Source organism: Cupressus sempervirens, chromosome 10, assembly GCF_028749045.1.
Source record: "Cupressus sempervirens isolate cs-2001-9-10 chromosome 10, ASM2874904v1, whole genome shotgun sequence".
In the NCBI taxonomy this organism is placed as follows: Eukaryota; Viridiplantae; Streptophyta; class Pinopsida; order Cupressales; family Cupressaceae; genus Cupressus; species Cupressus sempervirens.
The window spans coordinates 356,903,461-356,975,549 of NC_143127.1; the positions used below are offsets into that span (position 1 = coordinate 356,903,461).

At 31.9% G+C, this 72,089-nt stretch overlaps 1 protein-coding gene across 3 annotated transcripts; it reads left to right on the top strand.

Moving 5' to 3' along the window:
* The first annotated feature begins 30,033 nt into the window (after positions 1–30,033).
* Positions 30,034–37,678, top strand: LOC149534093 (cadmium/zinc-transporting ATPase HMA2-like). 3 transcript variants are annotated; one of them, XM_089805497.1, is made up of 11 exons: positions 30,034–30,160; positions 30,776–30,972; positions 31,073–31,330; positions 31,453–31,550; positions 31,630–31,885; positions 33,347–33,484; positions 33,606–33,930; positions 34,009–34,208; positions 34,574–34,704; positions 36,736–36,804; positions 36,928–37,678. In XM_089805497.1, exons 2-11 carry the CDS (start codon positions 30,777–30,779, stop codon positions 37,576–37,578), a joined length of 2,322 nt encoding a protein of 773 aa, XP_089661623.1. In that variant the 5' UTR covers positions 30,034–30,160; position 30,776; the 3' UTR covers positions 37,579–37,678. The 3 variants fall into 3 exon arrangements, with proteins under 3 accessions (XP_089661623.1, XP_089661622.1, XP_089661624.1); XM_089805496.1 differs by lacking the exon at positions 30,034–30,160 and adding an exon at positions 30,167–30,297; XM_089805498.1 differs by lacking the exon at positions 30,034–30,160 and having other exon boundaries at positions 30,833–30,972; positions 31,059–31,330.
* The last annotated feature ends 34,411 nt before the right edge of the window (positions 37,679–72,089 follow it).

Sequence of the window (72,089 nt, forward strand, 5' to 3'; positions counted from 1 at the left end):
TCATTTGACTTAGGGTGTCTAGCTGCATGTTGGAAACTCTTGCAAGTTCAGTTGACTTCTTCTCCAATCTATTGGAAAGGTTTCTCTTGTCTTCTTCTATCATAGCTTTCTTCAATGGCTCTTTTCTTCTATTTAGTCACTTCACAAAGCATCATGGCTTGTGATTCCTATTCAATCTTGAGAGTTTTGATCTCTTCTACTTGAGCTCTATTCTTTTCTATCAGATCTACTATTTCTACATCAAACTCCTTGGAATCTCCATTTGCAAACACTTTTGAGGTGTCAATCTCCTCGTATTGTGTGTCATTCTTAGCTATGGCAATCTGTCCTCTTCTCTTTAGGGATTTCCTCAATTCTTCCCTAGCTTCTTCCAGAGAATGTAGAATGAGATTTATCTCAATCTCTTAGTTTTCTATGATCTTCCCAAGTTTGTAGACTTCCATTCTTGGATCTTTTTCTTCAAGTTGTAAGACTTCTTTTTGTAATAACTTGTCTCTGATACCAATTGATGTCATTTATAAGTGGGAAGAATACTTCTGAGAGGTCAGGGGGGTGGGTGAACCAGAAGTACCAATATTTTAAGCTATAAAACTTTTTAACTGAAATCAATCACATGCATGTAACATATCTAATTAACATGAAAGTAAAGGCATTCATGAAAATAAACAACATAATATTTGATCACCCATAAACCCTCCAAAATGAGAAGGTAAAACTAGGGTGGGGATGACACCCACAACTTATCATTGTAGCAATATGTAACTTGTCAAGGTTACAAAGTTTGACCAACATGAATGGTCTGCCCTGTGAGAGGCCTACGCTATTAAAGGCTCTAACACCCTATTAATGGTGACCTATCTAAAGGATTTACAAACACTATCTTGGAATGTCACCCTATTAAAGGATTTACAACATGGTTGTTAAACCAACCTATCATCATAGGATTTTCATTCTCCTAATACAATGGCTAGAAAGAATAGTAGAATGTGTTGACCCAATGACTTACAGTCTTTAATTTCTGATTTTAGATCCTTGTTGTGTCCAATCTAATCTGATCCTTCTTGATCTGATATGACTATGTTCTAAGTGTTGATGCTCTGTTCTAATCAACTTAATTTTGCAATCTTGTTCTTCCTCTTCTAAGTCTTTACACCCCTTTTACTTCCTTCAAACTTTGCTAGCATTCTTTCCTTGCATTCTCATACCATTCCATTCTCTTTAAATTATGGGGTTTCAACCTCCTTAAAAGGGTTTCAAGACTTAGGGTTAGGTATGAATCTATGATTGAGATTCATCCATCTTTCTCGCTTGATTCTTTCCATTTTTCTAATTTGTTTCATGTTGATTTCATAGGGTATTAAAAAAAAATTGATCTTATCTTTAAGATCCTCTGAGATTCATCTTGACTCGGCTCAAAAATGGTTTACATCTAAGTTTGTGAGGGCACAAACTCTTATGTTGATTATGTGTTACTCAGCACTTACTGATTGTTGATGCTCGGCACATATAGAAATTATGTCTTTCTTAGCTTCTAAATGAATTTTGTCTTGCTTAGCTTCTAAAGTTTACTTGGCACATATACTAGCTCGGCATCAATTCTCACTCAGCACTTGAAACTATTTTGGCACTGTCTATCTACTCGGCATTTGAATAACTTGGCACCTGTTGAATTTCTGGCTTGGCACATATTGTAGCTTGGCATCTGTATTATACTCAGCATCAAGTTAGAATTTTCTTAAGTGTGTTGACACTCAATTGTCAAAACCAATATGAGACCGACATAGTTTTTGTTTGCATGTATTAAAGATCAAGCTTTCAAGAATGGAGTTTTCAACATTTTTCTTTCTTAGGTCATTCAATTATTTCAAATGGAAGCCATTGATTCTTCTTAGGCCCAAAATAAGAGGCTTGCATTAGAATGTCATTATATTAGAGGTTGGATCTAATTCTACATCAGAGATAGGTCAATGTCATGCTCTCTTTGCATGAATCTTGCCTTTCTTTTCTCTCTTGTGATGCACTAATTTTTGTGGATCTATCATGCCTCTTAGTGTGAATACTTCCTTTGCTTCCATAGTTTATCAGATTTATAGACAATTGGCACTTGTATTTTCAATCAACAATTTATTCTTGCATGGTTGAGTAGTATTGTTAGGGTCACTTTGTATTGAGTAGTATTCTTAAATGATAGATATTTTGCCTCTATTTTCCATCTATACTTTGTTTAAGGGAGCTATGTAGATTATTGTATATTGTATCATTGATTTGTTTGATAGACATTTTCCCTCTATTTTCTATATGTACATTGTTCAAGTAGTATCATTGGGGGCACTCATGTATATTGATCCTGATCTTCATCTTGATTTCAAATGAGGTTCTTCATTTAGCATCTTGGATTTTATGATTCAATAGATGTCTACAATATTTTTCATGTCACGAAAGAATTTCTCTCTATAGATTTTGAGGGAGAGTTTTATTTCCATTGGACTTTCCCTCTTTCCTCTTTTTTTTCTTTTCTCTATTCTCCTTGGTTAGAATTAAGGGGGGATGTTAGTGAATATTAATCCTAGCCAAGCGTTCACCTTCAATTTTATGTTGATTTATCATTAACCTCTATTAGACTTAAGTTTAGATCCTCAATTTACACATGCAAGATTGTATTTGATTTTAGTTAGATTTGCATTGATGAAGGGTGATCTCAGTTATGTGTTGTCTAGTAAAAGGAGAAGTTGTTTATTTGATAGTTCTTCACCATGATTTATTATTTCAAGATGTGATTGATTTTCTAAAAATTATTCATCTTATGCATATTGTAATAATCAATGATTAATAAAATTAATTTTTTAACATGTCTATGTTTTCTCTATTTTATTTCTACATGAATTATTTTCTCTTTCCTACCTAGAAGATATGCAGTTCTAGCTACAAAATTTTACATAACAATGGTGTACCATGAAATTAAGGATAACAATTTCAGCTGTCCATCACTTTTAATTTTTCTCTGTCACGCAAGTTTTATTTGTAATTTTGATTATAGAGTTGAAACAAAACTACAATGTTGACCAAAAGATTTATACACATGTGCAAATGCAATAAAAGTACAATATGACTTATCCAAAAAATTATACATGAGAAAACTTATTGAATTTTGTGTGGAGAGTAAGGGAGGATAAAACTAGAAAATAGGGAAATAATGCTTGGAATTCTTATGAGAAATTTTGCAATAATACCCCTAGAGTTTGTGGATAGCTCCTTTAGACCTTATTTCCCTACATAATTAGTAAAACTTCAAACTTTCTTTATGATGTAAACATGTTTGATACCATTTGATTTTCCACATATCACTATGAATATTATTTCTCTACTAGAACAATGAAGGGTAGACTTCCTATATAAGATAGAGACAACTTTAACCCTCACAAGATCCTAAAGGTTCTCATTTTCTCACATAAATAGAAAAAGCTATTAGAAAATAACTCTAAAATATTAGTAAATTGATACTAGGTATTTTTATTGTTTGACATGTGTCTTCTACTTTCTATATGTGGGGTGGTCATGCATGTATATAAATAGGATTTCAATTAATGCAGATAACATTTTTCGAAGAAATTTTGCATAGGAAAGAACATCTCAATAAAGGGAGAATTTAAGAAGTCAAAAGAGTTCATGTTGAGTTAATTTCTATTGATCTATAATACTTGAATGTTGATACATGTGCCAAGGAATCTATGATTGTGAACTATTAGAATATTGCAATGACTTATAATTTTATTATAATGATTTACAATCCTATTACATGAATTGTGTTACTAATTAATAAACTATTATCCTAATATTGTGTTTTAAAATGTTTTAAGTATTATCTGATTGAATAAGCTGAACTTAGGTCTATATGAGATGTGTATTTATGTATGTATATATACATGCATGTCCACACACACACACATGTGTGTGTGTGGGTGCATGTATGTATGTATGTATATGTATACATATATATATATATATATATACATATATATATATATATACATATACATATATATACATATATATATATATATACATATATATATATATATATACATATATATATATATACATATACATATATATATATACATATACATATATATATACATATACATATATATATATATATATATATATATACATATATATATATATATATATATACATATATATATATACATATATATATATACATATATATATATACATATATATATATACATATATATATACATATACATATATATATACATATATATATACATATATATATATATACATATATATATACATATATATATATACATATATATACACATATATATATACATATATATATATACATATACATATATATACATATACATATATATATATACATATATATATATATACATATATATATACATATATATATACATATATATATATATACATATATATATATATGTATGTATGTATGTATGTATGTATGTATGTATGTATGTATGTATACATAGATGTATGTGTATGTGTATATATACATAAATGACTCTAGTTAGCTTAGTATATATGAAAATTATTTTTCATAAATAAGAACATTTAATATGTTTATTTGTTAGATCATATTATGAGAATGAAATTATGAATTTATGTAGTAAATTATCTTATATGTGAATTACAAATTAGATGTTATTATTTACAATCTTTGACTCACATTAAAAGTGTACGTGCACACGCACACAAAAAAAACCTTTACACAAGTCCACACAAACATGTGCGTACATATAATGATGTATAAATGTGTGTGTCTTGGACTATATATTAAATCTAGTTATTATATATAATTATATTTCATATGTATATTTTTAGTTTATATATTATTGAGAGTGTCAGGTGATCTAGTCATATGACCATGAAATTATATGTGTGTATGTATATATGCATATGTGTATGTGTATGTGTATGTGTATGTGTATGTGTATGTGTATGTGTATGTGTATGTGTATGTGTATGTGTATGTGTATGTGTATGTGTATGTGTATGTGTATGTGTATGTGTATGTGTATGTGTATGTGTGTATATATGTGCATGTATATATGTACATATATGTGTCATAAGCTAATTTAACACACATGTTGTAAGCTAACTTAACACACGTGCATGTGCACAATGGATTTTGTATATTATTAAAATTTAGATTTTAGAAATAATTTAGTTTATGTATATTTTTTAGTTTATTTTATTTAGAAGGTAAGATGATTTTAGTCATATGAAAATGAAAATATATATTTATGCTGTAAAATAATGTATATATAATTTATAAATTCAAAATAATAATTTACAAACTTGACACATGCACACATACATATACAAGAGGGTTTGGAATATGTATCAAAAACATATCATAAATAAGAATATTGATATGTATTTTTAATTGAGATTATTAAAAAGGATCTCGATTATATGACAATGAATTTACACACACATAGAGATAAATACATTGATGGTTTTGGAATAGATATGAAGAAAAATTTACATAAATAGGTGCATTCCATGTGTATTTTTTTTAGTATATTTATGATTTGTAAGTGTGCATGCTCTCTCTCTCTCTCTCTCTCTCTCTCTCTCTCTCTCTCTCTCTCTCTCTCTCTCTCTCTCTCTCTCTCTCTCTCTCTCTCTCTCCATATATACATACCTATGTACATATATACATACATACGTACATATATACATACATTCATATACATATATATATGTGTGTGTGTCTATATGTGTGTGTGTATACACATACATACATACATATATGTATGTATGTATTTATGTATGTATATGTATGTATGTATGTATGTGTGTGTGTGTGTATGTTTGTGTGTATGTGTATGTGTGTGTGTGTGTGTGTGTGTGTGTGTGTGTGTGTGTGTGTGTGTGTGTGTGTGTGTGTGTGTGTGTGTGTGTGTGTGTGTGTGTGTGTGTGTGTGTGTGTGTGTGTGTGTGTGTGTGTGTGTGTGTGTAAATTTAGTTTATTCATAAATAAGAGAGTTTAATATGTATGATTTTAGTTGTTTATTGAGATAGTAAGATGGTCTCGGTCATTTTATAGTGAAATTCTATATTTATTTGTTTATTAATGGGGGTTGATCTAGAGACAAGAACAAGGCTGAAAATTAATTAAAAGTCATTACCATCAGATTAACCAACCCCCTTCCTTGATATCGAAACCCCCAAGCTAAAATATTTCTATATCTAAAACTACTATAGTAATCACTTAACCGATTATCATACTCACAAACAAATGTAGCCCAAATTAAGATTATGGGCACGAATAAAGTTTTGTAATTTTTCACAAAAAGAGCCCCATGGGCCAAACAAAAAGTTATAAACATGAAGCACCCCACAAAAAGATGGGGGACTGAGAGATAACTCTTCTTCTAGTTGTTTGGGTTCTCTAGTAAGAACCATTACCAATCATCCATCAAGAAGCCATAGAGCAAGCAAGTAGTCTCCATATCTTTGGTGTCATTGATCTCCTCCTTCCAAACCTATAGAAGATGAAGGGTGGTAGCCACAAAATAAATGACACAAATAGAAAAATTAGCCACTCTATCAAACTTGTACTCAAGGTTATCTTTCTTCTTGATAAGACTAGTGATGGTGTCCTCCAACTTGGAAACATCATCTTTAACAAGAGGATCTTTATCAACTATTTCCTAGGGCCTAGGATAATCATCCTTCTAATTACCACCTACCATAAGATTCTTAGCTTGAGTCTCCATATTTTTCTCAGTCCCCTGGCTTTGAGTTTCCATGAACTCAGGTTCCTGATAGGGGATGTGACCATTTCTTTATCACCATTTTCACCCCCCATTTTAAATATCAGGGTATTGGTCTCAACTTTGAAGGTATCTGACACATGGGATAGCATAGGACTATCCTAACCCCCAACCATGGTATCCTTTCCTTTATCTTCACTACTCATGTCCTCTTCTTCCTGTTCCCCATAGTTTCTCCTGGTGGCTTTCTTTTTAGGTCTAGGATGACTTTTTTTTCTCAATGCTCTTAGTAGATCATGAACTAATCAATTTTTCTTGTCCTAGAGGGGTAGCAAGCTTCTTGTCTATCAATATCTTGCTAGACCTATGGGTTCCTTTCTTGGTAGTAGCTCAAGTAATCTCCACATCAAGGACCTCTAAATTTTCCATTTTTTTCTTCTTAGTAGTAGTAGAGGGATCCTTTTCATCAATGGTTTTTTTAGAAGGGGAAGAAGTTTCAAGAGTAGCAGTGATTTTTAAAGGGGGTTGGGTTAGAATTTTCACCTAAGGGTTAAGGCCTTTGTGAAATTTATGGAGGAAAAACATTAAGGCTTGGTGAAAATGGTAAAGTCCTTACCCTGTTCTCTTATCTTATGAACATTCCAAAAACTATCTTCTATAGAATGTAATAATAGGTAAGGAAAAAAAATAATATCTATATTCCTTAAATGGTTAAGGAAAGGAAAATGATAATAGTAAATCATATTAAACCTATCTTCAAGAGTAATGTACATCATAATTACATAGCATACCACATCTCAAGGCTCTCAAAGTTTTAGATGAGAAAACCCACCATAGACATCCAGGAGCCTCATTAGGTCTAAATAATTTCCTCAAGCTTGCTTCATCTGCAACCCTTGTCTATTTTCTCCATTTTTTTTCATTCCATGGAAAGAACACTAGCATTAAAAATGATCATTTATAATTTGGTATCTATGGGTCATCTCATAAAAACTATCATAGCTTAGAGTATCTTGCAAAATCTTCCCAAGGTGGTGCATGTGAATATTTCTAATGATGTTTCTAAACATAGAAATAATGATCAATACTATTAGTTAAGTTAATGCTAACACAAAAAAAGGGGTGTACTTTTCTTGGCAGTTGAGATTTAGGCTTTTTCTTTTCAGTAGATCTAGATTTTCATTTCATCTAGTAATAAATATTTTTCCATATACAATATGTGTGGAGACTTATAACAAATCCATCAATATATGTAGTACATCCCATATTTTAATTTTGTTCCATGGTTATTTTGATCTAAGAGATATTTTAGGTGTTGTTTTTTGATACATCTACATGATGAGATAGATTTATGACTATTTAATATTTTGATTACCAATATCATAGATGTTAGATGTTAGACTATGTTGGTATTTCAGTTTGATCATATATGCATGATGATGCTAGCGATGTGAAATGATTCTTTATGATGATATATAGGTTATTTTGTATTCAAACTATAGGTTAGGGATCATTAATTTGGATGATTTTTCTTGGACTCATGTGTTTTGTTCTTATATGATGTGGATAGCTATCTTTTACTTTCAGTGGATATATGTTCAAAATAGCTTAGAAGTTATTATTTTAAATGCTTTAACTTAATGCATTATCATATGATTATATGTTTTGAATTATTTTAATACCCTACTACTATGCATTTTTTTCATTCATGTTAGTACAAAGTGAGATAGAGTCATAGTCACTTTCTTGCAATACTTACATGGTGTCTCATTCTCCTTTACTGTATTTATTTGTGTCATATATACTTCAAGTTTTTACATATTGAGCATTCAAACTTGATGTTTGCATGTTTATTGAACAAGTAACAAGTGCATTTGAATCTTGACTTGTAGGAATTAAATGTGTGTAACACCTTGCCAAGGAACCCAAAAGAAATTAATCTAAAATTTTATTAAATTTGTCAAACATTTTTTTTAAGATAGTAACATCAATAGATAACATAGCGGAAGCAATAACAACCATCATAAATAGATTACATCCCTTAGAGTTTTGTGACATTAAATCACATTTAAATTTAATTAATATAAAAACCAATATATAACACATCCACATTAAAGAATAACTACAAGAACAATTCCAATTAAATAATATACAATTACAGGATGCCACTTGGCAATAATTAGAATGCACAATCATCCACTGTACAGGTTATAGGGTATGAAAGGCTGAAAGAATATACATCATAAAATAGATTACATCATCTTGTAAGATCTATGAAATCAAATACAATACACTTAGGGGCCGTTTGGCAAGCTGAATAGGAATACAGGAATAGGAATATCTATTCCAAGTTTGTTATTCCAAGAATACAAAACTGGAATACGTATTCCTATTCTCTATTTGGTTCACCCAGAATTTGATAGGGAATATGTATAACCTATGTTTGGTTGTGCAAAAGTGGAATTGGAATAAGGTTATTTTTTATTTTTATTTAATATTTTTCTCATTATACATTTGAATGAGTTAGATTACTTTTAAGATTTTTTTTATGTTTTTCAATTTTTAGATTTAAGTCACAAATATCACATATACTCTCCAACATCAAAACCTTATGGCCTTAACATTTGTGAAATGGCTATCCAACTAATGGAATGGTTGGTTAATGTCATTTTTAAATTATTTAAAAATTACTAGAACACTTCTATTGTGATTTTAAATAATAACAAATGCTAGATTTGGTCGGCTGCATAGACGTTGCCTATCATTTGTGCACAACCTATAATATAATAAATATTATGAAGCTAATAAATAAATTGTTTAAATGATTTTTTGAAAGATCATTAGTCGTCATAATTTTTGTAAGTAAGATTCAAACTTCATTAACACATTATAGTAAGTAATTATATTAAAACAATGAAATCCTTAGCCAAATTCTTCTATTAATAAAATATTTTTTAAAACACCATTTTTCTATTAAATTCTACGTGTTCAACCTTTTTTTTCTTATGAAAAATAAAATCCTCCATTAAATTCTTTTAAATAAAAAATCATTCTTTCCAATGTAACAAATTCTTAATCAAAACTCAACTCTCCAAAATAAGGAAACATGAAGAAACAAGTTAAAATATGGAATTGTTTTTTTTTAATTAATCAATCAATTGAAATAGTAATGAAACTAGTATAATGTATTCATCATTTTAATAGAATTAGTCACCACAATATGATCAAAAACAAATTCCAAACAATAAAATAGTCAAATCGTTATTAAATATGTCCACCATTTCTATTCAAAATCATAAAATAAATTACAATAGTTAAATTGGTTTTTAACTGTATTTACGCATATGGTCCCAAAAGACTAGTACGATTGAAACAATTATAATTCCCAACATGCCTCAAAGAAACATGTTTCCACTCTCTCGGATCCTACACAACTTGTAATCAATACTTTCATGTGCTACAGATTTAGCTATGGCAAATGTTGGGGGGACTTGATCGACCCACTAAAAGAAATTACAACCACTATCACCCTGCAATACGAATTCTAAATTAGTAGTGTCCAGAACAATTAGTTGGTACAAAAATGTAAGTTCATACAACAAAAATTAGTAATAACCTTTCTTCCATTTGGACAACAATATAATTTACATTATGGATTATCCTTTGTGTGCGAGGTCTTCACTACTACATGGCTAGTGCCACACTCACACATTGGCAAATTTAAATTCATCAAACATGTATAAAATATGAACAAAAAAAATCTCAAATAAGATCTCAAATCAAGAGATTCAAACAAAAAAACCATTTATTTTTGAGTTGAACATCAGTGAGAACAATCATCTAAGATTCTAAATGAGTACATAAATTGTGATATGTTCTAAGACCATTTAACGCAGCAATACAAAATCCCTATGCCTTATGGGATTGAGGTTGATTAGAACGAATGACTATTCAAGTAAAATATTATATGTAATTATGCAATTGTGAATGTTGTTATGTAGGAAGATGGACAAGCAATACTCACAGAGTGTTAACTTAATCCAAAATTCAATGCTCGCCAAACAAAAAATACAACTCTCGCTATACAAAAGGATTCTCAGCTGGATTATCCTGAAAGGTAGAAGAGAGAGGAATTTGAACTTTTTGTATACAAGGTTAAGAGTTATACTGCCTACATCTACAAAGGTAACTGCAAAACAAAAACTCACTTTTATTAAAAAAATAGTTAGCTTTAAACCTATAGATTCTGGAAGAGTTCTCTCTAACAAGCCCTTATACAATGGTCTTCAATGGAGAGTAGTGCAAGTTTTGAACATGTTATCAACCAAGGTTTTGGAAAATTTACATCAGAGGTTGATCAAATCTATTGTATTGTGAAAAGGATCTAATCAAATTAATTATTTATGGTGTTTCATTGACAAGGGCTTCTTTTAATATTTTTCTATATCATTCAGAAATTTATCTTGACCTTCATGTTTACAAAAACTAATCTTGGTATTAATTATTCACATTCAATTTTGGAATGAAGATTGCTTCTAGATTTGTTAGTCATGTATTCTTTCCACATTAACATTTTGGATCACATTTAATTATTTACTATCAAAATGAAGAAAGTTTATCGATTTCAATGTCTACACAAAAAAATATACAATGAATCCAAAAGCAATCTTCATTATTAGCTAGAGAGATAAATGCACATATTGCATAAAAGGTTCTTAATTGGTATTAGCTTTTAACCCTCCATTTTAAGATAAAGATTACTTATGAATCAACATAGGCTGTGTATGCTTTCTACATCAGGATTTCAAGATCACACTAAGCAATCTATATTATCATTTAAGAAATACACAACATATACAGTGAATCCAAAAGAAATCTTCATTGCCTATAATATTCTAATGCTCAACTGCAGCTAAATGATTAGATGAAGATATGACATAAAAATTCTTTAGCAAGTATTACTTTTTGACAACATTGATGATTCGTTATGTAAATAATATGTACAATCATTGAGTGTGATTTGAATCATTGATGTAAGTATGATCTAAAACATAGTTGTAGAAAACATACACAACCATTGAAGATAATCTAAAAAGTTGATATAAAAACATTTACAAATGAAAAAAAAATCTTCATTGAAAAAATAAAAAAGGAAAGAGTTACTTAAATGAAAATAAGTTCTAGGAAAATGAAAACTTTAGGCAATTCTAATAAGTTCACTCACCTCTTATCTGTCTACTACAATTGCAAAACTAGAGGAGGAGACCTAAGAGCAAAACAATAAGAATCTGACACAGTGCCATTATTCGAGTGGAAAACCTTATTGTGTAGTAAGAATACTAATGAACCTTCTATGAGCATATATATTTGTCTAGAGAATGTCTCTGCTAATCAGCATAGTAATCTTGCTCACAGGTTGCCAAAAGCATTTTACATGTTATTCAAAACATTTATGAGTCTTTTCATCCAGTTGGTTCTCTCTGGAAGGAGGGTTTAACAACATGCCAAGAAATCACAAATCAATCTTGCCACAAGTTGATAGCCATATTTTTCAACTTTTCAAAGAGTTTTGTATTGAAATGGCTAAAAATGATCACTATTTGTTGGCAGGCAGGCCACTTCTCATGGGTGGTTCAGACTCAAATTTAATCAAGAGCCAAAAAAAAGAACCAGTACTTATAACTGAAGATCCAAGACTTCTATAGTAGTTCTTAACAAAACATACAGACCCAGACTAGCATACACATATGGCTGATAATAGCAAACAATCCAATTCAAATTTTCATGCCTTACAAAATCCTTGTTGTTTGATCAAGGCATTATTAAATTTGTCAAGGACAGAATTGCGAAAGGGTACCAAAATCAAGACTAGCAAAAGGAAGATGAATGCATAGATCTAAAGGGGCAATAGGCATAATTATCATGAATGAATAGATGATCCAAGCACAAGGGGTATTATACTTAATCCCTTCTATGTTGATTAGAGGAATTAGGGTCCACTCTACATCATCGGGACATGTGAATAGGGACTAGGTAGACTGGGGACAATGATGCATGGCTAGAATCCCATTGTTAAACTCTCTACCCAATCCATTTTGAGTTTAATGCTTCCAAAACAAGTGTGCCCACTATACAAATTGTAGTTACTTCTCTATCATCTAAATGCTAAGCATATAAAATTATAGAGAGAAAATTTTCATTTTCTTCTTCTTTCTATTCCTAAATCATTTTTTTCTAACTTTAACATGAATAGACAGTTGATTACATAAATCAATATTGCAGGGGTTTATAATTGTGTTGTGGTCATGAAAATAATTATGGTGTCATTATTTGTCCTTGTTCTTTGCCATGTTTTTTGTCATGAGGGTGAAACTAAAAGTTTGAAGATTTTTTTTCCTATGTTTACAATTGCTTTCATGGAGGCCAGTGATGATAATGTATGAAATGCTCCTTATGTACTTGATGGTTACTTTTAAGGAGGTCACTGATAGATAGAATGTTTATTCATCTCTTTAACCTTTTTAAGGCTTAACCCAAGTATTTTACCGTTCAACTTTTTCAATCTAGGTCTATAACAAGGGAAATGAGCAAGATACCGAGTAATCATTTTCAGAAAGAGTAGGAAAAACCTGTTATCATTGTCACCAATAATATGCATTTCATGAACTTCTTCATCTATATATAGCATTTGGTGATAGAATTATAGAGATCCTTTGTTTCAGAACATGGCGAATAGTAATGCTAGCTATAATTAAATGTAGATCAAACTTCTTGGTGTCTACATTCCAATTTAGGAAACAAATTATTTCATTGTACTGTGAAATGTAAAATAATCGCTTTAGGCAATCTTTAGCCTATCAACTACTCAAAGTTTAGATAGCATACAACATCATAAAAAAATGTTGGAGAGCTGAGAATTTCCACTCAGGCATAAGAAGAGTATGAATGCCACAAATGGCAAGAAACAATCATTCTAGTACTTTTATAAACACAAAGGCCATCATGATTTTATATAGAAATCTAGGCAATCATCCCAAACATGAAGAATTCATGATAACTCTAAAAAGACCAATATAGAAAACCTCTAAACAAGGAAATATGTAGATCAATACAGAAATCAAACAAAAAGTTCATCATTCCGAAAACACAATACACAATACACAATTTCTGTTTACAAATTCTAAAACAGAGCAGAGTATTAAAACATGAACAAAATGTTGAAGTATAAATGTTACCAAAGTGCTCAACAAAATGTGAACAATGAATATAGAGTGCTAAATAGTTCTAAACAAGACTAAAGATAATATAAAATACTATTTTCCTTATCCCTATTCGAATATTACAATACTCCAAATTTATATCTAATATAATCTTCCCTAGCTACGTCATCCATGTCTAAGAACCAAATAGCTCTTGCTGGTTCTTGCACAAAATGATTAGATGTGATAGTCATAGTCTGTTGACTAATTCTAAGGATGGCTTTCAAGGTAGCAAACAAATTTGCAGCTGCTTTCCTAATATCCTCTTTATCAAATTTGATGGTGTGCAACTATTTAATTCCCTCTCTTATCTCATGAATGCTTTCAAATATTACATCCACAGAAGTGGCCATGCTTTTCTTCCTCCTCTCTAGCCTCCTTATTGTTAGTACTAAAGGAATGCTTCTATTGGATTCAGTGGACTGATTTGACAGAAGGAAATCTTTATCCAAATCAGTAGCACCATTCATAGGCATATTCAAATCATCATCATCATCCAGATCAACAACATCATCATAAAGGTTACCATCTTCAACATCTTGTGGTGTTCCAGCTACACTTCCTTCTGCCATGTCATTTCCCACTATGACAACTAGATCATTAAAATAGTGGAATGGCTGCCTCCTATACACTTTTGCGATTCTAAATTATTTTCTCTATACACGTTGCCAAAATTAAACAATTAGATATTTTTATGACATTAGTATTGAAAAAAACTTTGAATAGGACATTACCTTCAGAAGTTCATCCCACATGCTATCCTCAGCATCCACACATTGAATTACCTCATTCCAAGAAAAGCCACTAGTATCTCATAACTCCTTCATTATTCTATACCCCGTCTTCCATATTTTCAACTTATTTCTAAAATTTTCCTTTGCAAGGTTCAATTTCAACTCTTGATTGAATCTCCTCTCAATAGCACTCCATGCTTCTCTATGAAAACCTCCTTCACCTTTCCTTCCTAGGTTGACTTGCTCAAGGAGAAAATCCAACAGGTTTCTCTCCATTTCTTTAGTCCATACAACTTTTGGATTTCTACAAGAAGTTGAAGTAGGAGTAGAAATAGGTGTAGCAACAGGGGTGGCAATGGGGAGCATATTAACCTCCTCATGTATGCTTGTCAAAAGATTTGTGAAAGACTTATTGCTGCAATAAGAAGTTGTTATATTTTTGGAAAACATCCATAAAATAAAAGTGCACATTGTATATATTGTTTAAGTAATATTAAAAAATAAAATTTAATGACAATGTAAACAAATAAACAAAAAAATGTAAAAGTAGTTCACTGAAAATCACATACAACTTTTCAAAAATAATGGCCTAGGAGAATAAAACTGGGTGCTGGACCATCTAACAATACTGTTCTTGCATGGATAGCAGTTAAAAATAGGTTTCTCTACATCTTTATATAAGGTTTGATTGTGAAGACTTGGCATCATATTTTTTCCATCCTTGAGGCAAACTACAGGTCAACACCTGCCTTGTTGTATATGTTAGTGAAATTTAATGTCCCAGTCAATCCAAATAATTAAAGAGTACAAATATTGATAATGCTTAAATATCTAATATTTAAAAAAAAAAATAGGTTTTTTCAAACTATTTAATATGGTTTGGAAACATTCAAATGCATAGATAATATTGAATGGTGAATTCACCATTCTCAAAAGAAATACCATTAAAACTTAGAGCTTGTCTACATAGGTTCACCAATACAAATTCTACGATAAGTTCTATAAAAATCCCTATGAACTTGTGAATGTGATAGGGGCCCCTTGGCAAGAGAATTGGCAAGTAAGAAAGCCCTTAACAACTAATCAAATATTCATTAATCCAAAATGAATTTTGATACATAAATCAGATTATATGTAGAATGAATAGAACTACTTGCTTTCAAAATGTATGTTGAGAAACGTGATATGAAAAAATTAACTTGTAAGCAATTTTATGGGTATCTAAGTTTTTAGAATACACTTTCCCATTCAATCACTCTATGGTTAAATTATTAGAATATCAATCATCAAAATTTAGTCTTTTAACTATTTAGAAAATTTAATTATATTGAAAAAATGTTTGCAGGTTTCAAAATATTGGCTTTTCCATGTAATTAGTTTGTTGCACAAGAACTTGGTACTAATGAAGAGATTGTAGCAATTGCATACACTCACTTTAAGGCCAGCTTTCCCATATTTGATAAGGTTTGCATTTTAATCTATTTGGTTAATACAGGGGACATGAGATATCATATGAAAAGTGAAGCTTTTAGTTAACATTATTCCTTGAATCATGATTTCAAATGCTATTGTAATTATAATTTGAAATATTGTTTATGAAAATACAGGTGGATGTGAATGGTGAAATTCAGTATTGCCACTAAAAATGTCTCATACTAAGTAGACAAAGTGACACAATAACTAATATATCATTTTCTTGGATTTACCTTTTCTTGTGTTCTCCCAACTTGGGCTAAACTTGAAGTAGGCATAGGCAAGGAGTTGTACTGTGAAATAATTAGAAGAGGATGCATGGGATGTATTTGGTTTCAAAGAATGCCATGCATCTATCCCATCTCTTGGATTTTGAACAAGCTTTTGACCATAGGTACTTAAGCTTCATGGCGTGACTATTTTGGATTGATTAGGGCTACCTAACAACTTCAACTTATATGATGGGCACCCCATCAGCAACTTATATTTTCATGCATCAAACTCACTGCCAAGGTTTTCCAAGTTGGACATGGGTATTTTGCAAATCCCAATGCCTACTTTTCAGGCTAAGAAAGAGTTCCTAAGATGGGACTTTGTGTGCAATACAGGAGATGATAATTGGTTTTATCAGTTTTCTTAGCTGGGTAATTGCACAAGTGCCTCACATTATCACAAATTTCAAGGAGAAGTCTATAGAAAGTAGATCCCTTACGTTTCTAATAACATGGGTTACAAGGAAAGTAATTCTTTCAGTTTCCACTTGATTTTCTTTCTTTCTTGCTAGGAGAAAATAATAGAATTTGGTTGGTGTTGTTTTTCTAATTATGAGTACAACATAAATAAATAAATCAATCAAAATACTTTGTAGCACCAAAATAATGTAGGTGCAAGGATAGGAAAGAGTCTAGGTTGGCCATACAATTGTGGACTATGGTTGCTTTGGATGTAACAACTAAGGCAATATCCAAGCAAAACATCACTAATTCAGGATTTCTTGGATATTATAAAGCTTTGAGCATAGAATTGCGCATAGATTTTCAAATACAAAATAAATTAGCTATCTCAAATTATTGTGAATGCCTTGGAGATGGATGATGTCACAAGATAGTGTGCAACATACAATTCAGGGGTGGAAAAATAACAACCATGATTAGATCAGTTGCCAAATATGTCTAGTTGTCCTACAGATATGTCCAATGGTCTCTGATTTTAACACATTGTAAATTGCATGCCCAAGCTTTATGAAGTTTGACTTGGCTAGTCCCTATGAGGCATTCTTTTCTATGCAATTATCATGGAGAAAATTTTGAGTCTAAAGGTCATATATGCCAACTTGTGAAATCTTAAAATTCTTAGCAACAGATGGACTTACAAAAATACTTTTATAATTAACATTACCAAATTCAACATAAACCTACAAATAAAAAATTATAGCCTAGAAATTATCACTCTCCCTTAATTGGAAAATTGGAGCAAGTATTATAGGGAGGATAAGAAACAGATTTGAAAAGGATAGTTGTTTGCATTGATTGAATGACAGGCTGGTTAAGTAGAAAAGCATATTTGATTTGTGTTGTTGGGCTGGTTAAGTGATTGAATAACTTATTATGCTTAACATGATCTATGGTTTTTTTGTTAGAAAACTTAATAGTTTGATATATTTAACAATGGAGATGAAGTCCTTGGATTGATTTACAATGACAAATTTTCTAAACAAAACAATCGGTAACTAAGATCAGAAATAGAAACTGAATAATAAACTGAAGACTAATTAAGCTGGTCATTAAAGAAACAATACACATCATAAAAATAAGTGAAACATATGTAGTACTACAATAAGAAATCAATATTGAAATAGCTTTATAGAATGTTGAATCACTGTCACAGTTTTACAGAATGTTGAATCATATATCAGAATGAATGAACATTGTATAGAATGTGTCAATGTAGTATTCTAGCTATTCAAAATTTATGTAGAATGTATCAATGCAAGTAAAACAATCAACTTTAATGTCGAGATCTATAGTCCTCCCACATCTTTTTTGCTATTTCATCTCAAAAATTTCCCCAATCATCCCTATCTCTTTGAGTCATCCCAAAAGTCTCAAGAATTGGGACATTTATCCCTCCACGATCAACATCCTCTTCAATTTCCACATTGGGTGGAACACCATCCTCTATCGTAATGAAATTGTGTAGTATGCAACATTCTAACATGATCTTTGTTTGAGTCATGATACTATAATATGTCACATGCCTCAAGATAGGAAAACATTGCTTCAAAATACCAAATGTGCGCTCAATCACATTACTAAGAGAGGAGTGTTGGTGGTTAAATATCTTGTGGGCATTGTTGATCAGTTTTGCTTGTGAAAACTCTTTTAGGTGGTATCATGTACACCAATAAGGGGCGAGAAATCTAGGAACATTTGGATAGTCAGCATCAACTAAATAGAATTTTCCTATACAAAAGAACAATAAGTATTATGATTAAAATAACATAAACACTATGGTTTACAATAATGACTATATAATCATTAGAAATATGATTTGATATACCAGGGAGAACTATTAGTGGATTTTCTCTTGATAGAGCTGAAGCAAGAACATGACTATCTATAGCTGAACCTTCCCAACCAGCAAGAACATGACTACCTACAGCTAAACCTTCCCAACCAGCAAGAACATATTGAAACTTGTAGTCAAAGGAACAAACACCCATTACATTTTGTGACAAGTTGCCTTTTCTATCACGGTATTTTGCTTGGTTGTCCACAGCAATGGTAACTAGTATATGGGTCCCATCAATTGCTCCAACATAATCTTAGACCACCAAAAATATTATAGTCAAATACGTAATGATATACTCAAGCAAAAAAGTACATGTCAGTAGGAGATTTACCTTGAAGTGTGGATTAAAACAGTCCTTCCCAAGAATTTCTAGAGTGGTAGTTGGAGAAGGGGCCAAAAAGTAATCACCATGGAGCAATATTATTGCCTTCAAGACCTTGTGGAAGTGGCGACTTGTAGTCTCTCCTAAGTGACCAAAGTTATGGCCAATCTTACGATTCCTTAGATTGTGGCCAAGGGTATGTAGGAACATGACTAGTTGTTCTTCCAATTTCATGTTTATCGTATCTTTAATGATCCCTCTCTCCCTTAGAATATTGGTGAGTTTGAAGAAAGCTCCTCTAGTCATGTGTATTTGGTCATGGAAATCTGTGTCATTAGAATATATAATACGTTTAAAGAAAGGACAAGCAGCTCTTCTTCACTTGCGTCGTTGTCTTCTAACATCTTTGTAAGATGCTACTATGAGTATTGCTTGGGCTGCAAGAAAAATTGCAAGTGCATGCAAGAGCGTGATCTTCCTAACAATGCTTCCATATACTTTTTTATCAACAACAGGATCCATTGAACGCCCAATAAACACATATATAGATTTAATTTAAATTTCCATATTAATAAAGATGAGAAAAGCAAGGAAGAGACTGATTGAAACACATTCTTTGTGAGTAATAAATCTGATACACAACTAGTTTGGCGATATAATTCATATTATTGAAATGTATGAGGATTGGACTATGAATAGGATGTTTTGGAGAGACAACTGTGATGACCTCTTTTTAATCTTCTGACCTGGTATTCAAATTTTAGGCATAAATTAAGAATTCATCCAAATTAAACAACCTATGATCCTTACTGTTATTAAAATATTTGAGGAGTTGAGCATTAAAAATTAATTTATTGGTTTGTTGGAAGATTTCTCCTCATAGTGCCAGATCATCTTCTCTCATCCTGGTTATGACCACCTGAAGATGGTAGAATGACAGTGCAGAGGGCGCGTGAAACAAGCTCCAAGTGATTCTGACAAGTGCTCGAAATTACTTTGCCTTTCCCTCCACCAACTCCCTATCTCAGGATTTCATAACTTGGGTGAGGATAAAAAAAATTGTACTATAATTTGAAATGCACCTCGATGTTATTTAAGTCTTAAGAACATATATAAGTATAATGTACCAATATCCTCTTGATTGCAATATTTAATATATCACATATAAGCATTTATCATCATATATATTTATTTATTTATTTATTTATATATGTTTCCAATGCCTTATATCGATCTTAATTCAAATGTATATTCTAATGCTCATGCGAATTGCTTTATCCATTCAGATCTATGAATGAAGTAGTATCAAACCAAATTAAGTATTACATAATTCATGGCGTAATGATTCCTCGTAATGTATTTCCGCATATACTTTCATGCAGATGACTTATACTACAAATTAACGATGCTTGCCTTCTATTCTACTTAACTCATTATATCCACATTTGTTGTGTAACAACGTTTAGGTATTCAGACATAACTGGCTGACTGGCAGCATCCCTTGGGGGTAACGTTAGGACTCCAGCTATGACAATATGTGACGCAGTAGTTATTAATGTATGGGTGTAGATTCGAGTTCGGATCCCCATGCGGGTCTTTAAATGTTTTTGGCACTATCTATTATTCTTGCGCTTGTGATATTCCTTTAATTATTTCCTTCTGCACCTTACACCTTATTTGTTCATTCCATTTTCACTCTTATTTGTTTATGTTTTTTCCTATGTTCTTTCAAGTCTGACCCAACCCTAATAAATACCATTTGGAGTGGACGTGAGTGTAAAGTCGCACCCTAAATTATATGTTTTGATTATTATTTTTATGTTCCTTATTGTTGTATAGTCTATACGATTATACTATATTTATTTGGAAAGAATTTACAACTTATGGTAGAGATATTTGTATCCATATATACAAAGTGCCAATATATTAATTGGAAATATTTAAAGTTAATAGATTAGGGTTTTTGAATTGAAAGAATATTGCATAATACAATTAGGTTTAGGTTTATTTATTTTATTAAATTGAAGATATTTACAATGGTAAGATTAATGTATTTTAAAAGTTAATGTATACTTATGATATTAAAGTATTTTTGAAATGAGTAATATGTTTGTAGTAATATAGTTATAAATGATCACATTTTTCTTGGTGATTATAAATTGAATGTTAGTGCTATTAGAAATATATTGAAGATATCAAATTTAAATAATTAAACAAATACATTACATGTTTGATAAAAGAGAAATATATATTAATCTTGGCTCATGACAACAACTTTCTTTGCCATCGAATCTTCGTATTGTAACAACACCTTTAGAGGAGTAAGAAGACCCTATAAAAGTTCAAACCCTTGTTGAGACTGCAAACATGGAGAAAGAAATTACCCACATAACTGTCTGTCACTAATTGGACAGTAAAACAGAGTATGGTTACTAAGGCATTCACAAGACAATCTTGGAACATTAACCAATGGAAGGTGAATGATGAAAAGGTCAGTGAAAAATAATTTCAACTCCAAGTGACTACACCCAATGGATTAAAGTGGCAAATGCAACCCCAAACAGAATCTGACAGTCGGGAATTAACAAGTAAAGTGATCAGAAAATGGCAATAGGGCATTCTAATAACAATGAGAACTTTAGGGTGACATAGGACATTATAATAGTAAGGATCCCAGCTTACAGAGGGCTGATTATGATGAAAATAAATTCCAACCAGAGCCAAAAACTTTAACTCCACAATTATGAGATTACATCCAGCAAACTAACTAGATTAAAAAAATTCAACAACTATGATTTTTATAATTTTTTGAATCAAAATTTTCTTTGTTTTGTGACTAATACGTCAATCTTTTGAAAAAATCAAGTTTAGTTGATTAGGAATACCAAATTATTTTTCTTTGTAATGTTCCATTACTCACTCAGTCATTTACAGATGTTTGTTGTTTTAACTTGCATGATTTCCCTATAGCTATCAAACCATAGTACTTTATTTTTTTTTATTATGTTACAAATTTTCATGTTTCAAATTATTTTAGCAATCATCAGTTTACAAGGAATAATTATTTTAAAGAGCCCTTTTTCAGTCTAAGGATTACCTTCCGATGAGCTTCAAGTCCAGCCCCACTTAATAAATGAGAATATTAAATTTAAATTTTTTATCATAATGGTAGTTTTAATGTCTGATTCCAAGTTCACATGGTACTTTTGAGAATTCTTATATGACGATCCATTCTTTTTTAATGGTAAGAACCATTTACATATGTGGCTGATTATAAATCAATGGTAGCTTTGATACTAAATTTGATACCATTTATGTAAGTCAATCTATTTTATTCTAAATGGTATCTAGAAGTAGATTGTCTCCATTGTTTAGATTCCCACAACAAATAAGTTATATATATGAAGCGGAGCTGATTTCTCAAATTTACTTTTAAGAAGTTATAAATATGAAGTAGGGCTGATTTCGAAAATTTATTTTTAATTTTATAAATTCTGTCATTTTGTTACATTATAAATCCAACTCATCGTTTTTACATGTTCCTTGAAATAATGAATAGCTAAATATAGATACCAATTTCAATCCACTTCAATTACATATTGAGAAGTAAGTATATTGATCATTCTAGATTTTGAAAACATATTGATCATTGTAGACTCTGAAAACTTCATGAATGATATATAACAAATTTGTCAAACAATATCATGAATCAGATCAAAACTGTAATTGATCTAATTGAGAAGAAAACACATTGATCATCATGAATTTCACAAAAGATTTGTTAAACAACATCATGCATTGAAGGCTTGGTGAGGAAAGTAGGTTGAGCATCTCTGGCCATAATCACCATGACTTTCTTCTCCGCATCTTCTTCACTTTCTTTCCAAACTTCATCACTCTTCTTCTCAAGAGACCCATTACAATTTCCTTCCCCTGAAGAATGGCCAAAGAGATTCCAAAAGGAGCAAGCCAAGATCAACAAAGCCACTGCAATGAGAGCCAACATGGCCGTCACTCCACCAAAAAGATAAGGAATTGGGGACTACCCACTAACTTCATTATTACTTCTATTGTACTCTAAATTCTCACTATCATTTCCATATGTATTCCTCCCCATCCCAAACCCCAATACTGGGTTCACAAATCTTTAAAACCCCCACACAAAAAAACATATAAAACCAATCTATGCTCCAACCTTATAACCTATAAATCCAAGGCAAAAGCTTCAATTATTATCATGAATGTGGATCCTAATGAAATGAACCCACAAATAATTTGGTGTGCTCTCTTCTTTTTTCCGCTTTCCTTTGATGTTACGTTGAAGAAATAAGAGACACAGTACAAAAAAATAGAGTCATGGTGGGCTTGTGATCAAGAAATAACTCAAGGAAAATCCCATAATGAGAAACCATGAATAAAATACAATTTCCATGATAGGACTCTGCTTTTATTCAATATAAAAAGCTGTTGAAACTTGCATCAAATCAAAGCTCTTTGTAATGCTTCTCTATGTCATCTAATGAGACATGGTGGTGCTTCAGAGATCACTTATTTTAGGGGCCCATGATGTAAACAAGATATGAAATTGTTCATCATACATGGAAAGCATTAAATAATCTTATTGAGAAGTAAGTATATTGAGAAATAATGATCTATAATTTTGATTTAGAAAATTATAACAATCATAGATTAAAAAAATTCAATGACAACTATGATTGTTATAATTATTTTAATAGCTTCGGTCATACATGTGTCTTGACTTGGATATAAGCTAACAAAAATTACCCCCATGAGCATATATATAAACAAGTCGTGCAGGTTTTTATGTTAAGACATTGAATGCAGAAAACTAATAACACATAGCTAAGTCAAGAAGAGAAGTAGAGATTGATATAGGTAGTAATGGAGTTCGAGGAAGGTTTCATTTAGTAGGAGGAGCACCGTGCAAGTGCAAAGCATTCTCAGGGGGAGGAGGTGGATAATTACAAGCTGAATGTGTTGGTGATAGACACGGAGAAGAGCTTGGTGGAGGAGGTGGGGAAGGCGTGTATGGAGTGGGAGTTCTTCTACCTCGTTAACCACGGAGTCCCTCACCAAAACGAACATTAAACCCCAAAATAAAAAAGAAATCAAAAAATCAAAAAGAAAAGAAGAGGATAATGTTACAGACCTGAGTAGAGAAAATGTTGCACAGAGACCCAAAAGCAGGGAGAGTGAAAAAGCCCTAAATCAGTTGCGACCATTTCAAATCTAGCAAAACTATCACTTGTGACTATTTCAAATCCACCTCCTACGAATGTTTCAAATCCACCACTGTCAAACAAACAAAAAATGGCACTGAAACAAAAAAAAATCTACAAAACAAAGAACAAATAAAACCAGATGAAAACCCTACCTCTAGCTATCGACGAAGGTGCACAATAAAGAATGTGTTTGAGCTCCAAACAGATGAGTGGGCTTCACAGATGGACCCAAAGTTTTGTAGTTTTTAGCAAATACAAATGTGGGATTGGAATAAGTATTCCAATTCCACCTCTTTGGGTGGAATTAAAATACCCTCTTTTTTGGCACAAAATGGCATACGTATTCCAATTGTATGCCTATTCCTCATTCCTACCTGTCAGACCCAAATGGAGAATTCAATGGTTTTAGGAATAGACAAATGCCTATTCCAATCGTATTCCACTTTCCAAATGGGCCCTTATAGTATAACCATCCATCATAGAAATACAAGATCAGATAGCAAGGAACATTTGCACAAACACATCCAACAGTCGAATCTCAATGGTATAAAAAAATGCACTACTACCTGACCTCATGGAATCTAAATGGCCCACTCCCACTATGCTAAGTAGATAAACTCAAGTCTCAAATGGATAACAAAACATAAGTCAAAACCAACATCTAGGTTCAAGGAATCACTTGAAAGAAAACTATCTCAAAGGGTACCAAGGCACAAGTATCAACTAATCCCAGAGGCAACACAGACACGTAGGAAGTCTATTATGCAAGTGGGTAAGTGTCATCACATGAGTCAACTCTAAGGTTATGCTAGTTGCCACTATGGACTCAGGACCCCCTAGTGTCTCTATGCGGCATTAGTATCCTTTCATATAGACAAGGCATACTAATAAGTCAACTCTAAGGTTACCCTGGTAGTCTTTTAATACTCTAGACCCCCTACTAACTTTTTTTGGTACCAATATCTTATTAATTTATTTTAACCCATTTAATGAAATCTTAGCACTTACTAAAATAACGTACAATGGGTTACCCACCAGCCTCTTTAGGGCCTCAACCTCCATTGCAAGCCACTTCCCAACATGACATGCAAATAACCTACCCTGAGCTCAACAAAAGAAAAAGATCTCAAATGACTATAAACCACACATCAATTCTTAAACAAGCAACTGGAACGTACTAAAATATTACTGATCATAATCACAAATTCTACCAATATGATCATCCTAACAAGACTGATCCAAAATCAAGTACACATAAACCAAATCCATGTCATAACATGACATCACCAAAAACAAATCATTTAATCACCTCAGTCCTATACAAGTAACTGGGAAGCAATCAAGGATAACTAATCGAAGACTCAAAGGTTATATTAGGAAAGACCCATCATTAATTAATTTTCAAATTTAATTAATCAATTTTCCTTTTATTTAATCAATTTTCAATTAATTAAATATCAAGTTTTCTTTATAAAATTTCCATTAAATTAAACACATTAAATTATATTTTAATATGATTTAATTACAGCTGAAAATCATCACAAACCCACAAAACCAAATATGACAATTCAACTGAAGATAAAGAACAAAATCAACTCTAGGGTCAAAATCATGAATTCATGTCGCTTGAAGAATTTGAATGAGTAAACAACTCAAATACTTGTCCTACTTTCTAGGACAATTGGCTTAGGTTTAGGATTCAAACTCAAGAGTTATCTCCCCACTTATACTATTGAAATATTGCGATAGGGTATGCTCATCCTAGAAATTTAGGGAAGTCGATACCTGGTACCTGTAATCTGCATAAAATCCATGCATGTACATACTCATATATTCTAGACTAAACAAAAAATGGTAGGGAGTGGTACATTGTGTAGATCTCGAATAGTTGGTGACTACGACTCCCTCCCTCAACCACATCAGGAATGTCAATCATAAAGTAAAACATACACGTACACCATACAAATGCAAGTATGGGGTAAGTAACCATAGAAATTGTATATAAATCATTCCTCTAACTAACATCATGAAATAACTAAAAGTCATTAAATGAACATATATATCATCATTGAAATAATCCAGAGAAAACTAAAATAACTTAGTAACTCATCACATATATAAACTAAGTATGAAATACATTTAATTTTATCCCGTAACCAAGTACTAATAATCATAAAACATAATCAAAAAATTGGCCTAAAAGAATTTGACAATACAATAGAAAAGTCAAGTAGGGGTGGGCATTACATCCACTCTCCCTAGACTTAGGCTTACTCCTGGAAGCCTACAAGAAAGATAAAACTAAACTGGGGGTAGGCATTACTTTGTACCTATATCCCTAAAAGTGGCACCAAGCGATAGTGAATTTTGGCCTTACATATTGAGCCATTGTCATGTTTGTGTGGGAGGCATATCTACATCATTGATATTGTTGTTACTCTCGTAATTTTGGTAAATTTGGACATCATAATGAATTATGTGATTTTAACCATAGGCATCTCTATGGATTTAGATCATGGAAGGTATTTAATTCAAATGTTTATTTTATTCTGTTTAGATGTGTTTTAGTTATTTTGTTTTAAATTACCAACTAATTTTCCATAGTTGGATTCCATTTTCCTAGAATCTATTGAGTTAATTTGGATTAAGGAGCCATTTAGTTATTTAAAAAAATTACATAATCTAAGTTGTAAGTCACTTTAGGAAAAAAAACTAAATTGGCAAAAGTGAGTTTTTAACTTTGAGTTGGGATTTTGAGATTTTTCTTCAAAAACCTTTTGGAGACAATCTTTTTTTCTTGTTTGGTGTAACTTATAAATTGGACCATCACAAGTGATATCCCATTTGATTCGTGATGAGATTCCTATCATTTATTGAGCTTTTCATCTTGTTTAGTGTAGTTTCCTTTTTGCACTTCATGTTAACATTTTTTTTCTCTTATTAGCAAGGTACAACTCTTGAGTTATTTCCCTACACTTAATATTTTTATTTAAACTTGATTTATTTAGTATAATGGGTTGATAAATAGTGTTCCCCCTCAAGTTTGTTTAGTTTTGTTTCCCAGTTGATCGAGAATGAGTAATTGATGTTTCATGTGAGTTAGGTTTGAACTTTTGGCACCATTGTGTTGTTGAATTTTGCATATATGCCCAAATATTATTTTTAATTTAATCTTTTGGTTTTTTTATTCCAAATAAATAATGATTTTTTATTTCATTAATTTATGAGAAGTTTGAATTTTGATATTTTTGTTGTTTGTGTTATTTTGTGTGCTACCTAGATTAGTGTTATGACCTTGTTTAGCATTTTTCATTTATTGGATTGGATTTTCCTTCATGTTATTAATCATCCTATGGTTTTACTTTGTGATTTTTGAATTCATGGATGAATTTTTACTCTCAAAAAAGTGCCCAGCTGAGTGTATTTGTGCATTTTCATAAGATGTTCTTCTTGACATTTTTCCTTTTTGTTTGGTTTTCCATATTGCATTGAGATGAGTGGTGATGGTGTTTGATCATATCCTCAATTACCATGAGTGTGCCTTGATGGGATCTTGCGAGACCCGTACCCTTGGCTTGGGACCAATCAAGTCCCTTGAGCATTTGGGGTTTTAGTTTTTGGGTGGTCTTGCCTTGTGGTATTTGTTATATAATGAGAAGGATATGTAGGGTAGAATTACAAAGTGAGGTGGCTTCTTATAATTATCCCATATGAAAGTGGTTTTCCAGGTAATATAAAGAGGTTATTAATGAGTGATAACCTAATAAGTGCATGGAGTAATAAAACTTAATACAAGAAAAGAAAATTTGACTGCCTATTCCAAGGGAGTTGGAATGAAGGTGAATTAGTGTTTAGCCTCCTATGGGGATTGGAATGAAAACATTGTATATAGCCTCTTGAAGGAGTTGACCAAAGACACACTTCAAGATTGGCCTCTCAAGGGAGTTCATTAAAGACTTGATGCTACTTGAGCTATCACAAGCCAAGTGTGATAGTCCACTAGAGTCCCTTCATATTAGCCTATAGCAAGATTTGAGTAGTGACTTGGAATATTGCAATGAGATCCACATGGTTTGTTGTGTCACTCTTAATTCATGCATTGATTGGCATGTATAGCTTCTTGTGTATTTTTTTATTTGTAACTATAGTCCAGTTGCTTTATCCATGAGCACAATGGAGTGGGCCTACAAGCGTCATATAGTTGGCAGGTGTTCCTAACCATACCACTGTTGGGGATCAAAGTAAAAGAACAATCTCTTTGGCTATAGGATTTGGAGGTTACATGCTCACTCTTGTGATTTCTTTAGTATCAATTGTACTTAGCTTTAATTGTGTGTGTGCGTGTGTGTGCACATGTGTGTGTTGATGTTCTTAGTATTGATGTTTTGATCTCATGTTTATATTTATATTTATTGATGCAATTGAGTGACCATCGCCTCAATATGTATTTATCAAGTACTCCCTAACATGGACTTAGTTGTATTTCAACATTGTGTTGAAGCCAATTTAGTTTTGGCTTTTTTCTTATGATTTTCAGCATTAGACTACCCAGTTGTCATCTAACCAAAGTCATCTTTGACTCACATGTCTAATACTTTTTGGTCTCAAACTTCACTTATATATATCTTTTGACGAATCATCATCTACACAAATTGACATTTGTGTAGATCAGCATTTCTATTTAAGGTATATCATTTCTGGCATCATGGACTGAGACTTTTGTAGAACTCCATAGTTTCCCAATTGTTGTGTACATAGATCAACATCTATGCAAACCAAATGTCATCTATTTCTGACTGTTGTACTCTCCGCTCAGTTTGGAGTTGTATTCTATTCTGAGTTTCAAGAATGATTTGTGAGCTTCCAATTTGGATTCCCAAAGGTCCCCAAGTTTCGTATGAGCCTTCTTATTGCTTCTATGGTTGTGTAATTAGATGTTTGGGTTGGGATGTGATTTAAAAAGGTAAATGAACTTGAATGCTTAATCATTGTAGAAATTTGTACTTTGGTCTCAAAAGGAACTGATGTTGGGATTGAACAAGTATAGTAAGACTTACCCTTGTGTTTAGTACATGTGAATGTATACATCTTGTTCCTTATATAATGTTTATGCTTGTTACACTTGAAAATCTCTAAGGGCCCGTTTGGCTACAAGAATAGGAATAGGGGAATAGGAATAGCTATTCTGGAATAGAAAATGAGGCTACGTATTCTTGTTCTCTGTTTGGTTCAGCCAGTATTTGATGGAGAATTTGCAGACCCCAAAATTTATGTTTCCTAAAATAAATAAAAGTGGAATAGGAATACGTATTCCAATAACACCTATTTGGGTGGAATTGCAAAACCTCATTTTTGGGCCAAAATTGGAATACGTAATCCTATTTTACTTCGTATTCCAATTCTGATTTGGTGCATCCAAACAAAGAATTCAAAATTTTAAGAATTTACATATGCCTATTCCGCTTGTATTCTGGTTGCCAAACAGGCCCTAATGTTATTGTAACTTAACTCAAAAGAAGAAGAAAATAGTACTTTGTAAGAGGCCCCGTAGTCAATTTATGTGGACCCATTACGTAAATCCATGACAGGTATCTAACCATGCCACTTCAAATGGGCATAAGTCCAGAATTCGATGTCGCGTATTGTGACCTCCGAAGTCGGTTTCCAAGTAGCTTGGTTGTGTATAAATTAAAATATTTGAAATTTCCAAACGGCCTAAAATAAGGGCATATCAGTTTCCGATAAATTCACTACAAAACGAATGCCGTAAACGGAGGTAATTCGACTCTATATTTTATAGCTTCGGCGCTGGTAAAATATTTACAATTCTGTCAAAATGCTTACCATTCATTATTGCACAAGCAACTGTATATATTTCCCAGAGTCGTGTAATTTCTCCAGTTCATGAATCCGGTACACAGTTTATTCACGAATTAAATCGTTTTCTAATCACACTGCATGGTCATAGGAAGGAAGTAAATGATTTGAGTACAGTGACCGTATAGTTTAAATTGGAACAGGCTAATCTCTATTAAAAATATATATATATCAAAGAGAAAATAAAGTTAAATTTTATTTTTTTTCAGATTTACGAAAATCTAATGATTTTTTTTGTAAATTTTTTGTTATTTTGAGTACAAATTCTGCAGATCATAAAATCAAACGTTGAAATTTTCAAAAAAAATCTATTACATTTTCAATCTTTTGAGAATTGGTCAAGCATTTGTTTAAATCTAGATCTAGATCTTCCTGTGCCAAGAATCTTCGCTCAAAGTACAAGATTTGAAACAGGAATTGAATACCCAATCTGTGCAAACACAAAAAGAGAATATGTAATAGCCCCTGTTTCATAATACGATATATTCTCTTCTCTGTTTGTTTCTCTTTTAAGGATGAACCGGGGAGGAGATTACCCTGATCGGCAGAAGACTACTTTGAACGTGCTAGGATTATGCTGCCCCGCCGAGGTGCCTTTGATCGAAAAAATTCTGAATCCTCTGGACGGAATACAACGGGTGTCTGTAAATGTTCCGTTAAAATCAGTAACAGTTATCCACAACCCACGTTTGATATCTTCAGCGCAGATAGGTATGTAGGAATTTAAACACTAATCTTTGGTCATATGTTTAGATATCTTGTGAAAGTTGAAACCCATCATGATTAATAGTTTAAAGGGTGCCGTGAACAGCAAAGGCTTTGAACCAGGAAAGGCTGGATGCAAGCATTCAAGTATCTGGGGAAATTAAAAGCAGTAGAAAATGGCCAAGTCCATACACAGTGGCTTCTGGTGTTTTGTTAGGAATATCTTTCTTCAAGTATTTCTATAGTCCTTTAAAATGGGTGGCTTTAGGAGCCGTTGCCGTTGGGCTTCCACCTATAGTACTCAAGAGCTTCGCGGCTCTCCGGAGTTGTGTATTGGATATCAATGTGCTCATGTTTATTGCAGGTCAGGATTTTGCCATTAAGGTCTAAACTTTTTCAATTTATAGCTCCAAATCAAAACATTTATCCTTATTTTCCAAAAAAATAAAATCACTGAAAGTTTAAACCTGAATTTCTTTGTAACAGTGGCCGGCTCCATCGGGTTGAGGGAATTCTCAGAAGCGGGGTCTATTGTATTTATGTTCACCCTGGCAGAGTGGCTAGAATCTAGATCTAGTGATAAGGTGAGAAAGGCTTTGGTATCATTGTCAAGATCATATGAAAATAAATTGGGTTTACTTGTGATTCATTTGTGAATGGTAGGCACGAGCGGCCATTGGATCTGTTATGAACCTGGTTCCCCAAACAGCCGTTATTGAAGAAAGTGGTGAGAAAGTGTCTGTCCAGGATGTGGAAATAAACACTTTGATCGCTGTGAGGGAAGGAGAGGTTATACCCATAGATGGGACTGTCATGTCAGGAAGGAGCTCGGTAGATGAAAGCAGTTTAACAGGGGAATCTTTGCCTGCCGAGAAAGAATCTGGGGCCATTGTCTGGGCCGGTACGACGAATCTTACAGGTATTTAGTTCTTCATTCTACCAATTTAATGAAAAGATTATTTATCTTTTCTCAAATGATTAACTGAAGATGAATGAATTACAACCGTGTTGTTATTTAAAGATCTTTAAGTACATAGAAATATAAAATAAAAAGTATGTATAAAACTATACAAGTAAAAGGAATTACCAATATTAGTTTGTGGACTATGAATTCTGGGTGACTCTAGTTCTAGAGGTCATCCAAAACAAGAGTACAGGGTAAAAAGTGATACAAAGTGATTGAATTTAACTTCCAATCAAACCACACACGAACTTTGTTTGTCAATCAATTGGCAATACACAATATTAAAACACATGGCTGGGTACAAATTTCAATTTGTCACTAAATCATATAATGATATTCACAACAATCCTCATACTCAAACTACAATATTGATGACAAACACATCATCTACAATTTAGTAACTGCAAACCAATCACTAAATTCGGAGATTAGAACTGTTGCTCACTCAACTCTTCTTTATCTGTCCGTTTCAAGAACTTCTCTTACTTTTTATCTACTGCAGTCTTCATAACTTTTTTTTAAAAAAGGAAAACCTAATTTAAAATTCTGACTAACCTACAGAAATGAATATCTGAAGATCAAGACTAAGGCTATCGTCTGATAGGTAGTTGACTGATGGGGAGCGCTCAAAGAGACTAAATTTCCAACAAAAAGACCAAAACCTGCAATTTTCACATTTACTTTTTGGGTTATTCTGATAAGAATTTAACGAGTGCCATCCAATTTTCTCCGAAAGCTTTGAATACAGCATACTTAAAACATTGAAGCTGATTCCCATTTTGGGTTGTTGCTGAAAATGGCTCTAAAGTGACAGAGTTCAATGGTTGCAATGATTAGGGGAAGAGATCCCCTAAATCTTTAGGGGTTCAATAATCATGAAAGAGTAGATATCATAGATACTTTCTAATATTCAATTACACATGCGCTAATAGTCAGTCATTTTTTAGCTTTTTTGTTCGGTGATTAATCCATTTGTGCACCACTATTGGGACATTTCTTAACGACTACTAGGACATTTTACTACAAATGCTGTTGTTTTTTTGGTGAGCCGCTATTAGGATTGAATATAACTGGGCAACTGTTTCAAAATGGCACTTTTCCACCACTTCACAATCTACAAGCTGAGAGATCTGTAATACCCAAACATCAAAACCTAACTTTAAGCTCTTGAGTCATCTAGAAAGGTACATCGAAAATATCACCATAATTAGTCTTATTAGATTTACAGTTTAGAAAATGTAAGTAGCTGAACAGCTACTAAAATAATTCATGTAAAGATTGTTTTCTAAATTAACTGAAACATATTCAATTATCCATGACCAAGAAAACTCATTATGTTTAAAAATATATAAAAAATGTCAAAAAGGTAGGTTCAACAACCTCTCACAGTCCTCCATCAAATGTTGAATTTCTCAGGCTACCTGAGCGTAAAAACCGTGGCATTAGCATCAGAATCTGCAGTGTCAAGAATGATAAATCTGGTGGAAGAAGCGCAGAACCAAAAATCACGTACAGATCAGTTCGTACAACAGTTTGCAAAGTACTACACACCAGGTATATTGCCAATCTGGTATTATAATCAGTACTCGTGCCTATGCTTTTCCCAAAAAACAATATCATAGAACATGAGAGTCTAATAGAAATTTGGGTTGTTCAAAATCCAAATGGGGCGCAGCTGTAGTGTTGATAGCTGCGGGAATATCGGTGGCAGCTCTCATCCATAGGCAAAATGAACGGCATTGGCTCTACTTATCTTTGGTGCTCCTGGTCACTGCTTGCCCCTGCGCCTTGGTCATATCAACTCCAGTTGCCACAGCTTGTGGTTTGGCCCAAGCTGCCAGGATGGGCCTCCTCATCAAAGGTGGAAACTTTCTAGAAGCCTTGGGAAGGATAGAAGCAATTGCTTTTGATAAAACTGGAACATTAACTCAAGGAGAATTCAGAGTGGTAGACATGAATGTACTAGATGACAGCATAGGCAGAGATAAGATACTTCAGTGGTAAGCTTCAAGTCTTCTACTTAAACATCAAAGAGTTAATGATACAATGATTAAGGAAATGGAGTTTCTCATGTTCAGGATGTCAAGTCTTGAATCGAAATCAAGCCATCCAATGTCAGCTGCTGTTGTAGCGTACTGTCGTGAACAAAACATTGAGCCATCAGCAGCTGTCACGGAATTTCAGTCGCTTGAAGGAGAAGGAATCTTCGGTATAATTGATGAGCATAGGATTCATATTGGCAATGCTCGATTATCCACTCGGCTAAAATGGGTACAAGGTATTCTTCGCCGACTTGTACCTCATTCTCTGTGCTTTTCGATGACATTGTGGGTATTTTTTATCACTAACGTTTTAAATCATATTCAATAATCTATTATCAGAGAGAACCTAATAATATCCATTTGTATCTTTTTTCAATTTTAGACTCTATCATTCATTTTTATATTTTAGGCTCTATCATTCATTGATATGATAAAACTGTGATGATTGAAAAACATATACAATTTCATCCAAACTATAAATTGTGAAAATATATTGTCATTGTGCTGTATTTTTAAGTATAATATATGACTATGAATTGTGAAAATCTATTATAGTTGTGCTTAAGACATAACTACCATTTACAATTCTGGGTAACCGCAGATGTATCAAATACATTGAATACGCGAGGACCAACTGTGGGATATGTGGGTATAAATGAAAGACTTGTAGTAATTTTTAGTGTTGCTGATAAAGTCCGGGTTGAGGCAGCTGAGGCTGTAAATGATCTCAAGGTAATTTTCCTTTCTTTAAAGAGTATTCCATTGATTTCAGTTTCAATTGTGAAATTTTGAATAGATCTGGCATGCTTAGCTTTGGATCATTTTTTTGTGATGGAAAGTGATTTATTGTAGTTTCTTTTTACCAATTTAATATTAAATTAGTAAATGTTAATTTTTTCTTATTAATAAGTTATTGAATATGATCTGAATTATCAAAATCAAAAGTAAATTATATATTATTAGAAATCTAATATCATTCTTTTTTTTTCAATAATAGATCAATATATGTGATATTTTTTTTCATATTCTTAATCATGAGTCATTAAGTATAATCTTAAATTATGATGGATTACAAGTTTGATATTCTTTCTTTTTCTTAATAATGATTTGTTGAGTATGGTCTCATTCTATTCTTTAATGATGAATCATTGGGTATGATCTCGTTACTTTTCTTAATGATGAATTATTGAGTGTCATCTCATTCATTTTCATAGTGATGATTCATTGAGTATGATCTGAATTATGATAAAACTTCACACAGTACAAAATAAAAAGTAAATTATACACTAAACTTATTTCTTATGATTTCTAAGACTTGTACTCAATAATACTTCATTCCTGGTAGATTCATTAAGAACCATTCAATTTCAACAACAAACTAAAAACTCATTGACATCACTGCTTACTTTTTAGAAAGATGCTAACTATTCTTAATATTAAATTACTATGATCCAAAATGTCATTAGACATATAAAATCAAAATCAACTCATACCAACTATTATCCAATGCTATTGAAAAGATTTAAAATAAAATCCTCCTTTTTTTTTAAAACAATAAAAAATTACCGTTTAACTTTATGGCCTCGCGATAAATGATTTTGATTTTAAAATAAACTAAGATAAAGCTCCCCAAGGTAGAGATCAATTCAAAAATATAAACCTTTTATTTATATACTGTCCGAAGTTGGTGGGGGTCGCCAACAACTCTTGTGTGAACTTGAACGATGAAGATAAATTAGCTCGACAAAAACTTTACGGTAATTGACTAAGGATCGGGAAACGAAACAAAAGCATCTCTATTAATGCACCGAAAAAGGTCATTAAAATTTATTCTAATATAAAATTTATTAATATTTTAATTAAAACCCAAATAGAAAAGTCAAACAAAACATCAAACTTAGTTCATCACGGCTCCTCGTGATGCGATAAACAATTTTCTATTTCTTTTTTAAATGGTTAGATACAATTATCAATCATATTCCCGCTCAATTTGAAATAAAATAATACAATGCTACCTGCCCACTATAATTTACATAAACTTTAAAAGATGTGTAAGAATCATATAATTTATAATATTAAACTGTTCTATATTTATTGTTTAATAATAATTAATTTTTATTAAATTGTATTAAGCAGAAAATTTAAATTTGTTATATAAAGCACTTTTTATATATATATCATTTTTTAAGTATTTAAAAGTTATAATTATATAAATATTCTAGTTTTAAATATATGATTCTTGTTCTAAAATTATTCAAAGGTAAAACATATTCAAGAATGTAACTATTTTTAAATTTGAATGATTGAATTTAATTTTATATATTTTGTTTGAACTGACTTTGAAAACATAAAATATATTTTATATTGAATGTTCCACAATAATTCTAACTACTCTTTTTTAATTGAATTACACTTTGTATTAACCAATTTCATCATTCTATTAAACAATATATCTAAAATAAAAATTATTTATTTTAAATAAATTTATATTAAACACATATCATAAAAGACAACATTAAAATGTCCTTTTCAAGATAAGTTTTCAACTACTCTTTTTGAATTAATCAGCAGTCATCCAATTCAATGGTCAATTTAAATAAATAACAATAAGACAAACTTATCTGATATAAAATTAGCAATCCCTGTTTCCCATTTAACCAAATAATAGTTAAATAGATATATATAGAAGGACAAGGACCGCTATTTATATTAATATAGGTTCGTACTTCCCTAAGAACTAAAGATTTATTTTTTTCCTGGCAGAAACTAGGAATCCAACTGTCCATGCTCACCGGGGATACAGCTTCTGCAGCTGAAATCATCCAGAAAGAGGTACAGAACAAACATGAAAATTACATTAGCAACACATAATATTACAATAAACAATTTAATAATCATAAAATGTTAAAAATTTAATGAATCCATGATCTCACAATTCCATTTCTTTCTGCTCAGCTGGGTGAGATAACAGTGTATTCACAGTTATTCCCAGAAGACAAGGTAAAGATAATTGAAGAAGTAAAGGAGAAGGGCATAACTGCAATGGTGGGAGATGGAATAAACGACGCACCAGCATTGGCAGCAGCAGATGTTGGGATAGCAATGGGGGTGGCAGGTTCTGCTGTGGCCATGGAAACATCTGACATTGCTCTCATGTCTAATGACATCAGAAAAATTGCCCATGCAGTCAAGCTGGGACGAAAATCTCTGGGGAAAATATACATGAACGTTGCAATCTCCGTAATTACAAAGGCCGTTATTATTGTTCTTGCTTTCACAGGTCATGCTTCGCTGTGGGTGGCAGTGGTCGCAGACATGGGAACTTGCCTCGTCGTAATATTCAACAGCATGCTTCTCTTGACTGCCAAGAAATCTGATAATAAAAACAGCGGAGATCGAATTCCAAATGATAAAATTAACAGCCGAGATGAGGAAATTTCTGATAATATTGATTTGCCTGCAGCAAACGTGCCGAGCGCATGTTGTTGTTGTAAGACGCGAATTCGCAATGGAGATGAAGATTTGGAGTCGGGTGAAAGAGATGAGATCGTTGTTGAAGTTAAATTGCCATTGCTGCAACAAATTCGATGCAACGAGGGATGCTAAATAGTTTTCAAAGATTTCGCATTACTTCATTTTGAGGATGTATGTATTGTGTTGTGTATCTTGTGCGTTAATGGGCATGCTGTAATTTTGCTCTTTTCCATGATCAAGTGCTTGATCATCTCATGTTTTGCTTTAATTATAAGATGTGGTATCTATGTTGAAAAATAAATGAATGGATATAACATCACAGTTCCAGAGGTAGATTATAAAGAGACTAGAAATTGGCATTAAAATAGATAATCAGAACCATCAAGCAGCTTAAGAGGGTGCTGAGGGCCTCGGCCATTCTTTTGAAAGTTGGCTTACTAAGTTTATAAAAAAATAATGAAATTTTTCAAGAAGAATAATATAATAATAATATATTTGCATTAAAAATTATAATTATTGTCTTTACATAAATATAAAATATATATCATGTATAATTATATTATTTTTCAAAAGAATGTCTACCATATTTTTTTTTCTTTTGGTAAATAAATTTTTATTAATGTAAAATTGAAAGATGAAGTTTCTTTCATCTTTTAGAAAAAGACATTAGCTTGGGTATGATCATCAATCTTTCAATAGATCTAGCTTGTGTCCAGTTTTTATGGAAAGCTTAAGAGCGCCTTATAGCTAGAGGTTATCTCTCATCGACATGAAAAACATCTTTAAAATAAAAAGATCAAATCTTGAATCTAACAATAATTTAATTCCTAGAACCAAAGATTACTATAAAAATTTAATATTAAACACAAGAAACAAAGAAAATTAATATTCAAAATAAAACAAATAAAGCTTATTAAACATAAACAAAAAATAATAGACTAAACATTCATATAAAAACATGCAAGAATGTGTTCCACCTACACTGTGATATGAAATCCTTAATAAAACTTAATTTTAGTTTCTCCATGGAATTCATGTGCAATGTCCCTATTTTCAACTAGTAGTATTCCACCTAGATTCTATCTTTTAAAAATATGATCTTTTCAACATTATTGTGAATTATAATTATTTAAGTTATTATTTATATAGTCAATCTCATATTGTGATCTTCTTTTTTTTAATTTATAAAATAAAATAAAATATTGAAAGATAGAGTAACTAGTTTTTTAAAATAAAAGACTATTTAGATGAGATTATATTATTCATTAATTGTTCTATTTAAGTAATTTTTAGAGAAGTTGACCACTTAGTGTGTTGGTTAAGTGGTGGTGGTGTTATCTCCATTGGTGCCTTTGCTAATCTAATGCACTTGTGGATTGGGGCATTAGATTAGTTAAATGTGGATGATGTCCCTATTTATGACCTGACTAGATCATATCTCTAGGTCAAGTGTGTTACATATGGACATGGAGGGCATGTTGTATCAACACTACTAGTCACATTACAAATGTTATTAGGGACTTTCTTTTAGTAGGTGATTTTAAAATAGTACATGTCTTACTCAAGAATCAAAATATTTGACATATTTATTATGCATTATTAGATGAGATTGTGATCGATCAATTCATGTGTATATGCATTCTGATATTGTGTTTTTTTTAATTTGACAAGACTATCAAACCCATGTATGATATAATAATCTTACATTTTTAGTGTATTAATAGAAGATTGTAGATGAGAAATAAATAAATAATGTTCAATAGTAATTAAAGCAATTACTCATATCCATTGAAATAACACAACTTTTTTAACTATATTTTTACGGGTTGCATTTGATATTTATTATATTAGGGAATAAATTTGGCAATCATCCTTGGCTACAAGAGAAGAATTTTGAATTTAATTCATTTAAAGTTCTTTAAAATACTATAAATAGAATTTATTATATATGACTTCATTAGTGGATCATAAATACTTACAGAAAAATCACTTCTTTCTTTCATCATATAAAATTTCTATTTTGAATCAAATACATATGTCATATATGTGTAGAGTGTAACAAGTGCCACTACAAAAAAAAATCAAATCCTAGAAGGACTTGATTTTTTTCCTCCACTTAGATAAGTGTTTGGGTAGTTATAACCTTTGATTTGGCCTTCTAATTATCCATGTGTATATTTGAACCATGTAAAGAAACTATAAACCAAGTTATCTAGACTTCATAGATTAAAAATGTAGACCATGGAGGCCTCTCAAAAAACTTGATAAAATGTATGCCCATGATGAATGCATTAGACATTATCATCTTTTGTGGATATAGAATGTGGATTGTCATAAGCACAAAATGGCTAACACAATAATTTAGATACCAAAATAAATAGTAATATATAAATAAGTAAAGTGAAAGCCGTGAATAGGATTAAATAATTAAAATGACAACGTAAATATTTGATATCACTAGAAATGGCCAATATATTCATAGGCTTCTCCCAAGTAATTTCTTCACCTACACCTACACAAAGAAGACAAGATAAATATGTTGAGAGATGATATAGGAATTTTGTATTTAAAAAAACTTACTTTAGTGTTACCATCTCCATGGATAGCCAAGATAAAAGCAATGGAAATAGACATAATTTAATAGAATAATTAAATTATTAAGATAATATATGCTTAATAACTATTGAGAGTGACTACTTTGTAAGCATTAAGTTGTGCATCCTAGTGGTGCAATGGAGAACTACCAATGGAATCTATAAAGTTAAATTTATCTCTTCATATGGTGATAACAATGTAGTAAGATGTCACTATAGGAATTAAAAATGGTCAAGTGATGGAGTATGTAACATTTATGTAGAGATTTGGCATAACAATGAAAGTGATTTGAATGTAAATAAGTTGTCCCAAAATGGTAGAAAGTAAGAATAGAGTGAAACATATTGAATGGAGCTCAAAAATATCAATTATTAGTTTTCTGAATTTGGCAAGAAAACCTCCTCTCCAAATTGGAGATATTATATTGAAATTTAAGGTTGACTGGATTTTTAATCTTTATATCCTTTTTAGATACACCACTTTGGAGTATTGTTATAGTTTCATTAACAATGTCCTTTAACATGTCTATTATTCTAGGTTTGATTAAGTGTCTCAAATATTCTATGGATGGGGGAACATTTTAACCATCACCTCCCCCCCCCCACTCTCTCCTAAATTCTTTTTGTATTTTTTATATGATTATGATTACATGGCCTTGACTAGTGGATGTCAATTTTACAGTTGGGAAGCATTATATCCAACACTCTCTCTTATTTCTCCAATTTACTTCTTTTACTTCTATTTGTAAGGATTATTACGCTAACCCAAAGCCATCACTCTGAGGAAATTTTTTAAGATGGTATTCTACCTTTTCCATCTACTTGACCACTATAATCAAAGGCTATGCCCTCTCAAAAATGTATCAAATATTCCTCCTTCCCCTCCCTTTGTATACAGGACTTTAGTCCTGGGCTACAGTATGGGTTTTCTTCCCTGTTATTTTCCCCTAGTACCTGCACTTTGAATGCGGTATAAACATTGTAATTATCTTATAATATTAATAAAATTTATAAACAACCTTTTACTTATATATATAGAGAGAGAGAGAGAATTATAATATATAGAATATGTTGAAAATGACAAGTTCTAAAAAAACATCTCAACACTTATATAAGAATTAGTGAAATTGCAACCCATGCACCAAAGAAATGAGTTAACAAATATATAACCGCACTATAAACTTACTTTCAAAAATTAAAAATTGAGAGTAACAAATTAAAAATGTTAGGACAAAAGGAAGATATCATAGAAGAATTTATCAGATTAGGAAAACAAATGAAAAAGTTAAGAACTTAAAGAGAAGTAATTGAATTTATTTGAATTATAAAACTATAAAATTTGGTTTAGCTAATCTAAGATGAATATGAGCAATAATAATAGCAGTCTTAGTGGGAAAGGGTTTAACCTTAACCTTTTAAACCAACACACTTGGTTTACCAACCTTCAACTCTCTTGTGCTACCATTGAATATTAAACATTTCCCCACATAAATATTTGAGTCATTCTTGGAATGAAATAAATAGCCATCACCTACATTAAATATTAACTCATGTCATGGAAAAGAACTATTGCCTAGGGGGCTGCCTTAAATTGTTGGTACAAAGAATCTCTGCAAATATAATGGCACTATATGTTATTTCTATGTGTTCCAAATACAAATTGAATTTTATATAAAAATGCATAGAAGAGACATGTTTATATGGTAATTTATAAATTAATCATCAATTAGACACTATTAACACACACACACACACACACACACACAAATCTGTGTGTGTGTGTGTGTGTGTGTGTGTGTGTGTGTGTGTGTGTGTGTGTGTGTACATATGATGGTTTTTCTAATTGATGATTAATTGATAACCATAAAAGGAATATCTCTAGGTCAATTCAATCTGATTGAAGCTAAAACATTAACACTCCCTCTTAGCTAGGGATGAATTTTGTAGAAGAAATTATTCTCTCAAGCGTGATATAATATAATCTCTCTCTCTCTCTCTCTCTCTCTGTGTGTGTGTGTGTGTGTGTGTGTGTGTGTGTGTGTGTGTGTGTGTGTGTGTGTGTGTATACACACACACACACACACACACAGAGATTATATCAATATGATATTCTTGGAGTGGCATATTTAACAATATCAACATATATCCATCAACCTAGATGTTATCTTATGATATCATCTGAAGTATGATTCAAAAAATATATCAATCATATGATATTCATTATACTTATATTCTCTTGGTATTGCAAGTGGTATCATGCTCATGATGCATACCAATTTTATATCCTAGAAGGATATGGGTTATCTGATTTTCAGCACACTATAGCACAATACTAAGTGTAGTCTACCAGATAACAACCTTAATCTTAGGGACAACAAGGTAGTCTCCATTATGAAAAGTATCACAATCTTCAACACACTTCAGGACATCAACTTATTGTAGTATATCATGGTATGTTAGTTATCATGATCGCTAACACATTATGGGATAACAATTTAATGTAGTGTATCATGATAATTAATTAAGAACTCAAGAACAACAAATCTAGTATCATGATCTTTGACACATTCCAAAACAAAAAATTAATGTAGTCTAGTGCAATACATTTTTTATCATGATCTGTGGCACATTTCGGGATAGAAACTTAATGTAGTCCATCATAATGAAAAGTCAATTCATTGTTAAGACCGTCACCTCACAAATGCATCAATGAAAGATTGTCACCTTTCATGACATAATCCACATATGCAAAATAGTAACTCTCATAATGTCCACCATGAACCAAGTAAGAGGGTGGATACATCATAACTAATCCTAGAGGGTGTAACAAGGACCTTCACGTCAAGCTTCTCTCTCACAAAGAAGAATGTATTACAAGGAATTTCACCTCAAACTCCTCTCTCTCAATTTGTTGACTTTTTTTTATCAAGGTTTCTTCTATTGGAATGCTAGACTTCCTTTGAATCTGATATCAAACTTCTCACTTCCTTGTACACAGTTACCTCTAATGAAGTGTCAAATGTCAAACTCCTTCAGGTTAACTGAAACATGTCCTCTATCTACTCCCTCTCTTTGTCCAAGGTTGTCTCCAATGAACTATCATGCTACCTCTTGATATAGAAGGATGCTCATAATCTTAATCATAAAAGATATTCTCTTTAAGAGCCTCACTTTATCTAGCATGAAAATGACTAGTAAATTCTAGATCACGACTTCATTGGAGCTACTATCATAAGATTGAGTTTGCACAATATTTGATAGCATGTGTAAAGTACCAACCTTATTTTCCTACAAGAAGGGTGAATGCACAAAGTTGGGTCGCAATTCTGCAGAAGTCAAATCTGTGGAATGAGACCTCTTAAAAACAGGTACCCGATTTTAAAAAATAGGCACCCATTTTCGGCTTGGGTACCCGACCCTAAATTTAAAAAATGAGCACCCATTTTTAAAAAAATTGGGTACCCATTTTTTATTTTCAAAAAATAGGTACCCGTTTCTCAAAAAATTAAAAATTTGTTTTTTTTACAAATGGGTACCTATTTTTAAAAGTAAAAAATGGGTACCCATTTTTTAAAAGTAAAAAACGGGTACATATTTCTAAAAAATTCAATTTTTTAAGTTTTGGGGAGATTTTACATGCCGCTTTTAGTTTTTTAATATGGGTAACCGTTTTTTGAATTTCAAATAACAGGTGCTTGTTTCTTACAACATGAGGTGGAATTTTTTTTCCCTCCTCAGATTTTGATTTGGGACAGACTCGGTGAGACCAAGCCTATGCCTTGGCCTCTCAAAATTTGACTAAGGCATTGAACTGATAAATTCATGCCTTGCCATAATTTTTAGAGGGTCTTCCCGATCAAATTTTTTTACGAAACAAAAACCCATTAGAGCTCTCATTGTCTAATTTCAAAAATATAAATTTTATAATGTTATGATTTTATTTACTATTTTTTTTCAATTTTTTAATCAAAGCTGGTACCTAAATGTAAAATGGTGATGTTCACTAAAACTTTAATAACTTTTTTATTTTATGATTTTTCTTAAATTAATTTATATGTCATCAATCTACATTTAGTTCTTTTGAAATTTTAAAAAATAATATTAAAAAGTGAAATCTTGATCAAATTATGGTGTCTGTACACGAGAGGTTTTAAAATTTTCCTTTATAGCCAATTAAAAATTATTAATAATAAAATTATTCATCAAAAAATTCAAGAAAAATATTCTCATCAATCTTTGGTATGTTAGGTAACTCTATTTTAAAAGATTCACAAAAATGCATTTATTTGTGTCAAATAATGGTGTTTGTACACAAGCGTGGTATGGTCCTGAAATAGGCATTTTGAAAAAGTGGTTCTTAAAGATCCATACCAAAAAAACAATCTATCATATGGGTATACAAATAAATTACATATTCAAAAAGAAGATCCCATGCACTAAAATTTTTATTTCTAAAGTTTTTTTATATTTAATCTCTAAATGGCTCAAATTTTGGCATCAATTGACAAATATTTCAAAAACAGGAAAAACACTTCCACTTTTTGGCCAAAAGTGAGACCCAACTTCTTGCACTGACCCAAAACATCCTCAGACATAAAGGAAAAGATTATGTAAAATAGCTCTTATAGTATGTATAGAATTACAAATAAAAGAGATACTACAATGAGAAGATAAATGTAATACTTCAAGGATAAGAATACTTCTTTGCACATGAGGATCCATAGACATTTGAGAATGGAATATCTCCTCTCTAAAGATGGTTCACGTGGGAATGGAACATTGTTTATCATCCTCCCCCCTGATACAACGTAAAGTTCCCACTCTTATATCATTTTAAAAAAAAACTTTGTGTGAAATATGGAAAACTTCATTTTATTCATTCTCATAGATTTCACAGATGTGAGATGCACTATACAATGATACCATATTTATGTAATTAAGAAGTAGATGTTCTTCCTTTGAAGACTATGTATTCTCTAACTTTAGGTCTTCATAATCATTATTTCAGCCTACTTAATTAATCTTTGGAAAATATGGTAGTCATCCAATATCCTCCTAAAAGGGCTATTGAAAGGGAAAATGACATAATGAGGTCTTGGGGTTTCAATTTAAATATACTTATTGGAAGCTTTTCAATGGAGAAATGAAAGGCATTGCATACTTTTTATATTAACAGAACTCTAGGTACTCTCCGAGACCAGAGAAGGGATACTATTACAAAGTGTTAATCTTGGGGTGCTTGATTCTTGAGATCATTCTCTATGCAGATCAGGAATGACTAAGATTGACAATTGGTAGTTTAGGTATTAGTTTTTTCATGCATATGTATCCTTAGTCAAAATCCATAATATCAAGCTTTATAGCATGCCTCGTGCACTATGTTACTTTTGTATAGAATGACATACTCTCTCTAATTAATGTGTCTTTTCTTTATGGATTCACTACTTTATTTTGCATTTGGTGTCGTTTTAAGTGCCCTAATTTATGTTTTGGAGATTATTCTTTGTACTAGACTATATCTATATTTAACAATATCTTATGTTGTAGAAAAATAGAATATAAATATCACAACACAAGAAAGAACAATTACTAGTAAATATTAGAGGAGAAGAGAGATTTTCATTGAATGATTTTTGCAATTACATTTCCTCTATTCATAGAGGGATTTTATAACTTCTAGAATATAAAATGGTAAAACCAAATTTATTTATATTCTAAGTAATTATCCACTTGTATAGTTTCATGAGGAGAGAAGTCCAAGTCCATATGAAGATGTTATTGAGTGTTATAGAAATTTTGGGAACATTAGACACATACTACAATTCAATTGAGAAGTGACTGCACACATGGAAAATTGATTGCAATTCTAACCAGTGGCATGGAGGTAGTAAAGTATTCCAACACCCTCCCTTAATTTCTACCACTAATAGCTCTATATGTGGGAGAAATTATAAGAAAATTCCAATAGGATGGGTCCCAACATGAAAACCAAAATTCTCTTGTCATTATGCTCTAATACCATGTAGATAAATTAGAATATAAATTTCAGAACATAAGAAAGAACAATTAGTAGAACATATTAGAGGATAAGAGAGATTTTCATTGAATGATTTTTTCAATTACATTGCCTATATTTATAGAGAGCATTTACAACTTCTAGAATCTGAAATGGTAAAATCAAATTTATTTCTATTCTAACTAATTCTCCACTTGTACAGTTTCATGAGAGAAGACCAAGTCCCTATGAAGATGTTGTTGAGTGTTACAAAAAATTTAGGAACATTAGACACATATTGAAATTCAATTGAGAAGTGACTACACACATGGAGATTTGATTGCAGTTCGAACCGGTGATGTAGAGGTAGTAAAGTATTCCAACATATGTTCTTTTTTAGAGGTTTAAGTTTTTATCCACAAAGTTCAAACATGTTCTAATAATTATTTTTGTTTATATTACTTGTAGTCATCAGTGATGCCTCTACCTCCTCATTTCACAAAACCTTATTATAAATTCAACCCTTTTTAGTGGATTGAGAGACTTGCAAGGAACACAAAGTCTCTCCATGATAGTGGAGTTCTTGCAGTCACAGAAGATGAAGCTTGGTGAAGGTTTTTAATACATGATTTAAACTTTGGAGAAATCATTAAAAGCGGCTAAGATTTCACATTAGGTAAGGTATTTTTCCATTTTTGTTGCTGGAATATTAGAGTTTGATCAAGGTCATGACTAATATGTGCACTTTTCATGGAACTTTTTATTTTGGGAGGTGTTTATTGTTATCATTTTGGTGGTACAATTGGAGTTTAGAACCGTACGATATAATTTTTGGCTTTGAATTTTAACAATGTCAGTTTTCTCTAAATTTAGTGTCGCCCTTTTCATTGTTTGATCATATTTTTAACCATTTTAAGTCAACAATGTCTCTAAATTTGTTGACAACACAACCGCATTATTATTGGCTTCTAAATATAGAGACCTAATGTGAACAATCATGATTTAGGCAAATAATTTTTAGGTTCCAGCTCTATACACCTTGGCTTCTATTGGTTTATAATCAAATTTTCATATGTCTAGTTTTTTATTTTGGCAATGTTTGATTGTTGTAAAATTTAAGAGAGATTTTGGCTTCATCTCATTTGTAGAAAAATTTGTGTTTCTTAGTTCTCATTGAGTGTCTCTTCTCATCTACACTGCAGTTTGCACCAAATTTAGATTGAGAGAAAATATCATGAACAAAATGCTCGAGAAGTGAAAATAATCCCAAAAGAAATAAAGGATTTATAGAAAAGGGTGTTCATGTAATGTATGTAGCTGAGTAGAAGTAATAGAATGTTTATGAGTATGGTGTTTAATTATAGAGTTTTATTAGATGAGGTGATGCTCAAGATGTGAGGAAAATATTTGGATAAAAATATTTGTACTCGTGCCCAAATCATGGGATGATGGAGTTTACCAACTACGTGATTAATTTATGTGAGTGGCATCCACAAGAATAAAAACTACTCTTTAAGAGCTAGAGGTGCCCATCATTGAAATACCTTCAACTTTTTTGATAAGATGTATTTCCTAGGGTTTGAATGCTTGGATGAAGTGAAAGATGCTTAATTTTTTGAAATGTGAATCTAACTTATATATCTTAGCATTTTGCGGTTTGGATGGTTGAGTTTAGTGAAACAATATTTAATTTTTATGAAGAGCAATAGAAATCATAATGCTTTAAGCACATCTATCGAGGAAGAAATGGTTAAGTAATTTGCAGTGAATGAATGAAAGAGTTTATTAAGTAGAAAGTTTCTTGTTTTGAAAATCTCATAGCTTTCCCAGTTGAGGAATTTATAAATGAATGAAAGGTTTTAAGAAGAGTTGGAAAGGAAATCATTTCAGCGTGTTATCAAAATTTTACTACATTAAGTTTGTGAAGGATTTGAGCAATAAAAATCCACAAAACCCAAAGAACACCTGTGTGCAAGAACTTGCCATAGAGAAGAAAAGATAAAGATGAGGCAAGGCTTTTTCTGTAAGGATATGAAAATTATATTATCCGACTAAAAGAATGAGAAATATTTACAAAAGATCAATCCTTATATAAGGAGATCAAAAAACCTAAAAGGGAAACCCTAAGAGGTAAATGAGATTTAATAATTACTAATTAATTATTAAATGGAAATGCAAGTGCATAAAGGGAAATCTTAAGAAGGGAGTAAAGGTAATTTAATAAATTAAATTAAATTAATGCTTTACTCTAACACCCCCCCTAAGATGAACAACAATTCAACTACAAACAATGTAAAAAAAGGAAGGAAACTATAATGTTGGAAGAAAAATTGGGTCCCAACAACAATGCCTGATGAGGTACCCAATCATAACCAAATCTCTATGAAATAAAGAAATAGGGAAAACCACGTGGGAAAAGCCCTACTCTAAAAAGAGATAGAAAAAAAGAAGGAAGGACTCATCACTGAGACCCCCCAAGGACAACTTCCTTCACCCCAAGCATAGAACATAGTTGAAGATATTGTGGGGATGCAAAAGGTTTAGTAAAGATGTCTACAACCTTCTGAGCAATGAAAATTTTCTCCAAGCTCATAGATCCATCCTAAATCAAATGCCTAATGAAGTGCATGTGAAGCTCAATGTATTCAATCTATTAATGCTCAACTAGGTTATGGAAAATGTGTATAGAATTTTGATTGTCAGACCAAAGAAAGGTGGGGACTATTAGGAGGAAATCCAAACTCTGTCATCAACTGTCAAAGCCATAAAACCTCTTGACTAGCTAGCATAGATAACCTGTACTCTGCCTCTATAGATGATAATGTGTGAGCATGTTTCTTCTTGCAAGACTATGTGATAGGACCAGAATCAAGACAAAAAAATCTAGAAGTGGACTTGTGATCATCAATATCACTAGCCCAATCTGAGTCTATGTAACCAACAATATGAAGATCCCCTGATGTGTAGTGAATTCCATAACATTTTGAACCCCTAATGTACCTCAAGATACATTTGGAATCTTGCCAATGACTCTCATGTGGATCATGTGAGAATCAAGAGACAAGTCCAACTACAAAGGAAATATCAAGATGTGTGTCTATCAAGTACAAAAAACTACCCACAAGTTGTCTATATAAAGTGGAATCCACTGTAGGAATAGTGAAAGTAGTAGATAAAAGTACACCCAACTAAAAAGGTTGTGGATTAGGCTTGCAATCAATCATTTTGAATCTCTAAAGACATATCAAGAGCATACTTCTATTGGAGTATAGCTATCCCATTTGAAGACTGAACAACCTGTAGGCCCAAAAAATAGTGCAGAAGTCCAAGGTATGTCATCTCAAACTGCTCTCTCAAGGCTCGCTAAATACTCTGTATCATGAAGGATGAGATACTTGTAATGATGAGATCATCTACATAAAGCATAAGTATTAATAAGTTATCCCCATGATGTTGAATGTAAATTATAGGATTGGAATGACACCGAGTGAACCATGAAGTAAGCAAGAAGGAATCCATCTTTGCATACCAAGCCTAAGGGGCATGTTTGAGACCATATAAAGACCTCTAAAGTGTGCATACCAATGAAGATTCCTACACAAACCATGAGGTTACTCCATATAGATCTCCTCATGAAGGTCTCCATGCAAAAAGGAACTCTTCACGTTTATCTAAAAAATTGTCCATCCCCTTGAAGCTGCAAGAGAGAGTACAAGGCTAATAGAATTCATCTTGGTAACAGGAATAAAGGTCTTAGAGTAGTAAATACCTTGAACCTCTAAAAATCCATTTGCAACAAGACATGCCTTGTAACTGTCAATAGAACCATTTATAGCATACTTGGTATGGTACACCCACAAGCACTGAACCAACTTTCTTCCTTTTGGAAGAGGACAAAGATCCCATGTGTGTTTCTTCATCAAAGAAAAGTACTCCTCATCCATAGCCCTATCCTACTCTAAGTGTCCTATCACCTATGAAAAACTTTATGGATTATCTAAAATGGCATGACTCAATAGTCCAGTACGAGAAGTCTAAGCATGAGTATAATGAGAATCTGAAGGATCACCTACCATAGGTCCTACTGCATCAACAGTAGCACAAGCCCACTTGGGCACTTGTTGAAAAACTGGTGGAGGTGGTGAAAGGGGATCAATATCAAGATCTTCCTCAGAGGATGCATAATCATGTGAAAGAGTAGAAGAAGTACTAGTAGTGAGGGAGAAGCTAGAGATGAAGGCTCCATCTAAGGATAATGCTCATCGAACATAACATCTTGCCAAAAAAAAACATCTTTGGAATCAAGATCAAACAACATGTACACCTTCACATCCTCATAGTAGCCAACAAAGATGATTGGTCACCTCTTCCTCTCTATGGCTTTCTGTTGAGCATCTAGGATAAATTCCCAAGCCTTTCTACCAAAAATGTGGAATGTAGAAACATCTAGCTTGACATGAGTCCAAGCCTCCTCAGGAGTCTCACAATGCCTTGTGAGGTATCTGATTCTGAATATAGTTGGCACAATTGATATCCCTAGCCAAAAATGAAGAAATCATAGCTCAAGATTGTATCATACAATTGACCATCTCCTGCAACATCCTATTATTTCTCTCTATAACCCCATTCTATTGATGGGTATGGGTAACTATGAACCGATGTTGTAAATAATGCTCAATGAAAAAACGTCTGAAATATTAATTCATATATTCCCTACCATTGTCAGTGTATATATGCCTAACAAAAAGATTGGGCTTCTTCTCCACAAATGTCTTAAAGATTTGAAATGAATCAAAGACATCAGACTTATACTTCAAAAAGCACACCTATGTGGGTGATCCCACAATAATGGGTTCCACTTTTTGACCAATTTTGACACTGAAATCAATATTTTTGCAACAAACGTCACGTTCAAGTGACTATATCTCCAAAACTATAAATAATTTCACGATGACATAAGCTAGTGATTTTGAGTACTTTGTTCCTACTTTGTAACCATATTTTTTAATCTTAAAAAAAAAAAATTATGTCAAAAAAATTTATCTCCTCTGAAAAGTGGTACATAATAAAATTCAATATTTTAAAGAGTGCCAGTTTGTTTGACACACATTACTTTTTTCTAGAAATGATAATGAAGTAATTCTTTTCGTATTAGATTTGTAACATCAGTATCTAGAGGATGCATTTTGTTTGATGTATTTTGGTTGAATATTGTATAGTTTATGAAGTTTTGAAGTGACATGAACCGTAATTCAAACATACGTTTCGTTTGACACAGATAATTTGAAGTCAATTTATGATAAACCTTTTTTTTTTTTTTTGAATAGAAAGGTATCTCAATAAGCTAGTTCCTACATATTTTTCAAAAAAAAATTGCCCTAATTTACTAATTTTTTCGAGGTGTCAAAGTCAGTTGATGTTCAATCGGTAATGAACCTATAATGAGTTAAACTCATATTTGAAAGTCTTAATGATTAAAATATGTATTACAATTATAGTCATTGGAAAGCTTGCTCCGAGCAGCACATTTTGACTTTTTTTATTTTACAATAGGAGATCATTCTCCTATAATTATGGAAGTCAAAAGAGCAAAAAAAAATTGAAAAAAAGGTTAAAAATTTTCTAATTTTGCATGTTCGCATGAACATGATGTTCGCACGAATATACCCGCCAAAACTTTGCAACCGTTGGAAAAATTTAGGCGTATGTTCGGGCGAACATGTCTGTCGTCAACGTGTTCGTGTGAACAATCTAAAAAACTTAAAAAAGTTGTCATTTGTAAAGCTATTTGCCATTTCAACCTGACCAGTAGTGCATTGTTTGTCTTTGCCATGAATTTCATTCGCAAAATCGAAGGCATCAATTTGGTAAAAAAATTGTACATCTAAATTATTTATTTCTTTCTTTCATTAGTGAAGTTGTTTAACAGATGCATTGAAGTTAAATTAAAAATTAATAACACATTAATGGTGTTAAGAAATATATATTCTTATTGTGTTACTAATGGTCTCCTTGCAGCATGTGGCAATCGTGGGATGAAGACATGATCATAACAAACTACTAATGCTTGCTTTGCAGGACGTTGTCGAAGACCATTGTGTGTTTGTCAAAACCATGTGTGTGGATTTATTAGATTAAATAACACTTCATTTGGTGCTTAAAATGAACTTTTTATTTTTTGTCTAGCATGTCTACAATGTTTAAATCCCTAAGAGTTGCATTGGACGTATCCTCTCCCCTCACCATTTGTGGATCTTGGGTGTAAGAGAAATCCATGTAACTTCTATAGGAGGCCTGCCTTGGAGCAAGATACTCGATATTGGGTATGCCAGGAGACAACCTCAGAGCGGTAACAGGCCAAAAGCCAAGTCAACATTCCAACCGCTATATAAAACTCGATTACGGTGAAAGTAGTGTCGGCAGTATTGTTGAGTGATAGCTCTCCTCCAATACCCTTATGGTGCATCAAACCTTAGTTCTCGGGGATGGGATACCTTCTGAGGAAGTTTATCACTCACTTGTTGAATGGAATGCCCTTACTAAAAACCTTGTTTTAGTGGCCAAAATCCTTTCTATCCACTGGCTCAAGAGGTCACCCATGCCCGTCAAGACATCCTACATTCTCGTGGTTCTTAGTAGAGACAATAGTCCCTTGGGAAGTCATGCCCCTTGAGACATGGATCTTGGTAGCCCCGAGAAGTGAGTGCACTGTAAGGGGGAGCCTGTGGTGCCAAGGTCCTAAGTTGTCCACTCTGGATAAGCACGGTTGAACTTTGGTTCACATAGGAATTCAGTGGATACAGCCCTAAAGCCTAAGTTGTGGTGTGAATGTTCACTTTTAACAATAGTTATTCTTGTCTTAATGTGTCTTGCATGTGTGTAAAACATAATCAACATAAAATCCAACATTCAAATTTACACCTTGGAAACTTGCAAAACCTTGTCAAAACATCAAACATTGTCAAAACCTTGTCAAGATTTCACCTAAGTTCAAAAAACTTTACATATACCTCTATCATTAGCATAATCATATTCCTAAATGTCATTTTTGACTTACCCTAGTGGTATATCCCCCTCATATTTCATTGTTCAAACCCTATCATCATTTTCACTATCAAATCCTATCAAATTGTCCATCAACCAACTTGTCTTCTTGATCACCTATCCTCATTTTGCATAGCCTAAACATCATTATCAACCCTAGGAAACCATCCCTTGAATAGTCCACTTTGTGTAAACCTACCTTTAGCATCCTTACCAAGTCCAAAACATAACCCTAACTTTCATTTTGCATATCATAATCTTCATCTTGCATACCTTCAAAACGACACCTTGCATTTGCACTTGCATAACATCCCTAGGACATTTTTAGTTTGCATATCAAAAACCTAGGTCATTTAGCATTTCCTCCCATTGCATAACATCCCTAAACACTTAAAAATCCCAAAAACACTCATATCTTGCATACCCACATCTTAATTATCAAGTTTTGACCTCTTTTACCAATTGCAACCCTATTTTACCAACTGCACACTTCATGGGCGCAGTTGGTAGTTTCAAGGTGCAGTTGGTAGTTTTAGGGTGCACTTGGTAATTAGGTGTTTCATTCTAGGTTCTAGAACCCTAATCTACACTTCCACACCTTGCATTGCATCCCAAGACCTTAGGAAACACTCAAAATTTGCATTTTAGGCACCCTACAACCCTATTTTACCAACTGCAACCCTTTTTTATCAACTGCACACTTCAAGTACGCAGTTGGTAGTCTAGGTGCACACTTGGGAGGCATAAAGTTCATTTAGGTTTCCCTTCACTGCATTTGCATTCTGAGTTATCATGCAAGCACTCACTAGGACACAACCTTTGGAGTTGTCAAATGCAATAATGGCACCTATAAGGTCTCATCAAGAATCAACCATCGAAATCCTCCAAGGTACATTTCAACACATCAATGTTAATCTCTTGTTTGATGAGATACCACCAATTCCTAAATATCCCAAAAGGACATTAAGACTTGATTTTAGGACTCGCATCATTTGGAGAAGAAAGGACATGAGAGCTACAAACGAAAGAGGGGATTTCTAACATTATGTTTGCTTCTTTTGATAGCCGATGCCATTGTCTTTTATGCAGCAATTTATTCTTGAAAAAACATACTGATATTTTTCCATAAAATGAAAAGTAATTTATTTTTTAGGAGAAACATTCTAGTATTCATACCATGTTATTTGTTTGTGATTCAATGATGGCTTAAGAAGGATTTGGTGCTTTGCCACTTGTAAAGAATGCAACTCATAGATTATGGTCATATAATGAAGAACATTTATGCTTTGTTGCAGATGACTGCATTCTATTGATTTCTGTCAAACAATTTTAAAGTACCAACAGCAACAGAAAAATTTGTACAGTGATTTTTTTATCTGGTTATTGCACGAAATTTATCTTGAGGCAAGGAATAAATTTTTATTTATTTATTTTTATAATGGGAAACAAGAAAGGAAGGAAAAAAAATATGCAAGGAAAAGATCTGATGAAGTAGAACAAAGAAATATTCAGAAGACTATGGCACATTATCATCAAATTAAACAAGGTGAAGGAAATGTTGAAGAAGGCTCAACAGAAGTAGAAGTAGTGCATATGGGAGAGAGGTCAAGAACACTCCCTATGGAATCTCAAACAATGAATGTTGAAGAAGGTTCAAGATCAGTCCCTACAGAGGTTCAAATAACAGAAGTCGGAGAAGGGTCAGAATCTTTCCCTGTTGAATCTCAAACAATGGATGTTGGAGAAGGCTCAAGATCGGTCCCTGTAGAAATTCCAGTAACAAAAATTAGAGAAGGGTTGGGATCAGGTGCAAGAACTGGTATGGATGAACTCTTAAATATTGTCCAATCTGTAAAGTATGGTATTTCTCATAAGAATTTAGATAATTTACTTAAAATGGATGTAGATAAATTGAGAAAACTTGCAGCTAGTGTTCAACCATTAAGTTTCTCTAAGAAAAGATCAATGAAGAAGAAGATAAGAGAAATTATGACTCAATTTGATAACACTGAAACACTTGAATAAGCTCAGATGCTTTCACTTTTGCTTACAGAAAAAAAGTTGCAAGAGGCATTGAAATTGTTAGGTGTAAACACAACATCAAAGAAGAGAAGATTTTCTAGCATGCAAACTGATTTGATTGAAAATGTTAAACAAGGTTTGAGAAACATAGGAAAACACTCTCGACCTAAAGATAGGTCTGTGGCAAGAAAAGTGATGTTGATGTCTGTTGTAAGTAAAAATATGTCTCAAAATAGACAAATATCTTCAATTTCGTCTGAAATGGGTTTTAGTAGGAAAACAATGAGACAATATGTTAAGAGAAGATGAAAATTTTGGTGATATTCCATTGATTTCTGATGATTATAATCATATCTCTGGATTGGTAAAAGTGGGTGAGTATCATAAAAATTAATCTCAACTTTTTATTTAATTATCAATTTCAACTATCTTATATATATTGTACACATGCATTCATGTATACTTGTTATGCAGGAGATGTCTTTGCAGTGATTGTTGAGCCTGAAAATCATGAAGGTGTTAGTTATTATTTATTGCAATGTACTACAGAGAGGACAAAGTTATATGACCCTGAAGAAAGTGATGGAATGTTGTTCCCCGTAGGTAAATTATACATATACATGTACATGCACATATATATTTAAATAAATATATATATCTAGGTAACTTCATATTTTTCAAATTTTAAAACACTTAAATGTGTGGTACATGTTCTGTTGTGATAGAGGGAACATATTTGAAGCAAGACAAAATAGTCCAACATGGAATACACTTTGTTGATTATCAACCTGACAACAAGGTTTTACAATACAGCCACCTGGTCGTTGCTACAGGGCTTTGTCTGCATCCAGTCAAACTTAAGCGTGTACGTCGCAAGTGGAGACTAGACAGTGAAGATCATGAAAAAATATTGCATGTTATAAGTGTACATCATGGTTGATTAGACCTTTGAGATTTATTTTATAATAATCTGAATATCAACTTTGGTGAAATGTGTTTTCAATTGTACTATGGTGAAATTGTGAATATCAACTTTGGTGAAATTGTGTTTTTAATCTGAATATCTGAGTCTCAGTTATCATTAGTTTATTTAAAAACTATAATATTAATTGTACTATGGATGAATTTAATAATTTAACAACTTGATATAAATAGGCTAGAAGTTAGTTTGAACTTACACAATTCCATTATCTATGTTACAATTCTTAAATATCAACTTCTTTTCAAACTATTGAATTTCATCTTGAATTAAATGTGTTTAGATTAATTGTACGATCATAAGTTCTTAATTTTTATTAATTTATTTAAAAATTAGATAATTTAATAATTTAAATTAATTGTACCATGGATGAATTTAATAATTTAAATTTATTTATCAACTTTTTTTCAAAATAGATTGAATTTCATAAGTGATAAATTATATTTATTTTTCTACTTAATTAGATTTAGGGTTAGGTTCAATTGTACTCATTGTTAAGAATGAAATTCAATTAGTTTTATAGTTATGGTTTAACAATATTAGCATGTAAAAAGTAAGAACTTGTTTTTAAAAAGAATTGTGTGAGACTGCTTGGAATCCGATACTCAAAATAGCATCACTACAGAATTTCCCAGCTAAGAAAAGGGTTTCCCTTAATCATCTATGATTCTCCATACTCCACCTTAAAAAGTTTGAAGGAAATTCAAGTAGTTGCAAACAATAAATATGGTAATTTTGTATCATTGTAAAATAGAATGCATACTTTCTAAGCCCACGGAGGTCCTCCAAAAGTTATAATTAAAAACCATCCGTTAAAGAAGATCAGAAACATTATTATTACGATAAGCTTCCACGACAAACCACTTTAGAGTCAATTCAAAGAAATTCGTTGGACGACTGAAAATTGAACTCTCATTAAAAGAAAAAAGTATTTTCTGATTGTAGACCTTTATAAAACTAGTTTGAAAATGAAAAAAATTACTATTCTTAGTTAGGGTATGTAATCCTTTGATTTGACAATTTAAAATCAGTAGAGAACATTCTGTTCTGGTTAAAATCCTTTTCCATTTTTCAAGTAGTCTATTAACATTGAGCTATTTACAAAAAAAATGAGCCTACACATTGATTAGGAAAAATTATTAGCTGAGGCTTTTGAGTGCATTATTTCCCTCACTTCCATCACAATGTGAGGAAACTCATAAAAAATAGATACAACGCTACTTAAATGTATCCCAAGTCAATGAAGAGCAACTTTTGCTCCACCAATACTAGAAAACAGAGAAAGTACTCTGACACCACCAGGATATAATGCTTTCAAGATTGATAAATGATATGCAACTGTATATGTTTGGAATGAATTACCCAAACAATGCAAGCGATAAGTCAGACAAGAAGTTCCACGAGTGTGATCTCTATCAAATCCTAATATAAGCTCTATCTCATGAAGCTCTAGAGGGACGACGTCACCTGGCCCCACCCATACCAAATTCCACTCTTCACACTTTTGAAGTATATATTTCTACGCACTATCTTGTAGTTGCCCTCATGAATTCTAAATCATAACTCTCAGTTGATCAATAAGGATAGTGCCACATTGTCTTGAGTCTATGGAATTCAATTTTTCCCTCTAATCCCATGAAGGCCAATACTTTTTAATTTGCAGAAGTGCTTCCTAAATAGTCATGGGGGGGGAGAGGTTCTGCTTGAAATCGCTCTTCTATTGGAAGGTTATGCACATACCCTCTTGCTCTTCTGGAAGCTGAAAAGAAAATTGAATCCACCAACTCTGGTTCAACACTATTAAATTTTTTGGATATTGTCTTCCAAATATCCTTCAATGCAAAAGCATCATTCTCATAGTAGAAAAAAGGTGGCCCTTGCATGAACACATTGATTTCCTTTGAACGCTGGCCAATAGGTTTCCCAAGAACTCCAAAACCAATTAGTTCCTTGGGACACAAATTAGGGACTACATCACATACTTCAAACATTGCTTGCTTGTCATGCATACCCTCTATGTATTTTTCATACTTCAACACTTTCATTATCTATGTTACAATTTTGAACTTACACAATTTCATTATCTTTGTTACACTTCTTAAATATCAACTTCTTTTCAAACTATTGAATTTCATATTGAATTAAATGTGTTTTTAATTGTACGATCATAAGTTCTTAATTATCAAATTTAGTTTATTAAAAAACTATATAATTTAATAATTTAAATTAATTGTACCATGGATGAATTTAATAATTTAAATTCATTTATCAACTTTTTTTCAAACTAGATTGAATTTCATAACTGAAAATTAAACATGTGTTTTTAAAATTGTAAGATTATATAAGTTCATAGTTATCATTTAGGTTAGTTTCTTAAAAAACTATATATTTTAATGTTACTTTATTACATCTACGATCATGTACTCTTAAAGTTTAAATTAGTTTAAATTAATATTTTTTTTAATATTATATTTTGTAAAATTTCTCTAAAATAATGTATTGGCTTACCTAATTAACATATTTTTATCCACATAAAACTAATATTTATCTTTAGCAGGTTAGTAATTGATAATTTAAGAAATATGTATCTTTCTAACTTCCTACTAATTGATAATTGATATACATGTACACACGTCTCAAGATCATGTTCTATAGCTATAACACAAAAAAGTACACATATGTACACATATACACGTCTCAAGAATAAACATCTACAGATCTAATATATCTCTATGTATCTGAAATGCAAACTATAAATCTCGAATAAATACATATATGTAGCAAAATATAAAAAGTCATATATACGTACATGTGATGGTATCTAACTACTGAAATACTCAATAATCAAATAAATAGTGAAAGTACATGCATGTCATCAAGGAACTAAAATATACATTTGTACATGTAAACTGGACCTCCAATATATAAATGCATCAAAAAATATATAAATCTGGTCTACTACTAGAGGGACCCCTCAAGACGCATGCGAACAGAATGACCCTCTGATCGAGTCTCCTGTACATCCTCTCGCCAAGGCGCATCAACCAAGCCCTACAAATATATATACATATATACATACATGTGTTAGAGTTCCATCTTTAAAACATATATATACATATGTGCATCATGTACATGTACATTCAAATTAAATACAAACTTGCATATGTATAGATATATATCTAGTTTTCAAAATATTTAAATAACTTTAAACAAACTATTTAAAACTCAAGTACCTGAGCACTACCAGGTGCCTCAATAGAATCATCTCTCTCATGTGCATGATGCCCTGAACCAAAAGTATGTGTAATGTGCTCAGCGACTTGTGCCTACATGATTTATTACGAGTTAAAGATTAAATTAAATATCTACATATATATCTGAACTAAATTTTTCAATAAATGAACATATTTTTTAATTTCATATATATTTAAAATTAAAAATAAATTATATATGTACATGGGTCTCTGGAGGTGGAGGATGATCAGCAGACTCCATCATATCATCTACTGATGCACCTAAGCCTGAAACTCCATGTCCAGCTGCTAGTAAATCTGAGTGAAGTGGACTGTGTAACTGTTTGGGTATATTTGGTGTAGAATTAAGTCTACCAGGTCTGAACAATAGGTCCATGTACGATGAAATACCCAGGCTCGAACTAGTATCAATCTCATATAGGCCTCGCAACTGCTCACCAAAATCATCAAGACCCTTAGCTGTGATATGGACATCTCCAACTCGTATTCTCGAGTCATCTATAGAGTGTCGTGAGTCTGGTGCTGAATGTTGTGAGCTGCGCATAGGTGTATCATCTGTCACTGGTGTGGCAGCTTGTGTTTGTGGAACTATGTCAGGGCTCTAATGATGTCTAACAACATCCATCACCAAGTGTACTAAAATCCTCTATGTATCAGAAATATAGCTAATAAAGTGCAATATATCCTACAAAAAATATAGTGCCATATCCATATGTGTCTGTTGTCCTGAAAGACCATGAATATCGCCTGGCAATGGTAGCCTAGCAGCTCTATATGCATCATTAGAGGAGGCACCTGAAGTGCTACTAGATGCCTATGAAGATGATCGACCAAGTGGACGAGGACGTCAACTATGAAGATAATGACCAATAGAATCTAATGTGATACTAGCCGCCACAGATGCAATGTGCCCAATAGTGTCAATTGCTTCCCTCTAGGAAGCAATGACGAATCTATCTGCAATAGGCGCATGTGCAGGAGTCAAAGGAGGCATCCTCGGTCCAACAAACTGTCTAAGATCTGCAGGTGGCAAATGATCTACACTGTGATACTGGTCACGATCTATGATCTAACCACGCCCCTATCTGCAATCATCAGGAATATCCAAGTAGTTGACATTGAGCCCTATATGGAACTTAGCGTACAACTACTGTGCAAAATAAAGGGGTATCTAGTCGTTATTATGATAATGACCATATGTAGCTAAAAATCATGGATAGATCATGCTAGCAATAATAGGGTCTTTGCATCATGTGACTCTGTAGCCTCTCACCCTACCCTGTGTTCCCTCATAAGTTGGAAAGAGCTCTCTCTAGTTGACGTCTTTGGGGGCTACCCTCTTGACGTCATCGAATGATGCATTTCCTGAAACCTCATCCCTAAGCTCCCTAGATATGGAAGCTAATATGGCAAGAGTAAATGAATGGTGAGCTCTAAACCTAGCTATCAAATCCTATAAACTCTTACATATCGTAGTGCATATGTCTTTATAAAGACCATCATCAGAGGTCAATATAGAGTGTTGCAATCTAGCAACCTCCTGCTCTGAAAATGCAAATAAAGCATCGATATCAATGCGTGGAGGTGGTGCAGCAAGACCTCCAGCAGGAGCTGTAGGTGCAGCCTGACCTAGAATAGGAGCCACAGTAGGACCTACACCACCAAGAGCCGCACCAGGAGGCAAAACATGAGCTACACGACGAGCCCTACGTCAAGGTACACGATGAGCCCCACCAGAAGCTGCAGCACGAGCCTCACCACGAGCTACACGAGGAACCAGATCAGGAACTGCATCACGCGCTGCAATAGGAACCGCATCAACCTGTACCGCAATAGGAGCCGCAGCAGGAACTACATCAGGTGTCGCACCAAGAGCCGCATCAAGTTGATCATGTGAAGCCATATCTGTAGAAATGTATGAAGAGCTAAACTACCTGCTATACACACAATTTTTTATTTTTAACATTAAAAATTATACACATGTAATTGAACATACATCACACATCATGGACCTAGATAATCTGTAACACATCCAGACCTAGATTAATTTGCATATAAGTATAAGATAACTTTATAGTTGAGAGTTTGGTTATGGTTAGAGTTAATTTATTGTTCTAGGATTTTATTATACTTTGGGGGGTATTATTAGAGAATTCAATTAAAGGGTAATAAATTATTTATATTACTCTTAAATGATAATGTTTCGAGGTTTAGGTTTCAAGTTGGGTTACATATATATCATTTAAAACAAGGGTGAATACTTCATATATGTACATGTGTTTGAATGTATGTGCACGTATCTCAAATGTAATTTTTAACAATTCAGGATTAGGGTCAACTTGTTTTAATTTTATGTAAGTTAGGCCTCAATTAGGTTTTGAAATAGGGTTTTAGTGTAATTAAGCTCAATTTTAGGGTAAGATTTAAGACCTTATGACATTGTTAGGGTTTACACGAACTTACATAATTTCTAGCATTAAATTTAGGGGTTAATATTAAGGTCCATGGTTAAGAATTTAGGATAAGGGAACTTAGCATATGAAGTTCATGATTTGGTTCAAGATTATGATTTAGGGTATTTATTATCATTTATAATCTTGGGTTTAGAAATTAAATTTTAAGATCAAGGTTAGGGTTAGGGTTTGGATAATGGTTAGGGTTAGGGTTTGGTTAGGTTAGGGTTAGGGTTTGGATGTACATTTATGTTATATTCATACCTAGATATGCAAATTAATCTACATTCTTATATATGTATAATTTAGGATCTCCCCTTAAGACATGTCATTGAATTATATAGTTAATTATATACTTCTAATTATTAAGACATTAAAAATAATAACATATGTACATTTAAACATGAATATTGAAAACATATATATGCACATCTATATCTAACACATGAACATATTTACATGTACATTTATGAAATAAAATATACATTTTAATCTACATTCTTATGTATAATTTAGGATCTCCCCTTAAGACATGTGCTATTAAATATAGTTAATTACACTTAGTTATAAGATAAATTAAGATCAATAGTTAACATATACACAAATTATACATATAAAAATGTGAATTTATTAAAAACATGTACATACATCTACTTTTAACCATGAACAAATATACATGTACATCTATGTTCAAAATAAAAAATTATACATTCTAATCTATATTTTTACATGTCCAATTTAGGATCCACACCCTTAAGATATGTCATTTAATTAAACTTCTAAGATTAAGACATTAAAGTGAATTTGACATATATACATAAACATTAATATCGAAAACATACATGTCTACATTTAACATATATATATATATATATATATATATATATATATATATATATATATATATATATATATATATATATATATAATTTTTTTTTTTTTTTTTTTTTTTTTTTAATTTTTTAAATTTTTTTTCTAAAATTTATACTATTATAAATTTGGTAATGTTTTTCTAAATTTTTTTAAATATTTTTTCTAATGCTTTCTAAATTTGTTTTCTAAATTTTATATTATTATAAATTTTCTAATGTTTTTCTATTTTTTTTTTTAATTTCTAAAATTTATATTATTATAAATTTTCTAACGTTTTTCTAATGTTTTTTCTAAATTTGTTTTCTAAAATTTATATTAAATTATAAATTTGTTTTCTAAATTTTCTAATGTTTTTGCAATTTTTTTTTTAAATTGTTTTCTAAATTTTATATTAAATTATGAATTTTCTAATATTTTTTCTAATGTTTTTCTAAATTTATTTTTTAATTTTTTTAATATTTTTCTAAATTTTATATTAAATTATAAATTCTCTAATATTTTTGTAATGTTTTTTCTAAATTTGTTTTCTAAATTTTCTTATGTTTTTGTAATATTTTTTTCTAATTTTTCTAATTCTTTTTAATGTTTTTTTCTAAATTTTCTAAATTTTTTTAATTTTCTAATTTTTTTAAATATTTTTTATTGAAAAAATTTCTAAATTTAATATTAAATTATAAATTTTCTAATGTTTTTGTAATGTTTTTCCTAAATTTTCTAATATCTTTGTTATGTTTTTTTCTAAATTTTCTAACGTTTTTTATAAATTTTCTAATATTTATTTAATGTTTTTTTTACTTTTTTTTTTTAATTTGTTTTCTAAATTTTATATTAAATTATAAATTCTCTACTGTTTTCGTAATTTTTTTCTAAATTTGTTTTCTAATGTGTTTCCTAAATTTTATATTATAAATTTTTTATTATTTTTCCTAATGTTTTCTATATAATATTTTTCTGTTTTCTAAATTAATATAAAATAAAATAAAAATATTAAATTAACATTTAGATATGTTTTCAAAACCATTAAAAACATAAATAACATTCAAATATGTTTTAAAAACATTTTAAAAATGCATTGAAAACATTAAAATCTACTTTGATAACATAAAAAAAAAACTTTAAAAATGTTGAAAACATTAAATTAATAATATTTTGACATACTTGATGACGAGAATCAGAACGAAAGCGATAGGATGACACTGATGGAGGTAGCACGAATCACATGTTCGCCCGAACGCTCAAAATGAATAGTACTCGCCGTAAAAATGAATTGGGAAAAGTTGGAAAAGCATTATTAACCGTTGAAAATCCATGCAGTATATGTTCACGCGAACATGTGTTCGCGCGAACATATGTCTGTTATATGTTTGCGCGAACACATCAGTGGAGTTCGCACGAACGTTCGTTGTTTTGAATTTCAAAAATTTTGCAACTTTTCTAAGTTTGTTCATCCCACTAAAGTGGAACCCATTATTGTGGGTTCACCCATGTGCATCTGCAGAAGTCATCTATGAAGGTAAGTATATATCGAGCACCTAAAAAGGATGGAGTAAGGAATTGCATAAGATCTTTATGTATCAACTACAATGGTTCCTTAACACATGTGGATCTACTAATGGAAATGGATCACTATGATGTTTGCCAAGTATACAACATTGACAAACACCATCAGTATAAGAGATCTAAGATAGCCCAATCACTAGCTCCTATGTACTCATCTACTATAGATATATGTAGTTAACATGGATAGAACGTGCATGCCAAAGCTTTCTCAGTATGTTTGTATGAGCAAGAAGAGAAACATATGTAGAATCAGAGTTCTCAAAGCAATCAAACTGATATAAGTAAGATAGAAGATCAACACTTCTAGTATCAATAAAAAAGTTAGGATCATGGAGGTCTCAAATAACCACATCATGTGGTGAGAACTCAACTATCTTACTAGAGCAAGAATGACAAATCTAAAAGACAAACAGGAGGTTTGTAGAAATGGCTGGAACCAAGATAACATCCTGTAGTGAACTACCCTCTAAAGAGATAGTTCCTGAAACTAAAACTAAAAGTTGTGTACAGTCACCAACTACAATTTGTTTAGTAACACTCTGAGAAAGTGAGTTAACCAAATCAAGTGAGTGTGTCATATGGTTGGAAGCACCTGAATCAATAATCTAAGTAGTTGTAGAAGACAATGTTCATGCAAAAAAAGCATGTCATTTCCCTGAAGGAGTAGGTGGTGAATTCAAAGAAGAAATACTATGTTATTGCATGGCCTCCTCGAAAGCCTCAAGATGTTTACAACAACTGGAAAGTGGATATCCTTCATTGTCACAAAAACTACAAGGATCACATGTATACTTCTTAGTCTTGGAGAAAGACTCACCAGACTTAGAATATTTACCCTTTGGAATGGTTTTTTGAGAATCTAATTTAGGAGTGGGCTTGGAGGAACTCTCACTGCCTGTTGAATCTGTCTTGGGCTTTGGATTCTCCTTCATCTTCGATGTAGATGTCTGAGAAGCCAATGCCTGTGTCTTTGAACCTATGATAGTATCCAACTGTATAATCTTGGACTGCTCTCTATTCAATCAATTACAAAAGACCTCAAAAGTGGGCATGGTAAATCTAGGACCCAAGGCATCCATAGTGGAATGGAAGGTAGAAGAGAAAATCTAAAAGTTTCCTCGAATCTTTGATAGAATCAGATAGATGCACTCCTTATCTATCTTCTCTTTCCCCCATCTCTATAAAAAAATTCTCTATTGTTTGAACCTCATGAGAAATTCCTCAATAGAGGGGAAATCATCTGGTATAAGAGAAGTAAGCTCTACCTCAATCTGAAGTTCTTTGAACTTGTTAATGGTACCAAACAAGTCCTTGAACTTGTCCCACATTTCTTTAGGAGTGGAACACTCATCAAGATGAAATTGTAAGTTGTCTAAAACACTCACTAAAATTGACCCATGGCTTCATCTATCTTATTCCTATGTTGCAAAGTTTGATATTGACTCTAAAATACTAGTTGGTTTATATCTAAACAAGACCACAAACCCTTTGAATGGAGAAGTCATTGCATAACAGATTTTCATGTGTAACAGTTATGTGGGTTTAGAAGTACTAGACAAGAAGAGGTCTCAGCCATTTTTTAAAGAAGGTGTTTTGAATTTTTCTAATATAGTAACGGAAAATAATGAAAAAACACCCCCTACAATGGACAAAATTGAACCCCAGCTTGCAAAAGGAATGTGTATACAAGAATAGAGAAAAAAGACTTCAATTGAGTATAATAGATTCTCGGTAAAAAATATTGGTGAAATGATAGGGAATCTTTAAATTTCTTGAGACGATATTTCTAACACTTCTTTTGGATCAAAAAATGAAGCTAAAACAAGTAAGTCACACCCCATAGAAGATAGAAGGAATCATCTAACTTTGAACAAAAAAATAGGTAATATATTGGAAAAACATCAAAAAAATACCTTCACCATCTTCTCCTTCTCTGAATCATCTTTTTGAAACTTATTTTGGATCTAAAAAACACTATGTATGCTCAAGTTAGAGCAAAAAGACTGCTAGGTACTCCAAAAGGCTAAAAACAATTTTTTTTTTTTTTAAATTAAAAAATTAAAAAGGGTGTTGGCCCCTAGCCCCCCCATGTGATAGTGGGATAGAGTTTGAGTGGAGCGGTGTTGGAGGGTGGGCGGCAGAGGCATTTGGGCAACATCAGAGCAGTGCGGAGCTTGTGGCAAACAGGCCCACAGTGGCAAGAAGTAGTGAGAAGGTTGACCTCTAGCAGTGCTGCTACGATTAGAATAACCGCGACAGTGGTCACTGTGGTTAGGATGACCACACCAATGTTTCACCCCAATTTTTTAAGTGTGTACCTCGATATGTGTGCTAGAGGCCTTATAGTCTTGGCATGCAAAAAAATGTTTACCTTCCTAGTCAATGTTGTCTAAAATCAACAAAGTTTATATGAAAATAAGGGTTTTGACATCTTTTGAATCCAACCCTGAGGTTTGTTTTGCCTCAAAGTGCTCCAAAAATTAGAGACCCTCCTATTTTCACACAAAAAATACCCAAAAAAAGCTAGAATTTTTCTATCAAACCCTTGTTCTTATGTTTCTCCAAATAAGAACAAGCTATATTAGGTTAGGCTCTGATACCATGAAGGATCTAAGCGATACAAATTCACAAAACTCAAAGAACACCTATATGCAATAATCTATCACAAAAAAGAAAAGACAAAGAAGAGGCAAGGGATTTTCTCTAAGAATTTTGGAAATTATATTATCAGACTAAAAGAATGAGTGATATTAACAAAAGATCAATCCTTATAGAAGGTGATTGAAAAACCTAAAAGGGAACCCAAAGAGGTAAATGACATTTAATAATTAATAATTAATTACTAAATGTAAATGCAAGTGCATAAAGGGAAATCTTAAGATGGGAGTTAAGGTAATTTAATAAATCAAATCAAATTAATCCTTTACTCTAATAGTTCATTCCTTCCTAAAGGAAGATTTGGTAGATGGATATGAAATGGATGGATGAATTTTTTTTGTTAAAAAAGAACTAAAATATTGATAGTTTAAGCTTTAATTTCCTTCCTAGAAGAAATCCATTTCATAAATTTTAAATTTGCAGTGAATGAATGAAAGAGTTGTATTAATATTTTATATTGAAATCCCATCAAAATCATGTCGCTTTATGTTCTTTCTTTAATAGTCATGTCCAAAGAATTTGTCATCAAAGGTATTTGTAAGAGTGGAACTCAATTTGTGACAACTTGTTATTAGAACTTTACTACTTTAACCTATTTTACAAAGAGATTCACATGTGGTTATGGATTTTTCAATAAAGACATGAAGGGTTTTAATATAGTAGAAATAAAATAATTTACAGCTTATTACAGAGTGAAGTTCTACTGTAGAGGAAATTGAAAGAAGTTGTAATGATTCATGGATGAAGGAAAGATATTAAAACTTAAATGGAGAAGAAGTTATATTTTTTTTAACTTATTAATAAAGTCTTACCTCTTTAATGTTTCTAGTGTAAAGGAACCTGTGCTTAAGGATTTTGTAATTAAAGAGTAAAAGATTTCAGAATGGGCAATGAAATTCTCAACTACTGCATTAAATTATTTTAGACAGTAAGTCATGATCGAGGAATTTGTAATTAATTTATTAATAATATCTTGTGCATTATATAAACAAGAAATTTTATTTTCTTTCTTGAGATTGATTTTTTTCCTTTGAATTATAAGAAACAATCTTCTTGGTTAAGTTGCATGAATTATTATTATATTCATTATATTAATCAAATAGTTTTTCCCTATACTGTGATTGGATATCTCTATGGGTGCAGATGATCAGGGTTCAATGTAGAAAGTTGTGTCAAGTCCTTCCCATGCCTGGCTACCCTGTCATGTGATGCATACACCATGACATACCCATCTTTCACACTACTACAGAAATAGTGATGGAACGGTGATGGTAGGTGCCCACCAAATTTGAGCTATGTGGATACCAATATGTTCTTGCCTAATGTTCTTGCTAAATTTTCCTCCAACTGTTGAGTGTGATAATATATTTTCTATTTGTAAATGGATCATCTTTCCTTGTTGTTGAGCATACTAATTTTCTTTGTTGTTGAGTTGATATGTTTGCATCTCAATTGCAGTTGGGCAATACTAATGTATCAAGATTGACCTCTCTATCATCTTATTTGACAGCAATTTATTTTTAGTTGATAAAGTTCATTGTGGGAATAAATCAAAAATTTTATTAGGTGAGTTTTTTATTCAATTCTTCTATTTTATTAAGAATGAAGTCAAATTTATTCTTTTATAAAGAATGAAGTTAGATTTATGCTTTAGATCTCTCAAAAATTCAAATAAATATTATTAATGAATAAATGTTAGTTTGTTTTGTTTTAATTATTTATCTAGTTTTGTAATACTTATGATGATTTTATATTGTTATCGAAAAATTGCAGCTCTTATTCATCTATTACATTGTTCTTTATTGAACCCTATAAAATGCTATAAGTTTCTACGTATTTATTTTTAAAATTAAAATATATATATATAATAATGTGGTGTTTCAATTGAAAAAAATTAAATTTAATTGAAAAAATCATTGTCATCTATATTTATTTCTATCCATACATAATTTATAATAGACTTTATTGTCAAATTTTACTTTTGTACCTTTACTTCAATAAGTTTGTAACCAAAATTAATTAGATATTTATAAATTAAACTACACAATAATTTTGTCCTTTTCAACTTATATTTACTCTTATTAATAAGTCCTTATTTATAAATTATCTAAAATTATGTGATAATTTAGTCCTTTTTAACTTGATATTTATTCTTATTAAATCAACCCTTATTTATAAATTATCTTAAACTACATGATAAATTTCTTCTTTTTAACTTGATATTTTTTCTTATTAAATCAACCTTTATTTATAAATTATATGAAACTATATGATGATTTTTTCCTTATTAACTTGATCTTTATTCTTTTTTTTTTTTTTTTTTAGACTACAGGAATCGGTGCAACACGGCCCCCCTATAAACTGCAGTGCGCCTGGTAAACTTTTTTAAAGTGACCGGTAGCGCTGGTGTGACACCCCCACCGGTACCACGAGGACAGGGGAGACTAGAACCCGTGACCAACCCCCTGCAATAGGGAAGATTTAGCCAACCGAGCTAGGGCCCCTGCCCTTACTTGATCTTTATTCTTATTAAGTTAACCCTTATTTATAAATTATCTAAAAGTACATGATAATTTTGTCATTTTTAACTTTATATATATTCTTATTAAATCAACCCTACTCTACACACATTTGGCAGGAGTTATGTTGTCATGTAGCTCTTTTTGAAATTGACCTAATGAATTAAATAAATTGAAATCTCTATTTAAAGAAAAAAGATAGATTTTTGTGCAGACTGTTTGCAATATAATCCAACTAATAAAAAGGAAAAATGATGTTTTTATATAATATTTAAAACAAAAAATAATAGAGATGGTGAGGTTTTTATGATATAGGATGATGAATAAGTTCTATGATCCATTGGTCAAAAATAAAGCAAATAACAAAAGGATCTGGTTCACTTGGTATAATTACCAATAGGGAGAGAAGAGGATATTTAGTAGGCTTGATAGATTATGTGTACATAAGGATCTTTTTAACATTAACAAAGAAGGCAATGGGCTTAGTGTTAAGGTAATTCCTTACATGCTTTCAGACCATCACCCAATCGCTACTAATATGATCCCTAGGTGTGATACACTTATTACTCGGGGTTAAAAGGAAGCATTTTCAGTTAATATGATTCTTCTGGATGATGATTATGATGATGATGGAGTGTCTTTAGCACTATTGGGTACTGCAAGAGGTGGGTTGCAAGGCACAACAGTACCATTGACAAATGAGTATAGAGTATCGGTAGTTGGAAAATAATGTTTCAAGTGGTGGGATACAAAAAAAGATAAAGATAGGAGGAGGTCAAAAATTGAATCACGTGAGCTTGTTCTAGTTGAAGGTAGCTTGCAAAATGATCATACCAGCTAGGAAGTTGTGCACACCTTAACCCAAGCTAAGGGTTATCTAAGAAAACTTTGGGATATAAAAGCATAGGAAACCAAAATCAAGGATAGATTAAATTAGATTAGGAAAGGAGAAAGGGAACTAAATTCTTCTTTCAAATCCTTAATTAGAAAGAGACCAAAGAAACAATTGATTATCAATGGGATGAAGGATTTAAGATCATAGACCAAGAAATGACATTTTGAAAGCTTTTTCTTTCTTCTACCAAAAGCTTTTCACTTCATAAGAGGATGGATTGAATATGGATAGAACTAGAGATCAAATCAAGAAAATCATTTTTATTAGAGTTAGTAAGGAGGAGGTCACATTTATAAATATAAAGAAATCTCAATGGTGTCTCCTCGCTTAAAATGAGAAGGTCTCAAGGCCGAGCCCTCTCTTTGTAGAAATCTACAAGAAAAAAATTAGCTAGATAGGTTAGGAAATGCACCAAGTTTTCTCAGAGGTCATTAGGAAATGATCTAAATAGTAGGTTGATACAAAATATTCCTAAGGATGTGATAGATCACTAATTAGGAACTAGAGACCTATTACACTCCTCAATATCTCTCATAAAATTTTGTCTAAGGTGTTGACCAAGAGTCTTGAAAAGATACTCCCTCAAGTAATAAACCCCCCACTAACAAGCTTTGTTAAAGATAGGTATATCCTAGATAATCTTACTACTTGTTTGGAAGCTATGAGATAGGTTGAGGAGTATAGCCAACAAGTTTGTAAGTTTCTTTTAGACTGTTAAAATTTTATGCTAGAACAGAGTGGAAGTCCTTATTCATGATGTTGGAGACCTTGGGCTCCCCCAAGTACTTTTTTTGAATGGTGTAGATATTGATGAGTGATGCCAAAGCTTGGGAAGAAGTCAATGGTAAAAGGGTAGAATATTTTGTTCTATCTAGATCTTTTAAGCAAAGATGCCCCTTGTCCCCACACTATTTGTGATTTCTGAAAATACATTCTATTATTTTCTGAGGGACAATTCTCTATCTCCTAGAGTTCATGGAATTAGACATCCAAATGAAGAAGATTTGATGATAGTGCCATTTTAATTGAGCTAGAAGATAATGATGTTAATCACTTCATGAGTAAGCTATATATGTATTTTTTGTTGCTTTAGTAAGAAAAGTGTCTCACCCAAACTTTATAATGTTAAGATGGGATGAGCTTCCATTGGTACTATATAGTAAACATGCATTTTCATGGGGAGGACCTAACCATCAAGTTAGATACTTGGGTATCCCCTTCTCTGTTAACCCAGATTTGAAAGAGATTCCAAAATGGATCAAAGGAAAGATTGACAAGAAACTAAGGAAATGGAATAAGCACTATCCATCCTTGGATGATATATTTCAAGCTTATCAGAATATTTTATCCTCTTACACTATTTACTATGTGTCACATGGCTCTTTAATCACTATGTGTTCAATTATATTTAAAAGTATATTAAGTAGTTCTCATTTTTATATGGAAAGGGGAACAAGAAGGATCTTATAGTAAATTAGAGATGGTGCACTATTAGCAAGAGTAAAGGAGGGTTTGGACTTGAGGACATGAGACTACAAGTACAATCCCTTGTAGTTAAATGTATTATCAAAGAAATACAAGGTGAGATACACCATGGAAGGCCCTAGTAATTCACAATATATCTAGAGAAGTCCCAATGAAAGGATCTGCCTAGAAAGGGTCCCATGTGAGTGCCCTATTAACAATTGCATTCCCAATCCAAGTCATAAGATCTAATGTTCTCAAAGCTATATAGAAAGGTTGGGAAAGTATTGGACATATAATTTCTAAATTTTAAATAACAAGATAATTATAGGG

Bases quoted from the DNA above. Each gene is read 5' to 3' on its own strand.
- LOC149534093 (XM_089805497.1), top strand. From the start codon at position 30,777: ATGAACCGGGGAGGAGATTACCCTGATCGGCAGAAGACTACTTTGAAC. The intron at 33,931-34,008 runs GTAAGCTTCAAG...TCTCATGTTCAG, and splicing joins AGAGATAAGATACTTCAGTG to GATGTCAAGTCTTGAATCGA. The intron at 34,209-34,573 runs GTATTCTTCGCC...GGGTAACCGCAG, and splicing joins TCGGCTAAAATGGGTACAAG to ATGTATCAAATACATTGAAT.